We start from the raw sequence: 72,089 nt of genomic DNA on the forward strand, positions 1-72,089 counted from the left end.
AGTTCCTTTCTCAAATTGTACGTGCATTTTTTCTATTAATTCCTTATTGACTTTAACATCCTTTCCAAATCAACAACAACAATAATAAACTCAGAATAGCACCACAAGCTTTGTCTGGGAAGGGTAAGAGTGTACATAGACCCTACCCTTGCCTTTCAAATGGCAGAGATACCGTTTTCGATAGACCTTTGATTCAGGAAGGAAAAAGGAGAGAGGCAATACCAAGCAAACCATTTTGACAACCGAAGCAAAAATACAAAACTAACACTAACTCGCTAAGTAATGCAATGAGAAAATCGAAACAAGGCAGCATCAGGTAATAACAGAAATCTAGGGATAAAAAAATACAAGGATACTAAGTGATGTATTAAAGCTACTGTTACAAATAAGGACAACACTCGCCTGCCTAACCCTCTACCTTTATTCTTAATCTCCACACATTCCTATCCATAGTCATGGCCTCAATTAGCTAGAGCAATGATATCTCGCCTAATCATCTCTTTCCAATACTTCTTCGGCCTGCCTCTACCTCTTCGTTGGCCCTTCAACGCCCAACCTCTCACACCTCCTCACCGGAGCATTAGTGTCTCTCCTCTTAACATGTCTTAACCACCTAAGTCTCGCCTCCTGCATCTTATCCTCCACAGGGCCCACACTCACTTTATACTGAATAATTTTATTTTTAATTCTATCTAATGTGATATGCCCGCACGTGCATTTCAACATGTCACCTTCATCTTAATGACCTTCATTTCATCCATCTCAACATCCATCTCACACCTCCTCATTTCTAATTAAATTAAAATTCAAAGAGTAATTAAAACAAAATAAGATTTTTTTAAAAAAATATGCATGAGACCATACAATTAAATTTTTATCAAGAGAAACATTTTCTCAAATATTGATTTAAATTGGTTTGTCCGAATTGTTAACTTATTAAGGGGTTGACGTTCATCTTTTCCACTTTTACGAGTCCAAGATAGAAGTAGAGCAACCAAAAAAAGCACCCATTGCTCCTCCCATGAGTCTCCACTGCAAAACTACAGGCATCCTTTAACCTTTCTTAGATCCGGGCTTTGATTCAGATCCTCTAGCATTTTAACTGCTTATGTGCAACGCCCCCACAAGTTAATTTATTCATATTAGAAATTATGAATCTGCTACTCTCAAAGCAAGCCTTTGTAATCAAGAAAGCAAGGCATGTTTCATTTTGTATTGAATCAAGGCGCTTCGCGAACATTCCCGGAGAAAATAAATCAACTGCTGAAGAAATCTCGGCGCTTCTGAAACATAAAAACTGGAATTTCCTCTTGGAGTCGTCGGGAATCCCTCAAAAGCTCAGTCCAGATGTGGTCCACTCCGTGCTTGATCGAAACAAATTGGTTGTTAACCCAAAACGCCTGCTTGACTTCTTCGACTGGTCAAATCACAAATTGGGTGGTACTCAACACATTGATTCTTTCTCTATTCTTGCTTTGACTTTATGCAATTCAAACAATTTTGTACCCGCCAACCATATGTTTGATGAAATGCTTCAGAGAGGATATGCAGTGATGGATATTCTCAGCTCGTTGGTTAAATGTTTTAAGGAATGTGATAGCTTTAGCTCGAAACCTGTGGCGTTTGAGTTGCTAATTGACGCTTATAGAAATAAGCGTATGCTAAATGAGGCTGTTTCGGCATTTTTGGGTTTTAAAAACGAGGGCTTTCCCCCCAGCGTGTTGTGTTGTAATACATTGTTGAATGAACTATTGAAGGGCAATAAAACGGAATTGTTTTGGAAGGTATATGAAGGAATGCTGGAGAGCGAGATGAGTCTTGACGTTTACACCTACACCAATGTGATTAATGCTTATTGCAAGGTTTGTAATGTTAAGGACGCCAAAAGACTTCTTCGTGTTATGGAAGAGAAGGGGTGCAGTCCAAATTTGGTTACATACAATGTGGTTATCAGAGGCTTGTGTGGGACTGGTACAGTTGACGAAGCATTGGAGCTAAAGGAGTCAATGGAAGCAAAGGGATTGGTTCCAGATATCTATACCTACAGCACACTTATTGATGGATTCTGTAAGAAAAAGAGGTCCAGGGAGGCAAAACTGATTTTGGTTGAGATGACTGACAGAAATTTGGTACCTTCCGCCTATACTTGTGGTGTGCTGATTAATGCTTTATGCAACTCTGGAGATCTCTGTCAAGCGATTCTTGTTTTGGAGAAGATGATTGCAGCTGGGGCGAGACCAAATGCTATCATCTATACCCCCATTATAAAAGGCTATGTAGAGGATGGTAAGTTTGACGAAGCAAAAGAAATTGTGCAGGATATGTGGCAGAAAGGTATCTTGCCTGATATTTTATGTTATAATACAATTATTACTGGGCTCTGCAAGGTGGGAAGGATAGATGAAGCGAGAATGTGTCTTGTTGAAATGGAGAGGAGAAAATTGAGGCCGAATTCATATACTTTTGCGGCTTTTATTTCTTGGTATAGAGAGGCAGGGAATATGCAAGTTGCAGAACAGTACTTCTGGGAGATGCTAGATCGTGGTGTAGCACCTAATTATGCCACTTTTACATCTATTATTGATGGGTACTGCAAATATGGGAATATAGCGCAAGCATTTTCAGTACTGAATCGCATGCTTGAAATAGGACGACTGCCAAATGTTCAGCTTTATGGTATTCTTATCAATGCTCTCGCAAAGAATGGAAAATTGTCAGATGCCAGGAGTGTTTTATCTGAGCTTTATAACAAGGGTCTAGTTCCTGATGTGTTCACTTACACCTCACTAATTTCTGGTTTCTGCAAGCAGGGTAATTCGGAAGAGGCTTTTCTACTACTTGATGAAATGTGTCAGAAGGGTGTTAGGCCAAGCATCGTCACTTATAATGCCTTAATAGGTGGTCTTTGCAAGTCCGGTGACCTTTCAAGAGCTAGGGAAGTGTTTGATGGTATCTCTGGAAAGGGTTTGGCACCAAATGCTGTGACTTATTCCACAATCATTGATGGTTACTGCAAAACTGGTGATCTAAATGAGGCATTTCGCTTATCGGATGAAATGCCTTCACAGGGTGTTCAACCGGATGCCTTTGTATACAATGCTCTTCTTCATGGATGCTGCAGGGCAGGAGAGACGGAGAAGGCATTGTCATTATTCCATGAAATGGTAGAGAAGAGAATTGCATCTACTCTTACTTTCAACACATTAATTGATGGGTTATGCAAGTTAGGAAGAATGAGTGAAGCACTGGAGTTGGTGAAGGGTATGTCTGATAGGCACCCACCTGATCATGTAACTTTTACCATTTTAATAGATTACTGTTGCAAGAATGGAGTTATGAAAGAAGCAGAGGATCTTTTCCAACAGATGCAAGAGAGGAAACTGATACCAACCATTGTGACATACACTTCACTCATACAAGGTTATCACAGATTAGGTGACAAATTGAAAGTGTTTTCACTATTTGAGGAGATGGTGGCTAGGGGTATTGAGCCTGATGAAGTAGTCTACAGCTCGATGGTTGATGCACTTTACAGAGAAGGGAATCTACATAAAGCCTTCAGTCTTTGGAATGAACTTTTGGATAAAGGTCTTTTGAAAGGACATGTAAGTGAAACATTAGTGCAGTCTTGGTGTGAGAAGGGAGAAATTTCTGCACTATTGGCATCACTTAATGAAATAGGAGAGCAAGGTTTTGTACCTAGTCTTGCTATGTGCAGTACTTTAGCCCAAGGATTAGATAAAGCAGGATATTCTGAAAAATTACCAATGGCTCTGGAGACCATGGTAAAGTTTTCCTGGATCTCTAATTCCTTGACTTCAAATGACTTAATCACGCGTTGTCAAATGGATGGGCATACTGAAAGTGTTAGCAACCCTCCAAAGCAATCAGCCTTTGAAGTTGCTCTTCAAGCCTAGCTCAACAAGAATACTTTATGCTGGATTGTTCTGTTCTTTCTGCAGTTCCTGACTATGGATGCCGATGGCGAAGCACCCACATCAAAGTTGAAAGCATCCTGATCACAGTAGAGGTAATCTGACTTTGATTAACTAAATGAATCTCCTTTCAGGAAAAGATGGGGGGAAAAAACTTCCTGTATATCGTGAATCCTGTTCAGTTTTTCTTGTACTTATTTTTTTCCCTGTGAATGCATGAAATTGAAATTGAATGTGCTGCAGAAATCATGCATGAAGTTGAAATTGAATGTGCTGCAGAAATCATGCATGGAGTTGAAACTGGATATGTGAAATCAGACCTTTGTTTTCTTTGTTTTGTTAATGTGGTTTAGTGCTTTCTCTTTGGGTCTTTCTATAAGTTTTGCATGGAGGTCAGACACTGCTTGAATATATTTTTGTTCTGTTTGCAAGCAATAGCTCATTCCCCTGTTGCTGAAAAAAAGCTTTATGTTATTTTGTGGTTGCATATATAGCCTGTCTTTTCTGTTTTATGGGATTATGACCTTTTTTCTCTGATCTCATATAAGTTATGGAATACATGCTTGAAGCTAGCTTACTAAGAAGTGCTGATATTTCAGTGAGGTGTCCTTAGTTCTAGGATACAACTAATTGGATTGAGATCCCTTCTTATTGAATCAAGACCTGAACAAATTAGAATGAAAAAGTAGAACACACACAAGAAAGGTTCCTTCAGTCACAAATTTCTAAGCTTAGTGAAGTGAATTTTCTTGTGCTTCCCTTCGGTATCTCCTGTTTAATTTTTATGTGAGAAAAGAAAAATCAAGGCTTAGTCATAATGCACCTAATTAAGATAAAAACCTGTCTTGTGAATTCAGTTTCTTGTGTCTTTAAATAAATCTTACTCTAATGTGGAAAATTGATGTCATTTTGCTGATTAAGTGTTATTTTCAGGTGATTTGGTCCACTGCTGCACCATTATTTTATGGTATATATTGCCTGAGCTCCTTCTTCTAGACACTGACCTTCCAATGAAATTGGAGCAATTATCCTACTCAGGACAATGGTCAGAGCTATTACCAGTACTAGCTTTCTACTAGCAGATACTTTACACTTTTTCATTTTTGAAAATTTAGTCAAAGTTGTCTGTTCTACTTCTTCCACCTTCCAAGTTTATGTTGACAGGACCTATGTGATTGATATGTCGTGTTACAGTCCTTTTAGGTAAAACTGAAGAAATGAACATGACTTGAAATAATCTGAAAACCCATAGATGCTGTTGGAATTTAATAGATATTATCATCTATGTTCCATTTGCCTCATGATATAGGATCACAACAATCTGTCGGTGAAACCGTCTTCATGCTTTAATGATATTAACTCTACGCAAGAAATGTTCCTTCTTATATTTGTCGCATTAGAATGAAGATAACTCATCTGCTATGTACACTCGCTTCTGGATTAGGGCAGTGATTGTATTTATATATACAAAATTTCTGTATGTAACCCAGTATTTTCTTAATGTGGGTTTTGAATGTTGATAAAATTCTTGCTTATTTATTGTAAGAAAAAGAAGATGGCTCGTCTGCTTTGTCATGTACTGTGTCTTTTGATGTCTCAGCATTTTCTTATCTGGCCCTGCTCGCCAAACACTTGAGTTATAAGAACATTGATATTCAAAGACCTTGAGGTTATTTAGGGATAATACTAGCTCGATGAATAATTTCTCTTTGAAGTTGATCGGCCTTATTCATGACATCTTATTTTCTTTCTTTCTATTACCTTTTTGTTGGCAGAGTTAGCGGGTTCATATTTTTGTTCTTACTGTGCAACCAGATTGTGGTTAGAGAGGTGAGACTACTATTTATTTTGTGGTATCTAAAATCAGGTGTACTAACAAATGATGAAGTTTCAGCAGAAGTTATTTGCCTGCAAATGGTGGAACTCAAAGAAGGTTCATTCATTTGTTTGGTCTGCCTTATGCTCATGTTATCTGATATAGGCTGTTTCCATTTAAAGGAGCAAACGATTTGTACCACTGCGGTTTATGTATGAAGATAAGTGTAGTTCTTTCCTTGGAACTTGTTATATCAAAAGAGAGCAAAGGAACTTGCTACATTATTCTTCTGTTCGATGGCCCCTCTGCTTATGTCGTCCCCTATCAATGGTATGCACATTGAAGTAACTGAAGTAATATGCCTACTGTTTACTGTATAAAGGCTAGTAATATCAAAAAGAATACTTGCTAGCTCATTATCTGATTGCTGCAGATCCTTGACTCACTAGCTGATTATTAAATGTTTTATAAGGCTTTAATGATTTATTGTACAAAATTCGCACTTAGTCACTGGAAAAGGAACAAAATATTTTGATGAACGTTTGCCCAGTTGAGCCTTTGCAAATCGCTGATGATTCATTCATAATTAATAAGTTGATATCCTTTGGCCATTGCTGCATCATTCATTATACACGTCCTCTATTATACTCTTTAACTGAAAGTTCAAGATGTTACTTACTCATAGCAAGCAGTTACCGATAATTTTGTTGCCATGGGTGTATTTCTTATTTGCTAATCACAGACCATTAAGATCAATATCAAGTTCTACAAGTAAACTACAGAAGTCTGATTAACTTTTACCTTATATAAAAAATTCTGATTGTTACGCCGAATATTTCATTTTCCAGTCGCTTTCGGTACAAAAACACAAGATACTGTTCCTTCTCTGTATCCTAAATTTTAGCATATCAAACAAGTAAATCAGTAACTTAAATTTATATATTGCACCGAGAAACTGATAATTTTTTTAATTTTTTTATTTTCTCCTTCAAAACGAAGCCACTGAAATAATTGACCTCAACAACAGAAAAAAAAACACCAGGAATATAGAAGATAAAAAGGAATAAGAAAAAAGAAATCACCGGATACTTTACACTAGGTACGAGAACAAATATTAATAATTGATTAACGTCAGTAATAAGCCAAGGCTAAACTTTGACACTTCTGCTCTTAAGAACAAGAAAGCAATTCACCCCTTTAGTTTCTTCAGCTCCTAAATGAAGCAGCTACTCCTAGTTCTAACAAAGTTCAGATAATTAGATTGGTAAATAAAGCACCTCAATCTAATTTAGTATAATGTACTATGTACAATGACTCTACTTCCTAATTTTGGAAGTTGTGTAAAGAATCAAGGAGAAGAATTTAAAGGGCTAAAAAACAAACAATGAGCAACGCGTACCAAGCAGCTTGAAGAATGAGCTCTACAAATTCATATTTCATTCTGAAATCAAGGTTTTTGGAAGAAAGGCATGCACGAAGCAGCAAACCAACTATCCATTGTAACTTAGCCCTCTGTGTTATATAATCTTTTGGCTCAACTTCGCCAACCCAAAGAGATAAATACTCTCTTTCATTCTCTGAGGTCTGCACATAATAAAACCTCCTTTGGCAGAATAAAGACCTGGACTGAGCAAGCTGCTTTCCGGGATAACTTAAAACCTTCGTCGCTTTGAAGGCAAAGCATCGCTTTGTGGGACGTGGAAACTCTTATCTCTGAGAAACCTTTGTGCTGCTGCTATCTATATGCAACTTTCAGGTGGGCAAGAATCTCAACGTCGTTGATGGCTAATTCTGAGACAAGGTGAGACGGGGTCTTGCCTTCAAGATCAGCAACGTGTGGGTTGGCCCCCCTGTTCAAAAGAAATCCTATTGGTCAAACAAGATTGATATTGAATATACAAATGATACAGCTGTAGTGGATTCCACAGGACATGATGATCTTGATCATTAGTCTGATGGTTCAAACATAATCAGAACTAAGTTCATTTGATCCAAAAACATGTAAATCTCCTCTCATATTTGAGCCGAGTATCACTCACCAAAAAGTTGGACGTGCAAGTCTAATGTAGTACCAAAAAGAGGTGGAGGAAGGAGAAGGGGAAGAAATGAGAAAGGGGAGAAGTAAAGAAGAGCGACAAAAAAATAGAGGTAAAAAGAATAAGAAAGAGACGAGAGAGCATATTCGATCTTTCCCCAACTTGGAACTGCCTAAAGATTGTGCTATTTAGTATGTGACCCAAATAAGTCGAGCCAACCTCATATAAGCTCTGCCTAAGCGTTTAATCATATCCATCAAGAAACTAAGACATGAATATTTGAATGTCATTTACCAAGTTACCCCATTTCAGAGTGATGTTTAAACCACTAAAAGCTAAACGAAGCAAACACTTAAGCACGCATGCACGCGCACACACATATTGAATAAAAAAGCATAAAATTTTGTATTGAGATACTTCACATGATGTATCAAGTGAAGGTTACGGTTCTCAGTTGTAACTAATTCTCACAGAGGCAGCTTCATGAACTAAACTTAAGTTGGGATCAGAAGTCCGACCACGGACCACCCATGAGATAGATGGAGTTACCCAATAAAGCATTCCCTTGGCATATGCGAGATATAAATATTCTGAATGACAGCAGAATAGCTGTGGACTCCCAATGACTTCAACAGATACAAATTTATAGAATGTTCCGGCACATGCTGTTAACCTCTACCTCCATAGAAACTTTTGTGATTGTCCAGACATTGGTTTGTATAGAGAAACAAGCACACTTCATGCAGGGAACAGAAAAATGGATAACCAGTGAGCTTAAAAACAAAGAATTACCTCGCAAGTAACAGTTTGGCAATTGCAGTTCTTCCTCTCATAACACTATGATGCAGTGGGGTCTGACCTCGTGAATCACAAGCATTTATGTTGGCACCATGCTGCAGAAGCAGCTCCACCATGCTAATATCAGCAGTTTGGCAAGCTAGGTGAAGTAGGGAACAACCATCAAGAAATTCATCAATGCAATGCTCTTCATTTTCACTTTGTGGGTTAAATGAGCTTGAACAATCACTGCCTAAAAAAAGATGTTATAATCAGGTTTTGTTTGAATCTGACCAAGTATCTAGATTTTGAGACTTACCAGGTGATGCTTCCCCATGGACTGCATTAACATCGGCTTGGTAGACAACAATGAGACGATATACAGCTTTCTTGTCATTTGCACGGACACCTTCCCACAACTGTTCTGCAACTGAAAGAAGGTGTGTAGTGTCCCTCACCTTGTGAATGAAACGTTTTTCTGCATACTGCAATCAGAATCAGACGTAGCAAGCATACATTAAACCGCATTTAACCAGACAAGCTATAGAGATGTGAATTATTTAGAAAGATTTCTTTCAGTAACCACATACAGACTAGTTGCACATACTGGAAGCACCACCACTAATATATATTCACACAACAATGCCATAGAAGGCCTCTATAGACTGTGCTGAGAGCTTGAGATGGGCAAGGCGTTTAAACTGTACTAGATTACTCACATATGCATAATGTCTGTGTAACATACACATGGATTCCAGTGTCGGGTACGAAACAGAGTCTTACAGTAAAACATTTTGAAACATAGAGGGATACGACCTCATTCCATCAAACCTTTCAACTTTATTTGTAATTTTGTACACGGTATATTATATACCAATAAAAGATGTTGATAGTTGTAGATAACTTACTTCATCAATTTTATAGTCATAACATGCATGATCACCAGATATTTAAATAACAAAGATCTTTCGATGTTCCCAAAAAAATTAAATAACGAAAAATGCCAAGATTACAAAAGAAAGAAGAGTCTCAATTTAATCTGGAATAAAAGAGTTTCAATATATGTATTGCCTAGGATGGTTTTTCTTCTTCTTTAGTCTTCAGGATTATGTCGTGTTCTAACATAAAGTGCAAGCGTAGTTTTAGTAACTTTAGTGGTATCACATAAGTTATGTTTTGTGCTTTGAAATAACACCAAAACTATGGCATTTTGGAACAGTTGCATACACATTTGGTTTCTTTTTGGAGTCCAATTGAAGAGTGTCCAAAAGTTCTTGAAAAAAAATGTAAGAAATTAGGAGAACATATCTGAGAGAATATATTTGACATTCATATTACATAGAAGAATGTGCAATGTCCTAGACCACTGATCTGGTGTGGCTGCCATATAGCAGAAGGCCTTCATGAGCTATTCTATGAGCTTTGAGCTGGGAGATAATACCAGAGAAAGGAAACTAGATTAACTATACGGTCACTCTTAGGCATAACTTGCAATGTCCACCAACCTGGACACATTAAGGGGTTAACCAAGTGGAAGCTGGTGATGATGTCAACTTTAATAGCGAATGAGAACTACAAGACATGCCAGCCCCTTGAAGAGATGGCAAAGAAAACAGCTTAACTATTTGGAGAAGTACCTTTGCATGAATGAATTTCTCCTTTACTGAAATATGATCCGCATAACTGGGTTTGCCAAAGAACTGTTTGTGTTTTTCAGACTCAAAAAACCTACAGCATAAAATATTGGGCTTCTCAATTATGAACTATGACAAAAACCATTTAATTATGCTCAAATTTCAATTCTTACCGCATTGGTATTTCATCAGCCTGAAACGTTTTTCTTGCATGCAACAGCTCCTCCCAAATAGAATTCACGAACACATTACCCAGTGCCTCAAACAGCGTTATGACTGAAGGCTCCCACACTTTAACATCAAGTTTCAAAGATCTTACCTACATTCAAAGTTGAGATTGAGTTCTAAGATAACTTCAGAAAAGAAAACTTCATCTTTTGCATGATCATCTGTCAAAGCTCTTTAAACTATTATCTTTTAAGCAAGTTAAGTGCTTAACGAAGGACTAAACTACTCCCAATCTAAACAAGAAAAGGGAAAATGGACAGAGGACCGCATTGTAATTCAGCAACATGCTTTCTTGTCTCATTTTATGGCCTTTTCCTTCGGAAATGCTGCAGAAAGTTAACATAAAATGCAGTTAAGGTCTTTTTTTTCTCACTTTCACTTACCCTGGTTTACTGATATTCATATTTCTATACATACATTATGCCATTTATATCATAACTTAATTTGCGCTAAATACAACTAAGACAAAGAAACTGGAGGAATGAAATGGTCCAAACTTTCTTCTTTTGACAAGTGTAACTTTGGAGAAAATAAATGAATAAGATATAAAAAGGTATTAAATGAAGAAATGATTATAAAACGATAACTAGGTTGGGAATAATCAAGTACAACCCTCAGAATTTTAAACACAATAAGATCGAATTTTATTTAGTATTTCAACTGTCACTGAAAGCTCACTCCTCACCTATCCTTTCATGCTAAGTTGCTCCGACACGGCAATTTAGGTGCCGCACCCATGTCGACACGATACTAGTATGGGTGTGGGTATGGGATCCGTACCGGATCTGGTCAAACAATTTTGGGTACTTTGACCACGACGGACAGAAAAATTCGAGACGAGATACAATTTGATTCCCAAAATCAGAATCAAAACTAAGGTAAATTTGAATAAAATAATCAATTATTTACTTATCTACAACTTGAAAATAAAAAGGAAATCCACACTTTACAAGCTATACGTAAGTAATCCACAAAATTTCTCATAATTTAGAAATATTTTTATTTTTTTTGAATTATTTTTAGCCGGATCCCCGCACCCATATCCGTATTAGGATCCGTATCCCCGAATCTTAGAATTTACATCTCGAAGGATCCGACCTCTAGATTCGCACCCATGTCGGACACCCGCACCCGTGTCCGAGCAACTTAGCTTTCATGTATCTAGGTACTTCAAAATTTTCAGCAGCAAAAAAGAGTTCCCAATCTGGAATCAAGAAATTGGGCAATTAAGGATGAGGTATATTCTTTTTCTTGATCCTTCATACCTGCAAAAGCTCTAATTTTGTTTCTTCTTTTGGAATGGTTCTCTTTCAATTTTGCCACAGAAGGAGTATACACAGACTTGTAAAAACTCTAACAGACAATTACACATGATATGCATGGTTAACTTGACACCAGGCCTTTTTATTTCCACATGGAATGAGAGAGGTTTAAGAAGGTTAAGTTTCTTATTATGCATACAGAATGAGACTTAGGTGCAATATGTAACTAATTTGACTTGCCTTGGATATATGTACACCAAAGTTCCGGTGAACACCAGAACATTCAATGCATATAAGAATTCCAAGATTTAAAGAAGCCCATTCTGGTCCAGGAGCACCGCAATCAGCACATTTATCATTCCCAAGTATCCTTTTTAGTGCTTCAACTGGTTTCTCTATTTTCGTGCTGAGAATATGCACTGAACTTTTGGATGGGCGTATGAAAGATCTACCAGTAAGATCCCTCCCAGATGTGTACTCTTCCGTTGCTCTTTGATCATGATCAATGGGACTTCCTATAGAACTACTTTCGCTAGTGGGACTAGCAGAGAAATGCTGACAACCAAAAATCATATCATTAGATAACAACAACAAAGAAGGAAAGGAAGACTTATATACTTATTTTGTAGTTTACCCTTTCAAGTGTATGGGAACTTAGCAACGAACTAATAACTCCTGTTATTTTTTCTATCCAGTCCATTTGCTCCGCTGCACTCTCTGCCTAAATAGCCAAAAGATAATATTTTTACTAAAAGGTTATTGTTAATTAGACGTCTATGTTGAAAGCTCGTTCTCTCACCACAGCCCTTGCTACTGAAAAGAATTATCAGGATGATGCCCAGGCTTATACCTGCAAAGTATAATTCTTTGTTGGTGAAATTATTCTGAAGCAAAATCTCAGATCAGACTGATCTGCATCCGCTTTTATTGTTGATGTCAGTAGGTTCACCGTGTGACGTGCAACAGTTTTTTCCTCATGTACACCTCCATGATAATGAGAAGAAAGCCAACGACTCAGCAGTCCTGATCCCGGTTCTGGGGAAGAACATCTGTGTGAAAGGAGTGGACTGCCAGAACCCTGAAACTGCATCCTCCACATTTGAACAGGCAAATATAGTAGCTAGAAGAACTTGCGACAAATATTTAATTCGATGACTTACAGACGGTCTGCTCAATTGTTTTCGATAGTAGTACAGCATTCCTCTGCTATCTAGAACAAAGAATCTTCTCTTCCAGTCACCTCTTAAATTAGAAGAACGTTTTGACAGGTATCCTTGTTTTATAGTTTGTACCTAAACTATTGAAATCTTAGCTAAAGAAATGAAAGGTAATATTTTTTTAAAAAGGAATAACTGGACCTGGACATGGTAAGCAGTAAGAGAATGTTATTGGCAAATAATTGTAGCAAAATGTAGGATATCGTACTACATACCTTTCCTTCAGCTGCAGACTGCATGACTGCTTCTATAAGTTTGTGAGAACTCCTGGAAAAAGGTTGTATGACATCACCATTTGGAGACCCATTGAACGAACGTCTCCTCTCTTGATCTATTTTCCTTCTGTACTCTTGCATCCTCTCATTGAGAGCTGCCTGCTCATACATGGAACTTTCTCGAGCTTTCTGTGAATAAGCCAAGACCTGTAACAGAACCACAGACCCCAAAACCTCAGAAAACATAATAAAAATAATTAAAAGATGCCTTAAGCATGCAATGAAAATTAGTAGTATATCACTGAGGTAAGATTCCACGACATGCTACATAAGTACACTGTAATAGCAGATGCACAGATAAATGGATCCACTTTAATACGCAGTTGGAAAGTCATGAAAGATCTAAACGCAAACTACACATGCATGCGAATTTGCCATGTATGGTGTTAAATACCTACAAAATCAAACATATAAAGTTCTCTTATCATTTTAATTTTGTTGAGAGAAAATGACAACATATACAGTGCTAAATCTTATAAAGATTTATCTTAACCTTCAAATTTCTCTCAGACTTAGATTCCTACTAAGGTACAATTGTACAAATAAGGTATACGCTAATAGTGAGGCTTCAATCAATAAAACATGCCCATTCCAATCCTTATGTCATCAATGATGTGTCTTCAGCATATAATTATAATATTTCTTCATAAAAAACCCATTATGCATGTGGCAGAATATATAGAAGTTGAAATAAATACAGAATTAAAAAAAGAGATATATATTGATGTTTGGCATATTTCGATATGTGTTGATGTTACTTTGCCCATGCTTTAACCACTTTTTGATGTTATTTAATCTTTAAAACACCCAACATGGTGTAATTATTGGTTTGATGACTAATTAAGTTATGTGTGACGATTTAAGGTGTTCGGAGTGCAAAATATGAAGAAAAGGTGGTTTAGCTAGAGGAAGAAGGGTTGGATGCGTCGCATCCAACCTAGGAAAACATCATCATGCATGCAACCTTAGCAGTGAAGCTGGATGCGTCGCGTCCACCATCGCATGCAAGCTGAGAAATAGAGGACAAGGTGGATGCGTCGCATCCACCTTCGCAGGCAAAAATTGAAATGGAGGACAAGGTGGATGCGTCGCATCCACCTTAGCATCAATCCCTGAAGCCGAATTGGACTAGGAATAGGAGAGCTTTGGCCCACGACTTTTGTACGCAATATATAAGCTAAAAACGCCTCTTTTAGGTTATCTAACATATTGGGAAGAGGGAAAAAGCCAGGAAAAAGCTGTGAAGGCCGGAATTCATCAAGTTTCATCTTTCTCCCACCAAACTTAGTAATTTTTATGTTTCTTTGTATGATTTGTTGTTTGGCTACCATGTCTATGTGGAGCTAAACTTCACGTTCTAGGGTTGTGGTTCTTTCATGACTATTGTTATTCGGATATTGATTTTGACTTCTTGATTTCTCATATTAGTTTATTTATTCAATCTTGCACTTAATTATTTAATTGCTTGATCACCAATTGAATATTATCTACGAATCTAGAATTGAACTCGAAAGTGGGAATTCTATATTGCATATAGGATTGAGTAGGGCAAGTTCTTGAACTCGGGCATCGGGGAACGGATTCGTGGTTAGGATAGACATATACCTAATTGCCTTGCTTGGTTGATTTACAGGAATTATAAATGCGTTCTTGTTGATTCTAACTCCATAGACATATAGGCGTTAGGTTAGCTTGAATAGGCGAGTAAGAACTCGACAGATTCTTATGAGCAATATTAACCCTGTCAACCAATAAGCTAGATAAATTAGTCGGTCAATTCAATTGAAGAATACAATAGGATTGTTAGATAGACCATAACCCTAGATCGTTTTCATTACATTGATATCATTAAAATCTGCTCTTTCTCTGTTCAAAGTTTATTATTTATATTTTTCTTATTTAATTAGTTAGAATAAAATATTTTTAGATTTAATTCTTGTTTAGATAATTAAGATAGGCTAATTTAGTTAATAGCTAATCATAAGTCCTCGTGGGTTCGACATCCGACTTTGAGTCACTTTATTACTTGACGACCGCGTATACTTGCGTGAGTGTGTTTGGTCGCAACAAGTTTTTGGCGATATAGATCAAATTTATAACTGTAATAAAAAGAATTAGAAATGCCAAAAAAAAAAATTGGAAAAAAAATATGTCATTTAAATTGCAATTGAAAATAAAAGATTTAGTTTCACAAAATGAACCCAAAAATTCAATTCATGAAGGTAGACTATTATCAACATTTCAGCAAGCAAGTAGGAAGGCTTCATGGAAAAAGAAGAAATATTCAGAAAAAAGTTGCTTCATAACTAGCATCGGAACATAACCTGGTTGATATAAGGCTCCATTTGATGCAAAAGTTCATAACCCTGTGCATCAAATAACATCTCAGTTCAGCAATGATGTACTCTTTAATATTAACAAGTGTAAGATTTCACCATTTTAAACCTGTCTCAAAAAGAAAAAGGAAAAAGACCTGCTTGAAATACCGAAGATGAGTGTCCATCATACTGCCAACAGCTTCCAACAATTCATTCTTCTTTTTGGCCTCAACCGCAGAAAGAGCACCGACCTGAACTTATGAAATATTCCAAAAATTAAATTATATTGCTATTTACTGCATCACTATTAGATACCAACAGCCAAAGAATTGTGCACACCAGATTAAAGCGGGCTTGCTCAAAAGTCAGCCTTGCATTGTAAAGTTCCTGGAATGACTCTATCAAATTAGATATTGACAGACAATGGTTACCTATAGAAACTACCTGACCAATTAATAACCTAAAAAGTGTTCATGGATTTTAAGAAGAATCAATGTTTGTTACCTCCTCAATGGCTGCAGCTATATCCATCCTAGTACTTTTCCTCAACGATAAAAACTTCTCTCGAACCTGGATGATAAAAGCAATCATTTTACAGTACATCAAATTAAAGAACCAAGTACCATCATGTTTTGTTTCAACTTCTTTTCAGAGGGTTACAACTCAACAAATGAAAGGTTTAAAAGACATGGAAACGCCATCCTGTGTTAGATCTGTTACCAAGGTTATAAAAATCTTGTACCCAGTAGGCCTCAGTTTCGAGAAGTAGATACCCAAATACTCTTTTCTTCAAATTGTAACTCCAAAAGGATTGTAGAAATTGGTCCAAAAGTAGCAAATTTATATTGATGATTCATATAGCCAACCAACTTAGTTTGGTGTTTAGGAGTCGTCATTGTTAAACCATTCTATAAAGATTAACGTATTACTATCCAAATCTGTTACTTAAAATTTTGACAAAGTAGGAATATATGTCAAAGACAAACCGGAAAATCTTTTCCAACAAAGAGCAAAAGCCCAAAATGACACAACACACACAAACTTTGATCAAAACAACAACAAACCCAGCTTAATCCCATACGTGGGGTCTGGGGAGGGTAGTGTGTACACATCCTTACCCCTATCCTATAAAGGCAGAGAGGTTGTTTCCGATAGACCCTCGGCTTAAGGAACGGTAAAAATAAAGCAACAAGCAATAACAACAGTAATATAAGAAGTAATGGAAGCGAGTAACATAACAAGTAATAAAGAACTAAGAATACAAGACAAGTACTAGTACTACTGGTAAACCTAGGAGAAACTCACAACTACCTATCAACCCACCACCTCCACACCTTCTTATCGCTGACATGTCCTGCCTAATCACCTCTCCCAAATACTTCTTTGGCCTACCCCTGCCCTTCCTCAAGCCCGCCATGGTCAACCTCTCACACCTCCTGACCGGGGCATCAAATTCCAAAAATCAAGGTTGTCACTAAAAATACAGATAGGATTTAGGATTACTAACCAATAAAAGAACAGAAAAAAGCAGCCGTTGGCAAACAAAGACGATATCAATTATTAGCATATTAGGTAAATAACTATCTTACTTTCAAGTGTCTAATACTAATAATTCCCGCTTTTTCAGTTGGTATTTTATTAATCACTGCCTCCTCTACCCTTTTGAAAATGGTATTTAGAAGTTCTAGTTGAGTCTGGCAATTCAAAAGAGAAAGTACCAAAAAAATAGAGAATAATTAGGTGCTATTTCAACAGAGTCACTCCATTACAAGTGTGTGTATTTTTCAATTTGAATGGGCATCCAAGAATCTGCAGCTCAACACGCGACAGATAAAAGATTTTTACTAAAGAAATGTAGTATCCACCTGGTCATAAGCAACGTTAGCTTTGTCAAAACGCTTCCGAGCTTCCTGAAAGTAATGAAATTTCACATAACATCAAAAGCATGTGTATAGATCTTTAAGAATATAACTACGAGTGGTAGAACTAGCAAGAAGAGAGAGATGTACATAGATTTGGATAACTGAGGTGTAAGGTTGGTTGGACAATTCGGTGGCCTATATTGAGTTTTGTGAGGTCAGATATGGGTTAAGTATTGAACAGGTCAAAAACTAAACCACCTAAATCATTAGGCGAGCAAGATGATCACCAGTCAATGCAGCATCATCTCCCCTTCCCCTTCTTCATTAACCAAAAAAGGGTATGTAATATCTTTAGTGGAGCGGAAACTATCTATTTGTTGAAACCAGTTAGTTGATATTCTTTGTAAATCTGTTAAAGAAACCCCGAAAAGCTAAGAACATTGTAGAGTTCCAGCTAGTTGTCTAGAAAGAATAATGGGCATTAAACTCTAGAAAAACAAACACAAAAACACTGCCTTCTTCTAATATTTTTATAACCAAAAAAATAATTTTAATTTTCTAATTTTAACTCCTTAGTTCTTTTTCTATGTGCTCCAGTTTAATTATCTCATTTTTCTTTTCCTGGGTATCAATTTGGAAAATTTTCAAAACAAAATCGATGAGCATCAAGTGTAATCTTTTGAAAATAAAGATTTAACATTTAGGAACTAAATTACAAATACTACACTTAGTTTTGTTGTTTAAAACTCACACACGCAATAAATTCATTTCTCAATCTATGAAAGAAAATTTCGGCACCCTAGAAAGAATGAAGCTCTGGTAGCTATCGAATAGAAAGCAAAAGGGCTTCCTACTTTGATCAGGTAAGCTTTTCTGTTCTTAAAGTGTCTGCTCTTGCTGCCAAGACACAGGAATCAGGATGTGTAAGAGTAGTGCCCAAAAAGCTAACAGACAATTTTATCTTTTCCTTTCCCAAATTTTGTTTAAGGCTTGAAGCCTGATAGTAGCTTTAATGATGTTACCTACTGGGTTTCCTGGCATGAGTGCATTATTGCACATTCCTTCGCCAACTTCTGCAAAATCGAGCCAGCCCCTTCAGTTGCTTTTACATGCACGTTTCCCGCACACATCAAGGAATCCTTGTCTAATCTTATTCTTTTTACCGGTTTCTGCGTCTCTCTATTAAATCGAATAAACCAGCTTCTTCATCACTTAAATCTATTAACTCAAAAATTTGAACCCAGCTAAGAAGTACTAGCTGGAAGAGCTTGCCAATGATTTTGATTTGCATTTGGTTTAGCCTGGTGGAAGCTTTAGGCGATGCTTAGACTATTGGATTTCTATGCACGAGTACCGTATGCCAGTGATTATTCAGTGTGTCATGAGAAGCTCAGCCTATCATAACGACTCCAGTTTTGTCACTTACCCAACCAACCAACCATTGGTCAGGTCACGACAACGGAGGTCAAAACACCATCCCCACATATGCCTATATTCAAAGCTTATTTTCAAGATAATCCTAACTCTATTCTTTTTCCTCCTCTCATTTTTCTTGTTACACAAGAAAAAATAGAACATATAATAATGTGAACAACCATACGCTTTAGCCCAGCAGGACAGGTTCTACAGGCATTCATACTGCTGATTATTAAGTTTATGCAAGTTTGATTAGCTTACAAGTCAGATCATCTACAAAGTATTTTGAACGACCAATTTTTGTTCATCCCTTTATTGTTCTTTGGATGCTTCTTTCTGTCCGCATCCAGGAAGATGCAAAACATATATTTATAAAATAAGGAAAGGTACTTACACCACTGGCCAATGTGCAATGAAAACATCCTAGTTCATGTGCTTCATAAGTAATAGAGACATTTGGACTACCCAAAAGACTAGATTTCCTAGATCTGCAAAAACTTGCTCTACATAAAGGATTACAAGTGAGAGTAGTGAGTGTACCTTTACATCTTGAATATCAATGGTGGCCAAATGCAGTAATCGATCATTTAATACATGCTCAACCTATGCAAGACACAGAAAAGATGCCAGTCAAACAAAATCAACAAGGCGATTTCAAGGAACACACAATAATAAGTTACACGTTGAAATGGAAAAAAGAAAAAAGTAAATTAGACTTGATTTTTAGTACTACTAAAAATCAAGTTGGAATTAGAATGTTTGAACACATTAGATGTGTCAAGATATCATTGAATAAATAAAAGTATCTCCTCTCTGACAGCTTAAGTGGTAGTCACACAATTAAACATGGTAACAGTTCAAGCAAAGGTCCTGAGTTCAAGCCTCACAACCACGCATTATCAAAAAAAGTATCTCTAGATGCTCGACACAAGAAAAAGAATCAGAGCTCACATGTGAGAGGGTGTTAAAATAATCATTTAAATAAAAGTGTCCTCTTCTAATAGCTCAAAACTTTTACATGAGGTGGTCACATTATCTACAATATGATTCTACCATTTTACCAAACAATTCGTTGACCAATACTAGGTTATGGATTCTATCCATGCAAATGTAACGACTCTCAACCACACAAATAATTTGATAAACAGCATAATGGTTGAAGTGCAGATATGGGGGGGGGGGGGGTAAGGGAAGGAACTACTACCTGTGATCGAAGAACTTCTTTGTACGTTCCAATTTCTCTCAGAGCGATAGCAAATTTAGCCATATCAGGGCCTGCGAGTGCAACTTGCAATTATCATTATAACTGGGGAAGTAAGGCTTTGTCTTGATTCTTTGTCGAAAATAAGTGAAACGAAAAAAGATGAGAATTGTAAATGAATGCATTTGAGCTAAATAAGCGCAGCTGAATATGCCAATCTTAGTTGTTAACCTTCTAAAGTTTAGCAATTTTTTTGGATAAAGGGCCTAATTTTTTAAGGTAAAGTATTTTATTTATGATAGTACTAAGGAGGTAGTTCGAAAGTACAAAAGATGCAGCCAAGTTCACTGCAGATTACATCTTTTTGGATGAAGAACCTATTGGTCATCACTTCTAACTTCTAAGTTTAAAAGGTTCATAACTGAATTTCAAGACTTGAGCCTCTTTTAGACCTCAAAATCTAGAAATATGATGTACTTCTTCGTAGGCTTTGCTTCTCTTGGTAATATACATTCTTTTGTGCAAAGGAGTCTCCTAGACGGGGGCGGATGTAGCTCTTAACACCGGGTTCAATTGAACCCATAACTTTCGATGCGAAGCACAAATTTATGTACAAAAAACCACTAAAATCGCAATAAATTATAGATATGAACCCATAACTTTAGGATATAATGGGTTCAATACTAAGAACCTTAAAGGTTGAACACATAAAATTCAAATCCTGGATCCGCATCTGACCGTAGCTCTAACGATGTGCAATCACCATTTAGGAGATATTACTTTTGTAAAGCATCCACGATGTGAAGAGTTGAGCATGTTTGATAAACTTAGGATATGAGGTGATAAGCATGAGGTACCCCTCCTTCAGGGTTACTGGTAAATGCCTAACCCCCACCCCCCCACAACCCGCCCCGTCACCACAAGGCGCATTTTATTATACAAAAAGATCTAAAAGTACAAAACTTAGAGCATAAATTGCAAGGAGCACATAAGAACTGCTAGTTAAAGATACTACTGTCAACTTCCTCTGTTGTACAATAGAAGCATGCTAAAATGAAATCAATTTTTTGTATCAAAGGTAACAACAAAATTTTTAAAGGTAATCAAATTGGACTGTTCCTGAGAACAGAAGCCCTGAATTAACTAAAACCACTTAATTTTTAATGATATATTTTTTCAATCTTTCTAAAACCACTTAACTTTCAAGAGAATATACTGTAAGCCTATCTTATCAGCTTTTAGTAATTACTCTGCAATCAAATACGTTATCCATCATGGTGAGATCAGCATTATGGTACGACTATAGTGCTCAATTTTGAAAACGTTTTACAGTTGTTCACAATAGAAAGTAGAAACTAGTCACATTTAAGCCTGTAAGCTACAAGACCAAAACTTGACACACATATGGACACAAGAAAAGGGAAAAGGACTTAAGAACCTTATATCAGATTCATACTGTAGAGAAAGCATTATACCCCTCATCATTGCAACCAACAATGACAGTATTTATGACAGAAACTGCTTTGCAGGACTTAGGACTCCATTTATCCACCAAGAAAACAAGGAAGCAAGAGGCCCTCAGGGCTTTGGTCCTGTGGTAAGAGCGCAACGCGTGATGCGTGGTATAGGTGCACGTCACAAGTTCGACACTCGCCGCAAACCAAAGCCAGGTATTTAAGTAGAGAAAGGTAGATGGGTGGGCCCGTATCCACCGAGTTTTGAACTGTGCACTAGTATTGTTCAGAGATTTCTCGGTTATCAAAAAAACAACAAAGCAAGAGTTGTTGGTCATTTTTATCTGTGAAATCATTTCGATATATCTAACATGAAATCCCTTCACCTGAAATATCTAAGAAGGCAGTCCATGATTCACTAATCCCCTATCAAATCACAGATTGGGTTTGACCATACTTAAAATAACAGTCTTCTGCAAAACTCTTAAAAAACAGTCTTCTGGGACACTAACTTTAGTGTCCAAATTATTACCCTTAGTTTTCATAGTAGTAGCATTTTTGCATCTAAACTTAACTTTACTTAGTAAACATGTAATTCCAATAATCTTTTAATAATAGAATGTTCATGTTAAACCTTTCATCATGACAGTACCTTAAGAATGGTCATTTTTTTTATTAGTGTTTCTTAAAGTGTTGTCATTTTATTGAAGTGTTGTAATGATAATTATCTAACAAAGTCTATTTCCAGAAAACTACATTTTGGGTTAGGTAGTTAATTGTAAACTGATTGTCATTCCACAAACAGAAGTGATCTGTGTATTATGTGCCTTTGATTATGTTATCAGAAAATGTTCCACTATTTCATTACCTCAGGACTGTGTATAGCCACAAGACTGTATCATAGAAGTTTCACATTTATTCAAAACAGTTTCTCAGTTCCTAGAAACGTGCCATAACTTCTTATGTATTTTACCCTCTTTGGTACTACGAGAAGTCACACTGCACCAGATAATTGATAATCATGATACTGATCATATGCTAGTATGCGGCTCTAAGATGAGGCCTTAACATCAGTCGGAGAAGAGGAAAAAAGAGCAGAACACTTAAATAGCAGACAATCTGAAAAGGTCAAGAGAGAATGGGAAACCTCCAAATGCAACAGAAATGGGATCATTATGCCCTCCTCCAAAGGTTTCAAGTGAACTGGCAAAAGCAATGTCTCTATCATATGACTCTCCAAGCCCTTCTCTGTAAATAGTAGACGAAAGAATGAACTCATAACAGCAGATACTAGTGCCTATAGAATACCATAGAACTAAAATCTACACACAACTACTTGAGATACTGTGTTTTTTTTTTCCAGTAACATCCTTGAAAAGAAGCTTGTGCAACTACTTTAGACTCCTTGCATAAGCACAGCACATAAATGGTGCAATTTACCTTTATGGTTAATAGATGGAAGATATTGATATCTTTTACATTATAAAAGCCAGTTCAAAGGCAAACATAGAAAGATACAGTCAGAAAGAAAACTTCAAAAAATGCTATAACTTAAATGAACCATAGGGGCAAAGCAGAACCTCCAGATGTATAGTAGCTTACCTTTGCTGTCATTTCAGACCCACTGCTGAAAGAGAAAGCAGGAACGAAATACACAGACTAGAATATGACCATGATATCCTTTGCAGAAAAAATTGAATGTAAATAGGTGGAAAAAATTGTATGTTAATCAAAATCATAAACAACCCATCATTGTGAAACTGATTTATGCCAACTGTCAAATAAATTCAATTAGGCAACTAATACAAAAGCTGATGTAGCCTAGAAGATAGAAAATCCGCTACATGAATTTAAATGAGTGGTTCCAGAAATAAAGAAACAGCTGAAGGAACAAATTAAGGTTTTAAGAAGGAGGTATATTGTGAGAGGATGGTTCAGTTAGAGCTTAGATTATGGCTTGCAAGTACAGAGATTCAAACAGGCAGCTGCTATATTATCAGTGGAGCTGAATTCTTTTATGTATTACAAGATAACAGCCTGGATTGTTGCTGTGCTTTATTATTCAGTTCCTTATTACCAGTGAACAGCTGTACAGCCTTCTCACCTCCAATTTTACATCAGAATACTTGCTAACAGACTGCCCTGTGCAATATTACATATGACAATAAGTTGATAGTGCAAGATGAAGAAACTTACGTGTACTTTCGAGATCCTTTATAAAACTTTAGACATTTATCCCTCAAAGTCTCAGCACTTTCCTCCATTGATTGGATCTGTTCCACCACAAACAAAATTTAGAGACTCCCACTCATGATAAAAGAACATCAACAAAAGATGAGCAAATTTTACTGAGCATGTGGACATCTAGTGTTGCATGAATACCACTCACATTGTATATATCATATCGAATACCTACTTGATCCTAAGATACAGTAGCCACAGATTATATGTCAGTTAACTGTTGGCATATCATTTTTTATTTTATGACAAGGTTAACTGTTGGCATATCATTATCAAACAGATCTATAGAATCATTCATATTGAAGGAGTTGGTGCTACACGCCTACACCTAGCATCTTACCATGGGCCATAGTCCATACCGCAAATAAGCATAACTTTTAGCATTTTAGATCTTACTTACAAAACGTAATTTTATGCTCGTAACAAGGAAGAACACTCAACTAATCCTTGCGGAACTTGTTTATAATACCCTTTAGTAAAATATCTTAATCCTCGTAGTCTTGTCATTCCAGACAAACCAGGTTCCTCAAACCCAAGTGCACTCAGAACAAACTATCCAAAAAAAATAAATACTCAATCAACAACTAACTGTCGTTCTCAACATACTAAGTTTCACTTTTAAGACCGTAAAACTTAGAAAAGTGAGAGTGTCTACATAATTATGAGCGCCAAAATATTAAGTAATATTGTCAGACAGAAACTGTTGAGGTTTTTGTTATTTAAGATGAAATAGTCTTAAAATGAGGGTGAATGGGAAATGGAGGGAAAATGAAATTTTTGAGTAAAATTTTAAGTTTCCCCTCTTGACAATGAGACATTGTCCCATATTGGAAGAGGAAAAGATTTTGGTGGGTATATATATAATTGCTCTTCTTGTAGCTCTTAAAGAGTTAAGAAGAAAGCAAGCCTCGCGCCGTCGTCGTCGTCGCTCGCTCGGCTCGGCTTCGGCTTCGGCTTCGGCTTCGGCTTCGGCTTCGGCTTCGGATTCGGATTCGGATTTGGTCAATTATCGATTGATTGATTAATTTTTTGGACCAAATTTATTTGTTAATAGTAAATATTAACGTAAGATTATCCGCATTTGTAACGGATATTTCCAATCCGTGTATTGACCACCAGCTGCAATAGCAGCCGCCTAATGCTCTTCGGATTCGGATTCGGTCAAATGATCGATTGATTGATTAATTTTTTGGACCAAATTTATTTGCTAATAGTAAATATTAACGTAAGATTATCCGCATTTGTAACGGATATTTTCAATCCGTGGCTCTTCCCACCATGGCCAAGTGCTTGCTCCACAAACAAGCTAGTGCATGATCCACCATGGAGGATGGAGGGTCGTTCATCTTCTGCTATATATATGTGCAGCAACTGTTGAAGAAAGACACACAAACACCAAACTGAAAACGCTCAACTTTGGCTATACATTGCACTCCTTCCTCTCAGCATTTCCATACGATTTTCTGAGTTTCTACTCTTTCGTTCTGCATTGTTTTAACTTCAAACAAAGCAACTGTAAGTGTGATTTGCTACCGAACTTTGTGTTCGCTGAAACACTGGGGTTTGAAGTACCGCTACACCAGTGTGTGATTCGTTCTATCCTTGGAGGAAATAATCCATAACCTTGGGTACTAGGAGGGGATTAAATTCCTTAAGGAAACACTGTGAATTCAGTGGGCTCGAATTAATTACTGTTTCATTACGATAACTTATATTTTACAGAATTATTATTTACAAATACAGCAATATTGGCGGGACTAACAATCTTAAGGAATTTAATATTTATTTCTGTATTTGAGTTATTCTTATTATTCTGCAAACAAATTTTGTGTACTCTCGTTTTGGAGAGTAAAGCCTTCGTGGCGTTTTGTTGAAGATTAAAATCTACGTGATTTTTACTCCAGTTTGAAAACGTTTATTAAACGTTTGTTTGTGTCATTCTTTTACAGAAAAAATGACGACTGAAAGCGAAAACCAAGCTGTTCCGACGGTGACTGCCAACGCATCGACAAGCCGAACACCGGCGTTGGCACCGGCAGAAAAACCCGAAAAATTTTTCGGGATTGATTTCAAGCGCTGGCAGCAGAAGATGTTCTTCTACTTAACAACGTTATGTCTACAGAAGTTCATCAAGGAAGATGTTCCTGATCTGCCAGATAAAACTCCAGAGAATGAACGCTTTATCGTGATTGAAGCGTGGAAGCATTCTGATTTTTTATGCAAGAATTATATTCTTAGCGGATTGGATGATAATCTGTATAATGTATACAGTAGCGTGGAGACGTCAAAAGAATTGTGGAATGCGCTTGAAAAGAAATATAAAACTGAAGATGCCGGGATGAAGAAATTCGTTGCCGCAAAATTTTTGGACTACAAAATAGTAGATAGCAAGTATGTTATTACCCAAGTTCAGGAATTGCAAGTGATTATTCATGATCTACTTGCTGAAGGTCTTGTCATCAATGAATCATTCCAAGTAGCAGCAATGATTGAGAAGTTGCCTCCGTTGTGGAAGGACTTCAAAAATTATTTGAAACACAAACGAAAGGAAATGTCCCTTGAAGATCTCATTGTTCGGTTGAGAATCGAAGAGGACAATAAAGTTGCTGAAAGGAGAGGCCGTGGAAATTCAACAATAATGGGAGCAAATATTATTGAAGATAACAAAAAGAGGAAGAAGGCTTCTGGTCCGAAATACAACCCAAGCAAGAAGCGGTTCAGTGGAAACTGCTACAACTGTGGGAAAATCGGACACAAATCTACGAAGTGTCGTGCTCCGAAGAAAGACAAGAAAAGGGGTCAAGCAAACATGGTAGTAAAGCATGATGATGTTGATAACTTGTGTGCCAAGCTTTCTGAATGTAACTTGGTGGGAAATCCTAAACTGTGGTGGTTTGATTCAGGAGCCACTCGCCATGTTTGTGCAGTTAGAGAAGCTTTTGCTACTTATGCTCCTGCTGGACCCGGAGAGACAGTTTATATGGGAAATGCTTCAACAGCAAAAGTTGAAGGATATGGGAAGATATTTCTGAAAATGACTTCTGGCAAGGTCATGACTTTGAACAATGTCCTTCATGTTCCTGAAATGAGAAAGAATTTAGTCTCTACTGGACTTCTTGTTAAGCACGGTTTTAAGTGCGTTTTTGTGTCCAACAAGGTTGTCATAAGTAAGAATGAAATATTTGTAGGAAAAGGTTACCTCACCGAGGGCCTTTTCAATCTGAATGTAATGGTTGTGGAAAACAATAATAATATTTCAGCTTCTTCTTACTTACTTGAGTCAAATGATTTATGGCATGTACGTTTGGGTCATGTCAATTATAAAACCTTGCGGAAAATGATTAACTTGGAAGTACTGCCTAAGTTTGAATGCGAAAAATCAAAATGTCAAACATGTGTGGAATCTAAGTATGTTAAACATCCTTATAAGTCAGTTGAAAGGAATTCAAATCCTTTAGACTTAATTCACACAGATATTTGTGACATGAAGTCAATACCATCTCGCAGTGGAAAGAAGTATTTCATAACTTTTATTGACGATGGTACTCGATATTGCTATGTTTACTTACTGAATAGTAAAGATGAAGCAATAGACACATTCAGGCAATACAAAAATGAAGTTGAAACGCAACTTAACAAGAAAGTAAAAATGATAAGAAGTGATAGGGGTGGTGAATATGAATCTCCTTTTGAAGAAATATGTTTAGAATATGGAATTATTTATCAAACAACAGCCCCTTACACGCCCCAATCTAATGGGATTGCGGAAAGAAAGAATCGCACATTAAAGGAGATGATGAACGCATTGTTGATAAGTTCTGGTTTGCCACAGAACTTGTGGGGGAAGCCATTCTTACGGCTAATCGAATATTAAATCGAGTGCCCCATAGCAAAACACAATCCATTCCATATGAAAAATGAAAAGGAAGGAAGCCCAACTTGAATTATTTTAAAGTGTGGGGGTGTTTGGCAAAAATGCAAGTTCCTAAACCCAAAAGGGTAAAGATAGGACCGAAAACCGTTGATTGTGTTTTCATAGAATATGCGACAAATAGTAAAGCATATCGATTTCTGGTTCATAAATCAGAAAATCCCGACAATTATAATAATACGGTTATAGAATCAGATAATGCTGAGTTCTTTGAAAATATATATCCGTATAAAAAGGAATGTGAGTCGTTTGGTGAAGGATCTAAACGACCTCGGGAAGAAACAAAAGAAAGTACATGTAATCAGGAGAATCCAAGACGTAGTAAACGTCAAAGAACGTCTACTTCATTTGGACCAGATTTTGTGACTTTCTTATTGGAGAATGAGCCTCAAACATTTAAAGAAGCTATGACTTCTTCGGAATCATTGTTTTGGAAAGAGGCAGTCAATAGTGAAATAGAATCCATATTGAACAACCATACATGGGAATTGGTTGATCTTCCTCCTGGAAATAAACCTTTGGGTTCTAAATGGATTTTTAAGAGAAAAATCAAAGATGATGGCACTATTGATAAATTCAAGGCAAGACTCGTAGTCAAAGGGTATAGACAACGAGAAGGTCTAGACTACTTTGATACATACTCTCCAGTTACAAGAATTACGTCCATACGGATGTTAGTAGCATTAGCTGCAGTGTATGGTCTTGAAATTCATCAAATGGATGTTAAGACGGCCTTCTTAAATGGAGAGTTGGAGGAAGAAATTTACATGGAACAACCTGAAGGGTTTGTGGTTCCAGGTAAAGAAAAGAAGGTATGTAGACTTGTTAAGTCTCTTTACGGACTAAAACAAGCACCCAAACAATGGCATGCGAAATTTGACCAAACAATGTTGTCAAATGATTTTAAGATAAATGAATGTGATAAATGTGTGTACATTAAAAATGTTCCAAATCACATAGTCATTGTTTGCCTATATGTGGATGATATGCTGATAATGAGTAATGACATTGCCAACATAAATGCTACTAAGCGTATGCTCAATAGCAAGTTTGATATGAAAGACTTGGGAGTTGCTGATTTAATTCTGGGAATTAAGATCCATAAGACTCCTCAAGGTCTGGCATTGTCACAATCTCATTATATTAAGACAGTACTTGAAAAATTCAAGCACTTGGGCTTTAAAGTTGCAAAGACTCCAATTGACGTGAATCTTGCATTAACAAAGAATAAAGGCCAAAGCATATCACAATTGGATTATGCTCGTGTGTTGGGATGCTTAATGTATATCATGAATTGTACACGACCAGATATAGCTTGTGCTATAAGTAAACTGTGTCGATATACGAGCAATCCAGGCCAATCTCATTGGATGGCAATGAAACGAGTTTTGGGATATTTAGAACATACCCAGAACTTTGACTTGCACTACAGTAAATTCCCTGCGGTGATTGAGGGATACTGTGATGCAAATTGGATCACCGGTTCAACTGATTCTAAGTCCACGAGTGGATATGTATTCACTATAGGTAGAGGAGCGGTATCTTGGAAGTCGTCCAAACAAACATGTATTGCCCGCTCTACAATGGAGGCTGAATTCATAGCCTTAGATAAAGCCGGTGAAGAAGCTGAATGGCTTCGGAATTTCTTGGAAGACATTCCATTTTGGCCCAAACCGTTGGCACCAATATGCATACATTGTGATAGTCAAGCGGCAATTGGAAGGGCTGGGAGCGTTATGTATAACGGTAAATCTCGTCATATACGACGAAGACATAAAACCGTTAGGCAATTACTCTCTAGAGGAATTATCACGATTGACTATGTAAAGTCAAGTGATAATGTGTCGGATCCACTTACAAAAGGCCTAACTAGAGAGGTAGTTGAGAAATCATCAAGGGGAATGGGGCTATGGCCGAGAACAAGTCATTGTGGCGGTAACTCTACCTAGAAGACTGGAGATCCCAAGATCTAGGTTCAAGGAGATCAAACAAAGTCATTAATGACGGTTCAACATTGTCAATAAAATTTTAGTCCGTTCTCGTGATGAGACAATGTTCAGTACCAAGGATAAAGCATTAAGGCTTTTTAATGATTTCTAAATTTGATACAGGGTATATCAAATAGTGTATCTATAGGATGACACGTTTAGGAATCACCTATGTAAGTGTGAAGTGTTAGCCGCTTCAAGGAGAACTTTGTAAGGCCAGTTCTCTACGCACTTATGAAAGCAGGCGGTGTTCATGGCTGAAACGAACACAACAATGAGAGCCAAAGACGGTTAAGGGTCGGTTGTGTGACTTATGGTTGTCTAGGTATACACCAAAGTTCGACGGTTCAAAGATATCAAATCTACCGATTGACCGAGTATATCCGACATAAGTTCACTACGGAAAGTTCAAAGGGAAACCTACTTATCCAGATGCGATTAATCCTTGCTTGCAAATCACACAGTTTTTCCATGCATACTTCCGTGATATAGCCATTCCCCATTCATGTGGGGGATTGTTGAGGTTTTTGTTATTTAAGATGAAATAGTCTTAAAATGAGGGTGAATGGGAAATGGAGGGAAAATGAAATTTTTGAGTAAAATTTTAAGTTTCCCCTCTTGACAATGAGACATTGTCCCATATTGGAAGAGGAAAAGATTTTGGTGGGTATATATATAATTGCTCTTCTTGTAGCTCTTAAAGAGTTAAGAAGAAAGCAAGACTCGCGCCGTCGTCGTCGCTCGCTCGCTGGCTCGGCTTCGGCTACGGCTACGGCTACGGCTTCGGCTTCGGCTTCGGCTTCGGCTTCGGCTTCGGCTTCAGATTCAGATTCAGATTCAGATTCAGATTCAGATTTGGATTCAGATTTGGATTTGGATTTGGTCAAATGATCGATTGATTGATTAATTTTTTGGACCAAATTTATTTGTTAATAGTAAATATTAACGTAAGATTATCCGCATTTGTAATGTATCCGTGTATTGACCACCAGCTGCAATAGCAGCCGCCTAATGCTCTTCCCACCATGGCCAAGTGCTTGCTCCACAAACAAGCTAGTGCATGCTCCACCATGGAGGATGGAGGGTCGTTCATCTTCTGCTATATATATGTGCAGCAACTGTTGAAGAAAGACACACAAACATCAAACTGAAAACGCTCAACTTTGGCTATACATTGCACTCCTTCCTCTCAGCATTTCCATACGATTTTCTGAGTTTCTACTCCTTCGTTCTGCATTGTTTTAACTTCAAACAAAGCAACTGTAAGTGTGATTTGCTACCGAACTTTGTGTTCGCTGAAACACTGGGGTTTGAAGTACCGCTACACCAGTGTGTGATTCGTTCTATCCTGGGAGGAAATAATCCATAACCTTGGGTACTAGGAGGGGATTAAATTCCTTAAGGAAACAGTGTGAATTCAGTGGGCTCGAATTAATTACTGTTTCATTACGATAACTTATATTTTACAGAATTATTATTTACAAATACAGCAATATTGGCGGGACTAACATCAAATAGTCAAAATTGATTACAATCCTTCATATGCATCATACAATATCTAAACCAATAATAGGCTCTCCTGTTTTTTAAGCAGATAACAATTCAAATAGATTCCGGTGAGTAATTGGATCAATGGGTGCAACAATACAGGAGTTGTACACTTGTATGATTTTTCATCAACTAATCAACGTGGGCCTACCGTCTAAGCATACACCACCAAAGATTGCGACTGTCTATCAAATGCATTACCAAGAGATCATCAAAAGCCATAACTAAAGAAATAAAAGGGAGAAAAAATAAAAACATATATGAGAAAGTTCCAGCTATAGGACGGAAATAAACAAGAATACCAAAGTTTAAACCTTTTACCTGTTGACGAAACATGGGCGAATCGTCAAGTCTGGCGAATAACATCTTCCCTTCTTGCATATTTATTCAAACCAACATTAATTTCTTGAGACACATTCAAATCCCCCAAAAGAAAAACTCTAATAATCAAAAATAGTAGATGATTCTTGAAAAGAGAATGTGTGATTAAGATAAAAAAGAAAATAGAGAAGATGAAAATAGTAAGTGGGTTTAATGTTTAGAAGGAGAAGAGATGAGAGCGAAAATGGAGGAAACAAATATTGCTGGACAAATGGGGACCATACTGCGATATTTAATGCCTGTCACCAAAATACTACTCTGTCTCTCTCTTTTCCCTTTCCCTTTAGGAGTTGGTTTTTATTTTTTAACGCGCAGAGAAGAAGGCAAAACAACAAGGTACGGAATGACATTTTAACTGTTATATTGGGCGCCATTGCTTACACCTTCCATTCTTGGTTGCCGACCACTATTCTCTTTTTATATTAACGTAATTAAAATAAAGTACCCGTTAATGTTTTTTTATTTTGGAGTAAACTACCTGGATTATATTAGTTATTTTATCGTCTATCATAATATTACTAGTATTAAATATATAGTGGAAATAAGCATTGTTTTATTTAGGGGACATTTAAACAGCTGGAAACGGCTGGAGTTTGTAAATGCTTTACACCTTGTTTGTATTGTTGTTACTTATCGTAGTATTGTATTGTTTGATAAATACAATGTTTGGATAAATTGTATCGTTTGCCGTCGTTTCATGATGTCACGCACTGATAATATAAAGAATAAACTTACAACATTACTAAGAAAAAATATGATACAAAGTAGAATTATTATATAAAAAGTAGGATAAAGAATAAAATGTGATTATTTAATAAAAAAGAAGGGCAAGATGAGAGGAAAAAAAGTAAAGAAACGATGCCACCATACCAAATCCGTCGTTTCATAAAGTGGCACTTTTCGTCATTACATAACGATAGATTTAACGATACGATACAATAAAATTAAAGTAACAATCAAAATAAATATTGTATTTAAAATAACAATACGATACGTAATAATCATCCAAACAAGCTAACAGTGCTACTCATCTAACTCATTCTAAAACAATTTCCTTTTTACAGAAATTTGTTCATCAATTTTTAAATATTTTTAGTTGTTTAAAAGTATTTTTTATATAATAAATTGTGATTTGTTATAAATTTAGTATGATTTTAAAATATATAAATTATATTTTTTTAAATGAGAAATTGATGTTCCGATCCATTATACATATCGGGGGTTAGAATTGACTCCACGAGTTCCCGTGAACCCAATAATTTTTGCTCAGGTCGTGCACATGTATTAATAAATTCACAGAATAACTATAACTATTCGATTATGAATCTAGTTATTAAATAGAATATAAATTTGAGTTCTCCGTAGAAACGAATAAACTTAAAATTCGTGAACCACATCTATTACACATAAATTAATTGATTACTTTATGTTTATGCCTTAAGTAGTGTCTAAGGTGGGACAACCAAGGTTGGTGCAGATCTAGTGCTAGTTTCAAGACATTCTCCCTTGTTATTTTGAGGTAGTAGTCAAAGTTTGTATAGAAGCTCTACTTTGTATATATTCCAATACCTATTATTACAATAACAACAATATAGTTATCTCACAAGTTGGATCTAAGAAGAGTGAGATTGTCACGACTCAATTTCACCTATAGGTTGTGATGACGCCCAACACTATAACTAGACAAGCCAATTAATACATTAAACATATATCGATAAAATTTAAATTCAAGAAAAATAATAAGACACAAAATTCTACCAATGTGTGTGCCAAGACCTGGTGTCACAAGTGTATGAGCATCTAGTAGATTATACAAAACCTCAAATACTGTCTGAAATAAAAATAGACAGAATGAAAAATACAAGGAGAGACACTGGTAGCTGCAGAATGGCTCAGAAAGGCAGCTCACTACTATGCCTCTAGATAACGTGTGCAAGACGATAGTGTAACAACCTGGCCGGTCGTTTTGAGAATTTAAGTCACGTCCGGCGACATAAGGCCCTTAGCAACTTCATATTATGTGTATTGACTTGCGTGCATGGTTGATTTCAGTTACTGGATGATTCAGAGTGATTTGGGACACTTAGTCCCTAAAACGGAAGCTTAAGTCTTAAGATTTTGACCATAGTCAGAACTATGTGAAGATGACTTCAGAATGGAGTTTTGTCGGTTCCGTTAGCTCCGTTGGGTGATTTTGTACTTAGAAGTGTGTCCGAACTGTAAATCTGAGGTCTATAGCTGATTTAGGCTTGAAATGGCAAAAGTCGAATTTTTGGAGATTTGGACCAGAAGTGGACTTTTTGATATCGGGGTCGGAATATGATTTCGAGAGTTGGAAGAGCTCTGTTATGTTATTTGGGACTTGCCTACAAAATTTGACGTTATTCCGGGTTGATTTGTTAGGTTTCGGCACAGGTTTTAGAAGTTGGAAGATTTAAAAATTTATAAGTTCGATTCGTGGTGCGATTCATTGTTTCGATATTGTTTGATGTAATTTGAGACCTCGAGCGAGTCCGTATTAGGGTATGGAACTTGTTGGTATGCTTGGACGAGGTCCCGGGGGCCTCGGGTGTGTTTTGGACGAGTTTCAGATGTTTTTCATGGTTTTGAACAGGTTTGGTCCTGGTGTTTTCGCACCTGCGACGCTTGGAGCGCAGGTGCGGCTCCGCTTCTGCGTGAGCCTGGTCGCTTCTGCGATCCTTGAGGCCTGGGAACTTGCTCGCTTTTGCGGAAGCTTGCACGCAGGTGCGAAGGCCGCTTCTGCGGTTCCTCGATCACATCTGCGAAGAAGCTCGCTTCTGCGTTCCCCCCTTTCGCTTCTGCGGTGCCGCTGGTGCAGCTGAAAATCCGCAGATGCGGTTCCAGGCCTGGCCAGCTGAGTTCGTAGATGCGGACTCTTTCTCGCAAATGCGAGTGCGTAGGTGCGCCTCTTAGTCCGCATATGTGGAAATCCTAGCAGAATCATTTAAGTCGAGGGTTTGGCCATTTTCTTCATATTTTGAGTTTTAGACTTCAGTTTTGGGAGCTTCCTTATGGGGTTTTCAAGCAAATCGATTGGGTAAGTGTTCTTCAACTAGAATTTATTTATTTTCATGATTCTATCTTTATTTTTATCATTTAATTTGTGTTTGAGTTGAGGAAAATGGTGGTTTTTGAAGAAAATTTTCAAAATAAAAAATCACGATTTAAGGGACGAAATGGTATCGGAATTTGATGATTTTAGTATGGTTAGACTCGTGAGTGAATGAGTGTTCGTATTTTGTGACTTTTACCCGATTCTGAGACGTGGGCCCGAGTCGACTTTTTAGGACGGATTTTGAAATTTTTGTTAAAATATTGATTTAACTAATTAGATGAGTCTATTATGGTTGTATTCATGATATGCAATCTGCGTTTGGCTAGATTTGGGCCATTCGGAGTCTGATAATCGAGGAAAGGGCATTCTTACGGACTGATTGAGCTTGGTTCGAGGTAAGTATCTTGCCTAACCTTTTGTAGGGGACTTCCCCTTAGGATTTGAGTCTTCTGTGTTGATTGTAGTCCGTGTACACGAGGTGGCGAGTGCGTGCACGGACTTATTTGTGAAAAGTTGGCCTTTTAGGGTTCTTAGGTCCTTGTATTCATTGAATATGTAGTTGTTCTTATTATGATTATATATATTAATTACTAGATTCACATCTACATGCTTAATTAGAATCAACTGCTTCATGATCCACTATTATTGTTACTTGATTCATATGTGCCTTAATTGAAACTGCTATCTCTTTTATAGCCATGCTATCTTTTCTGAAAAAGCTGGTGACCTGAAATGTTGGACCCACTTGTACCCGAAAGAATCATTATCACGCGAAATATTGTGCCTCGCCAATATGCATTATGTGTATTTTCATGTCGACCTGAAAAAGTTGTCGGCCTGAAAAAGTTGTCGGCCTGAAAAAGTTGTTGACCTGAAAAGTTGGATCCAATGTACCCGAAAGAATCATCATCACACGAAACATAGCGCCTCACCAATATGCATTATTTAACCTAAAATCACTCTTAGATTCCTACCTGGGTACGCTACGTTTCATTCCCGCAGGTGCAGGTAGACAAGCTGACGGTCCCCCCTTTTTAAGATCCTTGATCAGCGAGAGTTGGTGTGCTCCACTTGATCTGGAGCTATTATTAGTTTTGGTACGCTATTTGTGTATGTAGATATGGGTACGACAAGGCCCAGTCCCGTCCTTTATACAGTTTTACACTCTATTAGAGGTCTATAGATAGTCATTTATAGTTGGATAGTATGTGGCCTTGTCAGCTTCCAGTTTTGGATATATAGTTTTCTATAGCAACCTTGTCGGCTTGCCCTACCGTATTCCGCATGCATCTGTATATATGTCTTTTGGACATGTTTTCTTCATGTATGTTATTCACGTAATACAGCAGTTCATTAACAGATGTTATTCATGACTTACCCTTAATTCATGTATATATCTTAGACGCATGCTTAGGGGTGTTCGACAAGTAGGACTCGGGCACTAGTCATGGCCCATCAGTTTGGGTCGTGACAAAGGTGGTATCAGAGAAGTTCTGTCCCAGGGTTGTCTACAGACCGTGTCTAGTAGAGTCTTGTTTATGGGTATGTTGTGAACCATTATAGACAGGAGGCTACAAGATTTGTAGGATGGTTACATTTCTTTCTAATGTAGATTGTGTGATAGAACGGAGTCGTAAGTATTCACTCCTAATCTTTACCTTATTTATGTTCTTAGTGATTTTAGGTTCCTTGGGTCCATCAGATATTACCAGGAGAAGGGATGCTTAGCCCTAACCTTAGTATCAAAGCTCTTAGGCTCCACCCCCGCATCCATGAGATACTCGGTGATAGTGTTGGGATACAGATAAGAGCTTTCACCCTGCTTGACAACCAGAGACATGTTGGCCGGCATGATGGCACCCACATTGATTAGGTACCCGGCCATGATGGAAGCAGTTAGGACTGCCCGAGGGATTGGGAGATTGTTTTCATTCCGGCTTCGGTCTATGCGACTGCATAAAAATGTTTGCCACTATTTTGCTTCAAATTTGAGGGTGTTCCGCATAATGGGAACCCCTGCTGTAATCCATGGTGGTGGTGGTCCTGGAACTGCTAGTATCTCAGCTAACCAAGGGCGATCTGCATCAATCAGTGCGAACTTCTCTAAATAATGCACCGGCTCCATATCCTCTAGCCCAAAATAAGTGTTCAGGGTGCTCTGATCAAATCGTACTTTCAAGTTCCGCACCTTAGTTACCTTAGTCCCCTTTTTGATGTGCGCCACATTGGCATAGAACTCAGAGTGACAGAGGACGAGCGGGGTCTTCTAGACATGTGCCACCGTATTATCTACGCCATGGGCATTGTGGAGGTGAGCGGAGTTACCTTTACTACATTTTAGCTGTCAGGAGCAGTGTACCAGTGGTGGAAGGCTTATAAGGAGGGTAGACCAGCTGATGCAATACCACTCACTTGGACTCAATTTTCAGAGATATTCTTTAGGGAGTTTGTTCCCCAAATCCTTCGGGATATGTGGTGCACAAAGCTTGAGAAGCTACGTCAGGGCACTATGACAAAGTCAGAGTACAACATTAGATTTAGTGAGTTTCCTCTTAGCACCTGCTTTGGTTTCTACAGTTAGGGAGCAAGTTCGCAGGTTCATTGATTGGCTCAATTATGGTATCTAATTTAGAATGGATGGGGGTTTTGGGATGGATATTCCATTTCAGCAGGCTGTGGAGATCGCTCGCATGTTAGTGGGTATGTAGGGCCAGGAGAGAGAGAGAGAGAGAGGACAGGGAGGCTAATAGGCCTTGTGGACTGGGAGGATCTATCGATCCCTATTTTGGTGGCAGGGTGCATCATGATAGAGGTTATGTGGGTTAGTCAGTTTAGTTTGCACTTCGGGCTTCACGTGGTATTTCAGATATCCATGGGTTCCAGAGTACCCGTACCGGACAGCTTCCACAGCCACATCAGCGGAGAGGTTGCTTTGAGTGTGGGGATACTAGACACATGGTGAGAGATTGTCCCAGACTCCGGACGGATGTGTCATAACAAGGTATTTAGGCTATGAGTTTCGGTCTAGTTGCTGCTATACCTGCATCGCCAGCTAGGGGTGGAGGACATGCGGGTAGAGGTCATCCTAGAGGGGGAGGCCAGGCCCATTGTTATGCTTTTCCTAGTTGGACTGAGGCTGATGTACCAGATGATGTCATTACAGGTATGGTTTCGATTGGTTATAGAGATGCATTAGTATTATTTTGATCTGGTCCCATTTATTGGTAAGATTCATCCTACCTTGCTTCAGATATGGTTGTATTTTATGATTCTTGTACTCTGTTCATGTATTTACGCCAGTTAGGGGATTCTATTGTGATAGCACGTACTTATCATTTTAGTTTATTTCCTATTGAGGGCCATGAGGCTTGGGTGGACTATCTGTTAGTTAACAAGGTAGATTTTGATGTGATTTTTGGATTGTTTGGCTCGACTCGTAATTCGAGTGATCTATAAGTATGGAAGCTTGTTACGTGTTGTGGTTTTCGTTCTATGGGATTGAGTTAGTAGAGGTGTTTAGTTGCTTAGATGTTTATCTTATTCGTGCTTCCGAGCGGAGGATGGGGACCTAGTATTCATTGTGGTCGTTGTGTGTGTCTTGTTTCTTCCTGGTGAAATGGATCCGTAGTACGGTATCGACGGGGAGTTGTGTCTGTTAGACTTGTGCGATAGTTCTCTCATGTGATCCTCTTTTCAGAATCAGTCATATTCAGGTTATGCTTGTTGGGGATTGAATTGCGATGTATGTACCCGAGTGGAGTTTGATGTGGCTATTGGATCGGGCGAGTAGTTATGAGTTCTACATGTTTCTTGCGTCATTGTAAGTGTTGTAAAGTTCTGGAACAAGATTCTAGTCGATATAAGTTTGTTTGCCGGTACCGGGCTTGGTAATAGCTATTATGGTCAGAGTTGATGCTATGGGCATATGGGTGATTGTTATGTCATTTGGTTATGTCTTGTAGATGTATGCATGTGCTATTATAGCTATTTGAGGATTATACAATGTGTTTATGCGAGAATCGGGTCCTTGATGGGTTTAAAATTTTAGTTCCAAGATTTATTGGCATGATTGGAAGGAATAATCTTCGGTTGAGATGGTGTTGTCGGCACTATATAGATTGGGGTGATGTAGGATCACCCGTGGGTATGTGTATGGTGAGTTTATGCAGTGATTTGATGGATTGGGAAGGACTCTTGAAATGTTCGAGGATGAACGTTTGTTTAAGAGAGGCAGAATTTAACGACCCGAACGGTCGTTTTGAGCCTTATGGTTTCGTTCAGTGGTTCGAGGTCTTGAGTGGCTTAATATTATGTATTATGACTTGTGTGCATGGTCGGATTTGATTTTCAGATGTTGCTGGATTTCTTTGGATGAGTGATTATCACTTTATAAGCTTAAATTGAAAATATTGATCAAGGTTTGAATTTTTTGAAAATGACCCTGGAATGGTAGTTTGACGACTCCGGTAGGTTTGTATTGTAATTTTGGACTTGGGAGTATGTCAGTAATTAAATTCTGAGGTTCGTAGGTTGATTTGTGTTATTTTGCCGAAAGTTGGCAATTTAAAGCTTAGAATTTTGATAAGTTTTACCGTAAGTTGACTTTCTGGCTATCGGATTCAGATTTTGGTTTTGGGACTTTGAATAGGCCCATTCCATTATTTGAAACTTGTCCACAACGTTTGGCATCGTTTCGAGTTGATTTGATGGAAATCAGACGCGCGATTGTGTTTTTAGAAATTCACGAGTTTCATATAAATTCCATGTGTTTTGGAGGTACAACTCTTGGTTTCAGATGTTATTTTGATGATTTGATCGCGCAAGCGAGTCTGTGTTATGTTTTTAGACTTGTATTGATGTTTGGTTTGGAGTCCCGAGGGCTCGGGTGAGTTTCAGATGCATTTTGGAGTGTTTGAGGAGTTGCAGTTTTGCTGGTTTTTAACAGGTGTTGTAGATCTCGCAAATGCGAGATTTTGTTCGCATTTGTTAGAATGAATTTGCGAGGAGGGACATCGCTAGTGCGAGAAAGGCTGGGGACTTCTTGGTTGGCTTTTGCGAACATTTTGTTCGCATTTGTGAAGGGGCCTAGGCTGGGACAGTTTCGTATTTGCGATCTTAGGGTCGCTTTTGCGGTGAGCTCCTTGTTTGCATTTGCGAACATTACGTCGCAATTGCAACATAAGCATGGGTGTGGGGAGTATCGCTTTTGCGAATCATTCTTCGCATGTGCAGGGTTCGCATTTGCGATACCTTCGACTGAGCATATAAGTTGGGGGATGAGATTTTAGTCTCATGTTCATATCTTTGAACCCTAGACTTGGTAGGAGGCGATTTTCAAGAGGGATTTTATCTACAATCATTGGGTAAGTGATTTTGATCAATTTTCAACTATTTTACATGATTATATATGAGATTTAACATCAAAATTGTGAGAATCAAAGTGAAAATTTGAGAAATATTTTCTATGTTCTAAAAAAATGAGAATTTGAGTTTAGAAAGTCGATTTGGACTCGAATTTTGAAACAAAATACATATATAAACTCGTGGGGTTATGGGTAGTCGGAATCTACCCTTGGACCCGGGTTTTGACTGGATGGGCCCGAGGTTGGCTTTTGTTGACTTTTGAGGAATTGTGCAAAGATCATAGCTTTAATTATTGGAATTGATTTCTCTTGCATTATTTGATGTTATTAAGTCGATTTTGTTTAAATTTGAGCCGAGCAGAGATTAATTGTAAAGGAAAATCTATTTTTGAGTATTAATTGAAGGCTTTTGAGGTAAGTATCTTGTCTAACTTTGTGTGAGAAAACTACCCCATAGTGAATTTTTTGTTTGCATTATTTGAACTACGTGAAAGACGTGTACTCGAGGTGATGAGTCTGTACACATCCTTATATGTGAAAATTTCACCGGTTTAGACTCTTAGGGTTCTTATGCACACTAAATTGAAGTTGCTCTATCATGTTATGTCCTCTATTGTTAAATTCACTCTTATATGCCTTATTTGAAGTTGTTGGTTCATGTTTTATATTTTATTGCAAAATATACTCATACCTCTTTTAATTGTAATTGTCGCCTCTTTATTATCGTATTACCTCTTTGATAGTTGAATTATTCTCAATTGAAGTACCTGTTATCTCTTCCGTAGTTGATTATCCTTATTTGAAATTATTGTTACATGTTATCTCTTCCGTAGTTGATTATGCTTAATTGAAGTCGATGTTACATGTTATCTCTCTTATTGTTGAACTACTCTTACTTGAAGTCATTATTACTTGTTATGTCTTTCATTGTTGAGCTTATTCTTCCGTTTCATTGTATTGTTCCTTTTTATTGTATTGTTGTCATTCTTGTATTGATTTACTTGTCTTACCTCGAATTATTTGTGTTCTTGTTATAGTCGGTGTTGTTGAGCTATGGTTGTGGTATTGGAAATGTTGTTATGGAAAAATTGGGGTGTATGGGCACACGTGGTGCAGGTTGTTATATTGTGTTGTTATTATTGATATTTGCACATGCAGCGTGATAAGACAGGCATTTACTTTATTGTCGCGCAAGCGGCGAGACAAAGGGGGGCTATGTCGGGGATGATTTGTGATGGCCAAGGGGCATTGTCATTGATGATATTTGTGTTGTGGTGACTATCTTGTGTGAGTCATGCATGTTATGGGTTCTGTTGTGTTGTTTTCAATGTGCCATTTAGTGTCTCTTATCTTACTTGTTCACTCGAGTTGTGATAGTACACTAGCACAAGCATACATCGTAATCTGTCACTTATATCAGTCCAAGAATATGAACCTAGGGTTGTATACAAACTGTGTCTGGTAGAGTCTTATTTATTAGTGTGTTGTGCACCACACTTATAAACAGGAGGCTGCAGGACATATAGGATGTTATCATCCCTTCTTATCTTAGATCGTGCGGTATAAAGATTCATTTTCCTAACAATATGTTATGTTTTCAACAATGTTTAAGAAGGCTACAACCGCCCAGAAGGGAAAGTCTAAGTCTGCGGCTGGTGAGACTACGAGTTGGGCACCACGAGTTACCAGGGCTCGGGGAGAGTCTTAGAGTGAGATTCCATCTCAGACCTCACATACTCCGTCCTCTCCAGAGAACTCCGAGGGGCACTAGCGCCAGCGTCTACCCCTGTAGACCCAGCTCCTTAGCCAGATCCATCGGGTCAGGAGATGAGAGATGCTATTCAGCTATTGACTCGATTAGTAGCCGCACAGGCTTGGCGCTAGGAGGTAGGTATTGGTCATGCAGATAGGGCCATTAGTGCGATGATTTCATTAATTTGGAACCTCCGATATTCACTAGAACAGATCCAAACGACGACCCTCAGGTATTTATCGATAGGATGCATAGGACTTTGAGGGTAATGCAGGCCACTACGACTGAGTCAGTTGAGCTAGCTTCTTATAGACTTCAGGATGTTGCAGGTAATCGGTACGAGTCTTGGGAGTTTTACAGAGGTGAGGATGCCCCTACAGTAATATTGCAGGAGTTTACAGAGGATTTTCTTCATCATTATTTTTCACTAGAGCTTAGACGGACCAGAGTTGATAGGTTTTTGACCCTTCGGCAGGGTAATATGAGTGTTCGGGAGTACAACCTTTATTTTGATTCTTTGGCTAGGTATGCTCCCACTATTGTAGCTAAGATGGAGGATCAGGATCACCGGTTCATGATGGGGTTAGAGCCGCACCTTCTTAATGAAAGTATGTCGGTCTCACTTCAGCCAGGCATAAATATTTCTCGTATTCAGGCATACGCTCACGGTGTAGAGGAGTGTAAGCAGAAGCAGAGGGCCGATCGTGAGCATGAAAGAGCTAGAGTAAGAGAGCGAGATCTTCGGGTCCTTCTAGTGAGTTTCGAGGTGGTCAGAGATAGCAATACCCGAGGTATCTAGCCCAGCCATCGGCTAGTGCACCCCCCAGTTTGCCGGTAGGAGATTTTATTGTTCCAAATATTCAGGGCCTAGTCAGAGTTCTAGGGCCTCTAGTTCTCAGTATAGGGGTGATTCAAGTCAGATAAGGCCGCCCTTGACATGATGTGCTCAGTGTGGTAAGCGGCATGCCGAGCAGTGCCTTATGGGGTTGGGTGTTAGTTATACTTGTGGTTATCCAGGCCAAGTTATGAGAGATTGTCCGACGAGAGGTAGTACATGCTTAGTTCAGCTAGCGGGATCTGTAGCTGGTTCGTCATCATCATTACGCCCCCTTTGCAAGTTTCACAGGCACCAATCGGTCTTGGTAGAGGCAAAAGTGTAACATCTAATTCGAGCGGTCCTCAGAATCGCATTTATGCATTAGCAGGTCGACAAGATCAGGAGTCGTCACCAGATGTTGTTACAGGTATATTATCAGTCTCCTCATATGATATATATACATTGATTGATCCAGGTTCCACCTTATCGTATGTCACTTCGTTGGTTGCTAGTAAGTTTGGGATAGAACCTGAGTTGGTTAAACCTTTTGAGGTGTCTACACCTGTTGGGGATCCAGTGATAGCTAGGCGGGTATATAGAGATTGTATAGTAGTAGTTCATAGTCGTTCTACACTAGCAGACTTCATTGAGTTAGATATGGTAGAATTTGATGTTTTAATGGGTATGGATTGGTTGGCTTCTTGTTATGCTAACGTTTATTGTAGATCAAAGATGGTTCGATTCTAATTTCTAGGGGAGCCTGTTTTGTAGTGGAAAGGTAATACGGCATCGCCGAGAGGTAGATTTATTTCCTATCTCAAGGTAAGGAAGATGATCAGAAAGGGCTATATTTATCACTTAGTTCGGGTACAGGATGTGAAAGTAGAGTCACCGACCCTTCAGTCTATCCTTGTGGTTAATGAATTTCCTGATGTTTTTCCCAATGAGTTTCCAGGCCTTCCGCCAGAGCAAGAGATTGAGTTTGCTATTGATATATTACTAGATACTTAGCCGATATCTATTCCTCATTATAGAATGGCACTTACAGAGCTGAGAGAGTTGAAAGAACAACTAAGGGATTTGCTTGAAAAAGGCTTTATCAGACCTAGTACATTACCGTGGGGACCACCTGTATTATTTATGAGGAAGAAAGATGGTTCATTTCGGATGTGTATTGATTACAGGCAGTTGAATAAGGTGATGATTTCGAACTTTAGAGTATGTTCAGGTTGAGTATCGGATGATCCGAGAGCGATTCAACGCTTATTATCAGAAGTTTTCATTTTTGAAGGTTTGAAACTTGCTAAGTTTGACTTACGGTGAATTTTGGTGTTATCGGACTCCGGCCGGTGTTCTGGGACCTTGTATAGATTCATTTATTGATTGGAACTTGTGTGTGAAATTTTGTCGTGATCCGGAATATCTAAGTGTGATTCGGACGCGTTCAGAGAAGAATGAAGGTTTGAAAGTTGAGAGAGTTTAAGAAATTGAATTTGATCATTAATTCTTGGTTTCGATGTTGTAATTCGTGTTCTGAGCATTTTGAAAAGTTTACATAGGGTATATAAACTTGTTAGAATGATTGGACGGGGTTCCTCGGACCTCAGGTGAGTTTTTGGGGTTGTTTCGGACCACTTTTAGGCCCTTTTGAACTGATGATAACTGATGCCAGGGGTGTAAATCATGATCGCGGAGGTCTGGGCAGTGATTGTGAAGAGAAAAATGCATTTCAGGCCTTGTGAATCGCGATCGCGGAAGGTAGGGTCGCGATTGCGTAGAAGGAATTTCTGCTGTCAGTGGTCTCACTTTGGGAGATTATATCTTATAATCTATAAGGAATTTGAGGAAGATCTAAAACTAAAAGTTGTAGCCCTTGGAATATAGTTCTCAAAACATTAGACCATTTGTTATTTGGAATTTTCTACAAAATGGTATGGTCATTAAACCGAAGGGTGACTGTGAAGAAGAAAACACAATTTGTACATCAGGATCGCGAGATTTTGGCCGCGATCGCGCTGAAGAAAATGATGCTGGAATATTTGTTAACCGTGATCGTGTGGCTAATGATCGCGATCATGAAGAAGGAGTCCAGGCAGGTGTATTAAACATCTAATTTCGGGATTTTGAACTCATTTCTTCACTTTTAAGTCCTTGGAGTACATGTGGGGCGATTTGGGGTTATTGTTGAAGACTATTTTAGCCATATATCATAAGTTAAGTTATTCCTACTTGTTTCGAGTTAAATACATAGATTATATATGGATTTTAACATGAAAATTTGTAGAAATTGTGGGATTTTTGAAAGAAAACCTAGAAATGCTAAATTTTGATTTTGACCTTGAAATAGGATATGGATTTTGGAATAAATTATATATTTGAGTTCGTGGTGTTATGGATAATGTTTATCTTAAAAAAATGTCGAAATCCGAGAATGTGGGCCGGAGGGTTGATTTTGTTTACTTTTCGAGTGGTGTTGCACCCAAAACAAGATTCAACTTGTGATTTCTCTGTTGTTGATGAAAAAGAGTTGCCACCTAATATTTAAAGGTAATACTAGGGTACCTATTTAATTACTAAAGGTCATGTTTATTAGACTGCTAACTGGTGAGATTATGGGTAATAGTTCTTATTCTTCTAAGGAGAAAGTGTTAGGCACCCATTAAAATCTATCTGAGGTAGCTCCATATGACATAAGACTAGATTTAGGACTAATTATTTGTACTACGCTTAACTAGTGTTTAAAGAGTGTAGCTTACCATATATTAGGACATAATACCTACAAGGGAAGGGTGTAGTTTAATGAGGTATGCGTTTAAAGAAGAATCTTAGGAAAACAATGTTAGTATATATATATGCTTGAAAAGAGCTTTAAAAGATGGGGTGTTTGCATGAAAATGTGTAAAAGAGAAGCTAAGTTAAAACATTTTGTTTCTTAAAGCATGAAAGTTCATATTACTCAAATGAGGTGAAGGTTTTATGAAAATAAGCCTAAGATATACGTTGGTTTGAAATATTGGGCTTGAAAGAATCGTTTGAAAATACTTTTTTTTGGGGGGGGGGGGGCAGCTAGCCCCTTGATCTTAGAAATAAGTTGATTTCCTTTTTAGAAAATTAAGCTCGTGATTCAGTTCTGGATTTTTCTTTTTGAAAGAGGGACTGCCTCCTTTTGTTAGGCCTTTGGGCTTCAAAGTACTTTAGAAGAGTTAGCAAAGCATGATGAATTAATAATAACAGCTCATGATTAGCGGGTGAAGGGTTAATTAATAACTAATGCTTCTTTTGATCCTAGTTTCTTTAAAACTTGCCTAAGTGATTTTATATTAATTAAAAGATAAAATAAAGAATTCAATCCAATATATAATTGGTGTATACACGTGAGATAAAACAACATGAATACTATAAAGGACAATGACATAGTAGAGTTATAGAATAGCGAAAGAAGAAAATAAAAGAGTAAAGGGAAAGAAAGGACTCTGGTGTTTGGGCCTCAAAGAGGTAGACCCAGCAGTAACAGGGATGACAGCTGACTCTGGACTCCCAGGATATAGCAATGCTGGATTTGGGATTGAGTTCCTTAAGAACTCAGCAGGTCCAAGCCATTGTACATGTTCAAAAAAAGAAGAGAAAAGGTCATTAGAGAGACAGTACTATACACATGCCCATATATGAAATTTGCAAAGCAAATAGTAAAGGAAAGATAACTAACAATAATTGAACACTAAGGAGGTTATACTAATGTGGTTGTTATGTATAGTAAGTGACCCACATTGAACACCTTTCGTTGTCATTAAACACTAAACCTAAATAGAATAACAAGTGTCAATGGATTAAGGGCTAAGGAGAGAATTCCAGTCAAGGTCATTGCCCCCTTTGAATCCCCCGACACTTCAAAGTTCCCAAGGGTCTCAAGGCCCAGGGCAATGCTTGTGCCGGGGAGAGAAACCCAACCTAGAGTTAAACTCTACTCCCAAATACCCTTAACTTAATAACTCATTATTCCCTATATGTTTGATTGCCAATGAGGTTCTTTCAATGTAAATCAACTACTGTAACATTCCCTACCATAGAAGCATACCCTCTTCTTAACAAAATAATATGAAGAACACAAAAATAGTTCCCATTTCTTATAACAATACTTCCAGTTCTAAGTGATTGATTAACATACTAGACAGACATGAAGCTCAAATTTCCAAATACATACATAGGCAGGAACATCATACTATTTTTGCTAAAGAACCAAACAATTGGAATCAAACATCTCAAAGATAGATAAATAGCACATAGTTGCTTAGGGATACAAATGCTATTGCCCTAATAGATTGATCATAGGTTGGTTTAACTCAAATCATACACACATAGGTCAATACTATTTGGAACCCTTTGAAAACATCAGCAAATCTTTCAAACAAGCAGTTATAATCAGGAGCCTCTACAGGTGTTATTAGGAACACCTGAGTACAATCAGAACTTAAAACATGACTACATGTTTTCAGATTAAGAATGAAATTCCCTAAGAGTACTTAACAGGATCACAAACCATCAACCTCACTTCATTTTGGAACTAAAAATAGAACCACTTATTTATAGGAGTGTAATGAAATAGGCAAGTTATTGTACTCAATCAATAATAATAAGAAGTTTCTCCAAGACTAAATTCAATTCAGATTAACAGGGAAAGCGAGAACTGACTGCAGTTTTAAAATAGTGTTCAAAAGTATGAAGTCGTGAGGGATAAATAAAGACGTGTGCCAAGCTTTCATTCATCCACGCATATAGAGATTTCAACCAAAGTTATGATCTCACAAGATATGATGAGTCTCACCATTACAAAATCAGATTTTCAGTATCATTAAGGGTTTAAGAACATGGAAACATCATACTAAGCACACTTAACTCAACTGTACAGACTAAGTTTAATAGCTAGACATAATAGAGTTGCATTCCGCTTATAAAACAGTTAAATATTCAATATGACTAACCTAATTCATGAAAGACAACCCGATCATAACAAAACATGTGCAGAGTGATCACCGATGTTCATAGAAGTTTATCCTATAAGACTGTTTCATACTCAGAGATACAACTAATAGTTAGACATGGATATAAAGCTTTCATAGTGACGACTCAACAGATGCTTACAGGTTAACAAATATTTATATACAGAATAAAAGAATTTAAACACTTTAACTTCATAGACCTTAACCAAATGATGCAGGGTTACACTATGTACTTTTATGTATGTTCTAGCTAGAATCATATAACAGCAACCCAAGTATAGAACAACAGAACTCAAAAGAATATAGTATGATAGGCATGAAGATTATAACAGAATATTAGAGGAAAGTCTGAAGTCTAGGTAGACATGTGAAATCATTGAGGCATGTTAAGCAGCTTAATCACATAGGGTGTTTAATACATAATAGAAGTCATAAGGTCACATAGCAACTTAATCAACACTGATGAAAACATAAAAGAAAATCACAGATCATCAACAAGTCATTATGAACCAAAATAATCAATCATAGACTAATGAAAAACACCATAAATGAAGCAATTAACAGAAAGACAATAGTATGTTCATGATTTTCGAATGAAGCAATTAGAGAGGGGGTGGAAGTACACTGACCTTTTCTAGGATAGCAGACCAAACATGGTTACTAACTTAGCCGTATGAAAACCAAGATTTTGAGTAGTGAAGAAACCCGAAAACAAAAAGGAATAGAGATCAAATCAGAAAAGAAACCTAGTATCGTAACTCGTATGAAACTTCAGACTATTGTTTGGTGTGATTGTAACTTGTTCAATGTTAGTAGGTGGTTCTTAGGTTGTGTTAGGTGAGAGAACTCAAGGTTTTATTTATATTGCCATTAATAGCTTAGGGTTTCAGCTAAATTCAAACTCAGTAGTGGAAGATGACGACTACTAGATGATGCAAGCATAGACGAGTGAAAATCAGAGAGACAGAGGTGAAATTGGTGAGGGATTTTTACCTGAGAAGAGAGTAAGTTGACCGTTGATGGAAATATCCATCGGGTAAAGCCCCAATGTCCATAGGTAATTGCACTTGACCTCTGGACCTCGAATAATCATAATGAGGTTCTGAGGAGGCTCCAATGCACTTTGATTTGAAAGAACAGAAGAAAATTTCGGACGCTTTGAGATTTCACCCTTTGGTCTGTGACTTCAACATTAGGGCTTTTGGAATTAAATTGTGGAAACATAAAGAGAGTGATGAGATTCGTAGTACAGAGACAAGAGAGATGGCCATGCATGCCATGGATTTGAAAAACGATAGATGATTTGAAGTTTTATCTCTAGGTTACGGTTTTCGAATTTAGGGGATTTGAATTACCAAGGCGAAATGGGAAAGGATTCGGCGATAATCATGGGTAATGAAGGCAGAAGGAATGATTTCCTGTCATGATTCATGTCCTTGCACTAATTAGTGCAAGGTTATGTGATTGACGGGTCTGGTGAGTTTGAGAGTGATGAGAGAAGAAGGGGAAAAAGAGCGGCTGAGTCTTTGGAGTGATAGATTAGGGTTAGGGGATTGGGGGTTGGTCGTCTCTAAGATAAGATTTTGAGAATGAATCTGGGCTGTTTACTCATTGGATCAATGACCCTAATAATTAGGGACTAAATCAGTTGTAAGAAATTTTGGTGGCCGTCAGATCCTTGTGATCCAACAGTTAAGATTAAGTCTCTGGTGTCTTAAAAATTAAAAAGGAAAGTAGAGTAAAATTATGGGTCGTTGATCTAGGAAATAAACCACTCAGATTAGTTGTGTTTGTTTTGTGAGTGTGGGAGAGCGGTGACGTGGCTTTCTTTGATTGGTTCGAATGGGTTGGGGCAGATTGTTGTGATGACCCGATAGCTCATCTAGAGTTTTAAACCTTAATTCTGTGTTTCAAAACCTAAAACATCTCATTTTAGCCTTTCTCGATTTGCGTGCATAGTCCGTATTTTTTTCTAAGAGGCTTTTATGTTAAAAATTATTAAAATGTGAAATTTGGCCTTAAAGATCCATTTGAGTTGACTTCAATCAACAATTTGAGCAAACAGACTCGGATCTGTGTATTGAGGATCCTGGTGGGTCCGTATCGTGATTTGGGACTTGGGCATATGCCCAGAGTCGAATTCAGAGATCCCTAGCTAGAGTTATCGCATTTTGTCAAAAATTTGAAGTTTAAAGGTTTAATGAATTTAAAGATTTGACCAATGTTTGACTTTATTGCTACCGGACATGGATTTTGGTTCCGGAGCTTAGTATATGTTCATTACTATAATTATGAATCGTCTGCAAAATTTGGTGAAAAACGGAGTTGGTTTGACGTGATTCAGACGTCCGGTTGTTAAAATAGAAATTCAAAAGTTTCATTGAAAAAATTTCATTTGATTTGGTGTCCGATTTGTAGTTCTAGGTGTTATTTTGGCAATTTGATTGCGCGAGCGAGTTCAATGAGATTTTTTGACTTGTGTGCATGTTCGGTTTGGAGCGTGAGGGCTCGGGTGAGTTTCAGATAGGCTACGGAGTGAAATTGGACTTTGAAAATAGCTGGTGCCCTGCTGTTTCTGGTGCAGGCCTCAGACCTTGCAATTGCGAGGTCTGGCTTTGCATTTACGATAAGGTAGTCAACATGTCAGGTTCACAATTGCGAGATGCTCCCTCGCAATTGCGAAGAGTAGCTGGGCACCATGGGTTCGCATTTGCGAAATAGTACTGGGGAGGGAATGGTTCGCAATAACGATCAATGGGTCGCAATTGCGAACAAAACCGTCACATTTGCGATAGTAGCGGAGATGGGGGACCTTCGCAATTGCGAAGGATTTCTCGCATTTGCGGGGTTCGCAATTGCATTTCGCAATTGCAAACCCCAGGTCGCAATTGCGACATCTTCGCCTGGACTTGAGCTAAGTTATACGGGAGTTTGCTCATTCTTTCAGCTTTTCAAACCTAGAAACCTTAGAGGCGATTTTTCCAAGAGCTCTTCTTCCCCCATTCATTGGAAAGTGATTCTAACCTACTTTCTTTCAATTACCCATTACATTTTATAAGATTTCAACCAAACAATCTAGGATTTTCATGGTAGAAATTGAGGATTTGGGTGGAATTAGGGATTTTTGTAAAATTGGAATTTAGACCTCAAATTGAGGTCGGATTTTGAAACAAATTGCATAACCAGGCTCGGAGGTAAATGGGTAATCGGGTTTTGATCCGAATTTCGGGTTTGGACCAAGCGGACCCGGGAGTTGACTTTTTCAGTAATGACCTAAATTGAACCTTTCTCATTCGTGGGTAGTTCTTAAGGCTTATTTTGAATCGTTGGTTGATAATTTGTTAGATTTGGTTGGCTCGGAGGCTTGTTCGAAAGGCAAATCCGTGGTTGAGCTTTGAGTTGATTGCTGGAGCGAGGTAAGTGTCGTGGTTAACCTTGACTTGAGGGATTAGAACTTGTTATGCTTATTTGCTATGTGTTTAAATGTTGGGTACATCGTATATGTGAGGTGACGAATACTTATGCGTTGTTGTTGGGTTAAAGCATGCGGTTGAAACTTGTTTCTCATGATTTATTTCCTCCTTTGATTATGATATATATGTCTAGACTAGTTTATTACTTAATTGGTCATTCTTTCCGCATTTATTAATTATTTGTGATAATGGAATATTATTGGAAGTTGAGGCTCGGTATTGTGAAAATGTTGTCGATGTAAGGTTTATTCTTGATTATTCTTTCTCCCAAATTTCATATATTCATTGCTTCATGGTAAGAGAGAGAGTGTTAATGCACGAAGGGTGATGATGTGCCGATTATTGTCCCATTTGTTAAATTTATACATAGTGAGGAAGAGAGTTAAAGAACGAAGGGTGGTGTCGTGCCGTATTTATCATTTCATGATGAAATTGAGAGTAAAAGCACGAAGGGTGATGTCGTTCCATATTTATCATTTTATGGAGAGATTGAGAGTAAAAGCACGAAGGGTGATGTCGTGCCATTATTACTGTTTCATGGTGAGGTTGAGGGTAAAAACACGAAGGGTGATGCCGTGCAGTTTATATTCATTATGTTTATCAGTTTCATTGGCTGAAGGTTTATTGATTGTTTCATGTTGTCATTCCATGTTGTAGTTAACGTATTTTGTACCCCTTTTTGCATGTCCCCTCCCAATAGTACATGTTAAATCCTTATTTGTTGTTATGTTGTGCGTATATTTTCGTCGGTACATGTTTAATTACCTGTGTGTCCTGTCAAAGTCTCGTCACTACCTCGTCGAGTTTAGGCTCGACACTTATGGAGTACGGTGGGTCGTTTGTACTTATACTATACTCTGCAATTTCTGTGCAAATTTTGGTACTGGTCCCAGCTGTGTGTGAGGTGCATCAGCTCGGATTAGCATCTGGAGACTCGAGGTAGATCTGATGGCGTCCGCAGACCGTGAAGTCCCCTTCCTCTTTCCTTATTTACTGTTCAGCTCATTCGAGACAGTTGTATTTATTTTAGACTCTGTATGTAGAACCTCTAGAAGTCCTGTATTTGTGACTCTAGATCCGGGTTGTACTAGATATTGGATTATTATGTTATTTCGTAGTTCATTTCAACTTCATTTATGTCTGATTGGTTAAATTGTTAAAAGTGTTTAAAATTGGTAAAAGAATTACTCTAACGTTGGCTTGCCTAGCAAGTAAAATGTTAGGCGTCATTACGGTCCCGAAGATTGGATTTCCGGGTCGTGATGATTGCCAATTTGGAGAGACGGGGTTGTTTGGACTGGACCATATCCGGATCTGGGCTTGCACATTGGGCTGAAATTAATTAAGAAATGTCCCTTGTGTAATTAATTAAGAAATTGCAATTGTAGTCATTCGGTCTTTAACCTCTTTAAAATTAATTTAATTAAACCTAATCAATTTTCAATATAATGTAGTAAAATTATAATTATCAAATATACTACTAATACCTTATTTTCTAAATAATGGCGCTAATTAACATAGTAGCCTGTTTATCTAAAATTGACAAAATAATTTGTCAAATTAATTATAAAGCCTATGAGGTGTGTACAAAAGATTATTTCAATAATATATAAATAGTAAGTACATTTGTACTTATATAATACTAATACTAGGTGATTAACTTCATATTAATGCTTAATCAATTTGAATAAATAGGTGTTTATTGATAGAAAATACTTCCAAAATATTTATTGTAAATTATAAAGTACATGTAAATTAATTTTGAAAAAGGAGGGTCAAAATTGGCAATCAACAGCTGCCCCTCTTTGACGGGAGACGACGAAAGAGTTTACGGACAAAGAAATTGAACCAAAGCCAATTTTGTCCCAACTTTTGGCATACATCTCAGGAATGGCATGAAGATCATGAGCTGCAGGATTGGGAGTTAAGGAAGATTCTCGGAGGATTTTTGGGAAGATTTTAGAAATTTGGGGCCGAATTCTGGCTTTGAATTGCTTACATACCTCGGACTTAATGAGGATCAGGCCTTATGTACTTATAGAGTGAGGATTTTGAGAGAACGATACTCACGGGAATTGCCCTAGTATCGTCTTATGACGATACGGCGAGACGGAGGATTGGTTACTCACGATAACTTGAATTTTGCCCCTTAACTCGAAGGATTTGAAAATTTTGAGTTCCACTGTTAGTTTCGTGCTTGAAATTGGATCCTTGGCCCGCTAATGAGTTTGTTGTTCCTCATAGCATTGTAGTTTGGTCTGCTGCTTACAAAAAGTTCCATGTTGTGATATTTGTTCCTGCAAAAATGAAACACACACATATCCGTATATTGCAATGCAGACTATATTAAGATGTGATGTAAATGATGCAGGAATGATGATGTCTGGATGCCGGTGAGCCGTTATTTGGTATCGGGATGATGGGATACTTGAATTTGACTCGAATTGTTAGCCGGGCTGTGTACTATTCCGCAACTGTTAGAGCATTGAAAAGAGTCTCCCTTTGTTGGGAGAGCTTGATTTGTAGAGTGTGTCTCCCCTTGTTGGGAGAGCTTGATTTGTAGAGTGCGTCTCCGCTTGTTGGGAGAGCTTTGCACTAAAATGTAAAGTGATCTCTACTTGGGAGTGATTGACTTAAAATGTAGTCGTGTCTGAAGCTACATGAGAAAAACATCAAAACATTCATGATAATAGCAAAGGAAAAGAAAAGCATGCCCAAGAGATACTCTTGACTGTGAATCTAAGTTGCGGCCATCGATTTGTAGAACGTCAGTGATGAGGTTTGCGACTGTCTATTCTATCCCCGTTGTTACGGAGAGGCGTTGAGAATTTCTCCATTGGCGGAATGAACAATTTGTTATATACAAGGCTCCTATTGGCGAAGTCGACGTTTGATTTTTATACAGGTCGCTCCGATCGATTGTGCTGACAGTTTTCTATATACAGAGCTCTAATTAGTGAAGCTGATAACTCATTTTGTACAAGGTGCTCCGATTGGTTGAGTAGGCGATTTGCTCTATACTGGGCTTCAATTGGTGAAGCGAGCAGTTCATTTTGTACAAGGTGCTATGATTGTTTGAACAAGTGGTTTGCCATATACAGTGTGCCTTTTTCGCATCAAGGGTCTGACTCTGAGGTACCTACAAAGGATTCAAGAATTAGCTTTAGTTGTACCAGAAAAATTTAAGTAAAGGAGAAAGAGTGATAATACTGGGAAAGTGTCAGTTATGTCATTTGCCCTAGTGTGGTCCTAACATTTCCTTGCTTCATATTGGCCCTGCACTCGAAGAAAAATTCTTAGTGGGGGCGGGGGGTTGGTTTGTATCGACCACATTGTTGGTTTTACCCTGGCGCTTGATATGGCTATGCCATGAAGTTCGGTAGGTTGAACAAATTACTGTGTGTTAGAAAACATTTTGAAAATTTTGTTTTAAATTAAGTGCCTGTTACATCCCGTTCGACGTAAGATCGAGAATGAGATTATTTTTGAGAAATAAGTATTTATATTATTTGTAGCAAGTGATAAGTGAGTGCCGTGCAGATCAGAGGGTAAACAAATCAAAGAATGAGTATTCGTTGAAATTTGTCAATTTGGGATAAAATACGGTCCAAGCTATAATACCCGATATTTATGGACTAGTGCCATAGAAGGTACCACATGACCATGATAGTAAGGTATGTAAAGTGTGATAAAAGTAATTAGTATTTTATGAAATTTGAGATAATTCTTAATTATGTGGATAATTGGTTAATTATTAATTTTTTAGTGGGAAATTACCATGCAATTGGAAATTGGTGGATACGTTTGGTGGGAACATTGCCCCAACGTGGCAGCAAGGGGTTTAAATTTCTAAGACTAAATAATGACTCTTGGCTAGATTGGCTAGGTGGCACATTTAGGGGAAATTGGCAAAGTGATCTTTATCAAGTGGGCCCCACAACCACTAAGATATGAGACCTCTCTAATTCTCTAAGGGGGATGTTTGTCTCTACAAAGTAATGGATGAAAGCTTCAGCAAAAGTTCATACGAGACTACATAGCGTAATAGCAACGGGATTTTGCAATTCTAAGGGAGCCCGGTATAACCTTTCTCAAGAATATCATACGGATGTTTCCCTACTTCGATCTTGTTGACACGTATTATGTCGCGATTATCGTGTATTAGAGGGATTGTCAAGAGAATCAACTCAGGTATGTTAAGGCTATCCTTTCTTTCCTTTTGGCATGACCTATATGATACAAACGAAACGAGAAAATGCACAACTTTCATAAATGTCTCTAATCATAGAAGCACTAGGGGTGCCAATGTTCTTGAATTCCCATGTGTCTTATTATTATATCTTCTGTTCATGGGTCTCAGAAAAATGCGTAATTGATAAAGTTTATCTGAAGACATATTGATCTTATGACGTTCCGAGAAATCTTATTAACTTACTTCTTATGTATTTCATTCATTTACCCATGACAAAATGACGTTATATATGCGTATGTTATATGTATATGGGATATGGGAAAAGGTTACGGCGTTATATACGCACCACCACCTGATCAGTTGGTATACGTTGATGATTTCTCTCACGGAGGCCGAGATGATATGATGGGATGCCCTCAGAGGCTTGATGATGTTATGTACACATATACCTACGCATGATACGACATTTATACGAACATGCATGACCTTATAAATATTTTAGGATTCACAAAGTTATTTAGACTTACAGGTGGATTCCTTTACTCCATGTTTCTTTTATGTCTTTTATGTACTGATTTTCAAGCCTTACATTCTCGGTACATTATTCATAGTACCTTGAAGTCTCCTAGAATCAGCAGCACGCACTAACCCCGAGGCTGATAGCTCGCACTGGATCTGCACATGAAAACATGTGCAGGGAAGGGCATGAGTACACCACAATGGTACCCAGTAAGTGCCAAGCCTAACCTCGATCGAGTAGTGACGAGGTCAGGTCAAGGCCCTACCGGAGTAAATATAATAAATTAAACAGTAAAAGATATACGTAAAATTTACAGTAACACAGTTAAAGAAATTCACAAAATTTTAACAGTTAAGGGAGCCCTCGGCTCAGAAACAAGGTAAACACAGTGGGGAATCTCCCGGGATACCGTTCCGTAGTTCCAAATGAATATACAGTACAGAGGGATCTCCCGGAATACGTCTGTAGTCCCAAAGTAAATATGCAGTGTTGGGGGATCTCCCGGAACATGTTCGTAGTCCCAAAGTAAATATGCAGTGCTGGGGGATCTCCCGGAATACGTCCGTAATCCCAAAATAAATATGCAAGACAGGGGGATCTCCCGGAATACGTCCGTAGTCCCAATTTAAATATGCAACGCAAGATGAAATGGCAGGTACGGCATCGAGTTATACAGCTTATACTGAACACAGATAAGGAAAGTAGGAACTTAACTAAGCATGGCGCACAGAATGTCAAATAGGCAGTTAGAACACGTAAGCATGCTTCTCTAGTCTAAGTTTAACAATTAAACGTATTAGTGCAATTTAATAAGAAAAAACAGTTTATGATTTAGAAAGGAAAAACGGAATTTTTTCAATAATAGCCCGTGTACGTACTCGTCACCTCACGTACACGGCGCCCACACATCAATTAATATCAAACATCCTAAGGGAAAGTCCCCAATACAAGATTAGGCAAGCCACTTACCTCGAACCACTCAAATCAACTCGATATCACGTTCTTGCCACGAGTATCCGACTCCAAATGGCCCGAATCTATTCAAATTAATTGCATAATGTAAATATAACTACAAGCAACTAATTTAGCTAATTAATTCGAAGCTAAAGCGTGAAATTAGGAAAAACGCCCAAAACGTCTCCCCGGGCCCACGTCTCGGAATCGGGTAAAAATTACAAATTTTGAACACCCATTCACTCATGAGTTTACTCGAACAAAAATCATCAAAATCCGATGTCAAATTCCCATTCACATCTCAGATTTTCAATTGGTGAACCTTTTCCCCCATTTTCAAACTTCTACCCTCAAATTCCTTAATTAGACGAGGAAAACAATAATAGATTAATGTATTATGATCAAAATAGAGTTAGAATTAGTTACCTAATAGTTCTCCTTCAAAATCCCTCAAGAAATCGTCTCCCACCGAGCTCTAAATCGAATTGGTGAAAAATGAGGAATGAACCCTCGAAGCTGCCTCTTCAACCCAGCGATTTCCGCACCTGCGCTCATGGGGCTGCATCTGCGGTCACGCACCAACGGAAAAATCATCGCAGGTGCGAAGTTCACTTATCCGGACTGGGGCTGCATCTGTGGGCAATTCCTCTCACCTGCGGATACCTCACCTGCGGTCCAAATCGGCGCATCTGCGCATTTCACTAAGGCAGCCAGGCTCCGCACCTGTGGGCTCGCAGGTGCGGTCAAACTTGCGCACCTGCGCTCCATTACCAGCCCCACCAGTTCCGCATCCGCGCACTCCCTCTGCACATGCGGCTCTCGCACCTGCGGCCTCCCTTCTGCAGGTGCGAAACACCAGAACCAGCAAAGGCACTAGATTTTTCTTAAGTCCAAATTCATTCTGTTAAGCATCCGAAATACACTCGAGGCCCCCGGGACCTCAACCAAACATACCAATCAATCCTAAAATACCATACGAACTTACTCGAGCCTTCAAACCACATCGAACAACACCAGAATCATGAATTAAGCACGGATTCAAGCCTAAGAATTTAAAATTTTCCAAATTCTACAAACGATGCCGAACCACATCAAATCTAGTCCGAATGACCTCAAATTTTACACACAGGTCACAAATGACACTACGAACCTACAACCACTTTCGAAATTCCATTCCGAGCTCGATATCAAAATTTCCACTATCGACCGAAATCGCCGAAAAACTAACTTTTGCCAATTCAAGCCTAAATCTACTACAGACCTCCAAAACACATTCCGGACGCGCTCCTAACCCCAAAATCACTCAACGGAGCTAACAGAGTCGACGGAATTCCATTTCGGATCCGTCTTCACACAGTTTCGACTACGGTCCAAACTCTAAGGCTTAAACTCATAACTAGGGAGTAAGTGTCCCAAAACTCTCTGAATTCCATAACCAATCACTCCGGCAAGTCTCAATAGCGGAAACAAATGTGGGGAAAACAGTTTTTAGGGGATCAGGGCTCTAATTCTCAAAATGAACGGCCGATTCGTTACATCCTCCCCCTCTTAAAATAATCGTTCGTCCTCGAACGAGTATAAAGACATTCTTGAAACTATGAAAAGATGAGGGTACTGGCTGCGCATATCCTACTCGGTCTCCCAAGTCGCCTCCTCGACCGGCTGACCTCTCCACTGGACCTTTACTGAAGCAATATTCTTTGACCTGAGCTTTCTGACCTGCCTGTCCAAAATGGCTACTGGCTCCTCAATATAAGATAGATCCTTATCCAACTGGACTGAGCTAAAATCCAATACATGAGTCAGATCACCGTGATACTTCCGGAGCATAGACACCTGGAATACCGGGTGAACTCATGTTAGGCTGGGAGGCAAGGCAAGCTCATAAGCAACCTCCCCAATTCGCCGCAATATCTTAAAATGACCAATGAACCTCGGGCTCAGCTTGCCCTTCTTCCCGAACCTCATGACGCCCTTCATTGGCGATACCCGAAGTAAGACCCGCTCACCAACCATAAATGCCAAATCACAAACCTTACGGTCCGCATAACTCTTCTACCTGGACTGGGTTGTGCGAAGTCTCTTCTGAATCATCTTTTCCTTATCCAGGGCATCCTGGACCAAATATGTACCCAACAATCGGGCCTCGCCCGGCTCAAACCATCCCACCGGGGACCGGCACCGCCTACCATACAAAGCCTCATACGGTTCTATCTAAATACTGGACTGGTAACTGTTGTTGTAAGCGAACTCTGCAAGTGGAAAGTATTGGTCCTATGACCCTCCGAACTCCATCACACAGGCACAAAGCATATCCTCAAGAATCTGAATCGTGAGCTCGGACTGCCCGTCCGTCTGAGGGTGAAAGGATGTGCTGAGCTCCACCCTAGTACCCAACTCCTACTGTACGGTTCTCCAAAACCATGATGTGAACTATGTACCTCTGTCTGAAATGATGGATACTGGAATACCATGAAGGCGGACAATCTCTCTGATATAAATCTCAGCCAACCTCTCAGAAGAATAAGTGGTCAACACTGGGATAAAATGAGCTGACTTGGTTAGCCGATCCACAATCACCCAAATAGCATCGAACCTTATCAAAGTCCGTGAAAGTCCAACTACAAAGTCCATGGTTATTCGCTCCCACTTCCACTCTGGGATCTCTAACCTCTGAAGTAATCCACCCGGCCTCTGGTGCTCATATTTGACTTGCTAACAGTTGAGATACTTGGCCACAAACCCAACTATATCCTTCTTCATCCTCCTCCACCAGTAGTGCTGTCTCAAATCTTGGTACATCTTCGCGACACCGGGATGAATGGAGTACCGCGAGCTGTGGGCCTCCCCGAGAATCAACTCTCGAAGCCTATCTACATTGGGCACACAGATCCGGCCATGCATCCTCATCACCCCGTCATCACCAATAGTCACATCTCTGGCATCACCTCGACGAACCCTGTCCTGAAGAACTAGAAGATGAGGATTATCATACTGGCGCTCCCTGATATGGTCATAAAGAGAAGACCGAGCAACCACACAAGCTAATACCCGGCTAGGCTCTGAAATATCCAATCTCATGAACTGGCTGGCTAAGGCTTGAACATCCAAGGCTAAGGGCCTCTCAGCTTCCGGAAGATATGCCAAACTCCCCAAACTCTCTGCCCGGTGACTCAAGGTGTCGGCCACTATATTGGCCTTCCGGGTGGTACAATATAGTGATATCATAGTCTTTAAGTAGCTCCAACCACCTCTGCTGACGCAAATTAAGGTCCTTCTACCTGAACAAGTGCTGTAAACTCTGGTGATCAATGTAAATCTCACAGGGAACACCGTACAAATAATGATTCCAGATCTTCAAGGCGTGAATAATAGCTGCTTACTCGAGATCATGAACCGGATAATTCTTCTCATGTACCTTCAACTGTCTAGACGCGTAGGCAATCACCCTACTGTCCTGCATCAATACCGTTCCAAGGCCAATCCTCGAGGCATCACAATAGACAGTGTAGGACCCCGAACCTGTAGGCAATACTAATACTGGGGCTGTAGTCAAAGCTGTCTTGAGCTTCTGAAAGCTCTCATCACACTCCTCGGTCTACCTGAAAGGAGCACCCTTCTGGGTCAGCCTGGTCATAGGTGTTGCAATGGATGAAAATCCCCCCACAAATCGACGGTAATACCCCGCCAAACCAAGGAAACTGCGGATCTCCGTAGCTGATGACAGTCTAGGCCAACTCTGCACTGCCTCCACCTTCTTCGGATCTACCTTGATCCCATCACAAGACACTACGTGGCCCAAGAATGCCACTGAATCAAGCCAGAATTCACACTTAGAAAATTTTGCTTACAATTTCTTCTCCCTCAAAGTCTGAAGCACGGTCCTCAGGTGCTGCTCATGATCTTCCCGCGACGGGGAATATACCGGGATGTCGTCAATAAACACAACGATGAAGGAATCAAGACAAGGTCGGAACATACTGTGCATCAAATGCATAAAGGCTGTTGAGGCATTGGTCAGCCCAAATGACATGACAAGAAACTCATAGTGACAATATCTGGTCCTGAAAGCAGTCTTCGGAAAATTCGACTCCCGAATCTTCAACTGATGATAACCTGAACGTAAGTGTAAGGACCCGTAAAAATTTAAACTGAAAACTCAGGGTTTTGTGGTGCCAAGTTAGATTCCTGTGTTATTATAGTAGAAATTGGTTCAAACTTTTTGGATTGAACAGTACCCTATGGACTTAGAGGAAAATGTTTCGCAGAAGAACGCATTTCTGCGGCCCAGTATGCGGTCGCATAATCACTCTGCGGACCGCATAATGGCCGCAGAGTGAAGCAGTATGTTGGCCAAATTGAGGTCAGCTTTGCGGTCGATTATGCGACCGCATAACCACTATGCAGATCGTATATCGATCGTATAATCCCTCTTGGGTTTTTGCGGAGGGAGTTCTGCGGTGCATTATGCGACCGCAGAACAAGTATGCGGACCGCATACTGGTCGCATACCTGGACCGAAAGTCCAGGCCCCTGAGGGCCATTTCTGTGGTCACTTTGCGGACCGCATAACCATTATGCGGTCGCATATGCGACCACAGACCTGTGTCGGGGCACCCATTTTCTTAATTTAAAACCCAACCCCCATTACGTTAAAATACCCTTTTAGTCTATTTTGAAGCTCATTTATGATATTTCTAGTGTGAGAGAGAGAGGGTTCTAGAGGGAGGGCCTAATTTTCATCAATTAATCTTCAACCATCACTTAAGGCTTTGAAAATATTCAAGTAGAGCACCAAATTCTTCATCCTAAAAGGTAAGACCTCATCATCCCAACTCTTAATTTCAAACATAGCTATAATGGGGTACTAGGGTGATGCTTCATGGTTATGAGGGTGGTTCATCTTGCATGCGTGTGATAAAGAGTGTGGAAAAAAAAGTGAACAAGAACCATGAACGTTTTCCTAATTTTTAGTTCAATTTGTATATTGCTAAAATAGATCGAGGTTGCTAAGAGTTTCGGATAATTGTAGAGTCTAAAGAAGCGCAATTGAGGTATGTATGGCTAACTCTCTTCTTCTTAGAATCGAACTCCCGGTGTCCAAATAATTGGTGTAAGTTCCGACTTGATCATATTAGAATTGTTTGCCTTAGTGTGTTGGATTGAAAGATTCACGCCCCCTAATTGTTCTAGATGTTCACCGTGTCATCATGCTATTTGAGAACGTAATTGTGATTTCCAAGCTCCTTCCCTTATGTGTACAATGCCTTGTGTGATGGTACTTATCGACATGAATGATGATGTTACTTGAACGAATAAAAAGGGAAAGACTTGAATTGTAAAATGTGCCAAAGTGCCAAGAACTATTTAATAAATGAGGTTGTTTGTGCCATGTAATGAAAGATGGGAAAGAGATGTGAATTGAGTGAACAATTGAAAGAGGTTATGTCTCAAGTGAGATGGCTTAGCCGATCAGGCCGAGATCGGATGCCATGCCGTATACATGGTGGCATTTGTGTTGGAATTATTGATTTACATTGTGGATATGGATATGTCTCACTTGAGATGGCTTAGCCGGTCGGGCCGAAACCGGACTCCGTGTAAAAAAAAACGGTGGAATTATGAGTTGTGGCTTTGGCACTAAAGATTATTAACCTAAAAAGATGGAAGGATTGAACTGGAAACTATGTGATCCTTATTTGTTGTTTCTTTGTATTTCTATGAAGTACTTATTGATTATTATGACTGCCTTCTCTTTGTTTCACTGTTCATTCTACTAAGATTGGTGTTTGCCTTACATACTGTACTATTCGACAGTACTAACGTCCCTTTTACCGGGGGCGCTACATCTTTGAATGGATGTAGGTGGTTCCATCGCAGATAGCGCTGATCGGAGATAGTGGTGCTCTCTCTCACACTCATCAAAGCAGTCTTGGTGAGCCGCATTTCTTCCTGGGGTCATGTAGTCCTTCTTTTGTATAAGTTTTCATATTTTGAGGTATAGTCGGGGCCTTGTTGTCGGCATTGTCATGTTGCTCTTTTGTACCCTTAGAGGCTCCGTAGACGTTTATGTGGGTCATGTATGTGTGTTGGGGTGGTCGTTGGATCGAGTTGTATTTTAGAAACTTAACTATGGCATAATGTATATAATGAAAAATGGACTAGCAACGTTTATGCATGTATACCTGATCTCTCTCCTATTTAGTAGATAATAACGCGTCCTCTTTTCGGATCATGAATGAGTCGGGTAGGAAAGGTCTAATAGGCTTGCTCGACCGGGTTCACTCGGTTGAGTGCCGGTCGCGCTCCCCGAGGTTGGTGCGTGACAAACTTGGTATTAGAGCCTAAGGTTTTAAAGTGTGTTAGGATGTCTCGGAGCCGTGTATAGTAGAGCCCTTCTTATCGGTGTGTTGTCGACCACATCAATAATTACGGGGCTACTTGGACATTTAAGAATGATACCCTTCATTGTTGTTCTATATCGTGCGATAGAGCGGAACGTGAGGTTGTTTTACCCTAACTCGTGCATTGTTTTAACTTTCAGTAAATGGCACCTAAGAAGAGAGCAAGAATTGGCCAAGAAGTCAATACCACCCCAGGAGTGGTTGTTGATCCCTTACTTGATAATGCAGGTGAGGATAATCCCCCTACTATCACACTGCCTGATTCGTCTACTCCAGAACATGCTACCCTAGTTCCTACACCCGCGGAGGATGCCACATTCCCTCCCGCCGATATACCTGTTCCACCTCCAGCCCCAGCTCCTGGTCCCGGTATTTCTGATGGGGATCTTAGGGGAGCTATTCAGATGCTGACTCAGTTAGTAGCTTCCCAGGCTCAGAGGTCAAATGTTGCACCCACCTCATTTAGCTTGCAAGGAGATTCTTCCGGTTCCAGGGTAAACAGGTTCCTTCAGTTAGACCCTCCAATGTTCACAGGTACTGATCCCGGGGCAGACCCTCAGGATTTCATTGATGAGATACATAAGACTCTCTGAGTTATGCGTGCTACGGAGACAGAGGGAGTAGAGTTGGCTCTTATCGTCTGAAAGGAGTGGCATATTCCTGGTTTGAGATGTGGGAGGATTCCCGTGAGGAGGGGAGCCCTCCGGCGGGATGGAGTGAGTTCGCAGATGCCTTCATAGACCATTTCCTGCCTACCAAGACTAAGGCAGCCCGTGCTGTGGAGTTTGAGACGCTTAAACAGGGTAGTAGGAATGTGTGGGAATATCACATGGAGTTCGTGCGCCTGTCAAAGTATGCTACTCATACGATGCCGACTATGGAGACTAGGGTGCGTCGATTTGTGTAGGGCCTTAGCCCTTTGGTTATTAATGGGGGCTGCCACAGCTGCTCTAAATTCTGACATGAACTATGGAAAGATAGTGGCATTCACCCAAGCTACGAAGGCTCGAAAGTTAAAGCTCAGGATGGAACGGGAAAGTAGTAGTAGGGCCCGATCAGCGGGCAACCTTGGGGATTCATTTGGAGGTGGGAGATCAGCTTTTCGGGGAGGATCGTCAGGGTCTTCCCAGTCTTATGCTCAGTCTTCAGCTAGTGCCCCGCCATTAGGGCACGGTCAGCAGCAGGGGAGTTGCTTTAGGCCCGGTCAGGGTAGTAGGGGTCCCACCATCAGGGCCGATAAGGAGGGAGATTCCAGCAGCAGAAGAGGGTCCCATGCCCTAAGTGTGGGAGGATACATTCGGGAGTCTGCTACCTGCACATGCTAGTATGTTATGGATATAGAATGAGAGGCCATATTCAGAGAGAGTGTCGTGCATCCTGTCAGGGTGCAGGCAGGGGCACAACTTAGTCATCCAGTCCTACAACTGCTACATCTTCTGCACCCCTCCAACTCAAGGCTCTCCAGCACCCACAGGGCGTGGTGCAGCTAGGGGTGGTGCACAGAGTTCGGGAGGACCCAACCGATTCTATACTATGAGTGGTCGACAGAGTGCAGAGGCTTCCCCAGATGTCGTCATAAGTATATTGACTGTTCAATCTCATGATGTGTATTCCCTTATTGATCCCGGATCTTCTTTGTCCTATGTTACTCCTTATGTTGCTACGAGCTTCGGGATAGAACCAGAATAGCTTCATGAGCCGTTCTCTGTATCTACTCCAGTTGGCGAGTCTATTATGGCCCACGGGTTTATAGGGATTGTGTTTTCATGGTGCGTGGTTGGGATACCATGACCGATCTTATTGAACTAGGGATGATTGATTTTGACGTAATAATGGGAATAGATTGGCTTTATTCATGTTTTGCCAAACTTGATTGCCGATCCAGAATCATGAGGCTTGAGTTTCCTAACGAGCCAGCTATTGAGTGGGAGGGGAATAATGTTATGCCAAAAAGGTAGGTTTATTTCTTACCTTAAGGCCACGAAGATGATCAAGAAGGGTGTATTTATCATTTGATCCAAGTTACGGACATCACTGCTGAGGTGCCTACCCTTGAATCTGTACCAATTGTGAATGAATTCCCCGACGTATTTCCGGATGAGCTCCCTGGAATTCCTCCAGACAAGGAGATTGATTTTGGGATTGATGTGATGCCGGGCACGCAGCCTATATCCATTCCACCTTATAGAATGACACCGGCAGAATTAAAAGAGCTAAAGGAACAACTAAGGGATTTGCTAGAGAAAGGTTTCATCCGACCGAGTGTGTCGCCTTAGGGTGCACCGGTTCTCTTTGTTAGAAAGAAAGATGGATCGTTGCGGATGTGTGTTGATTACCGGTAACTCAACAAAGTCACAAAAAAAAAAAACAAATACCCATTGCCTAGAATAGATGATTTGTTTGATCAATTACAGGGTGCTAAGTTCTTCTCCAAAATTGATTTGCGGTCCGGGTACCATCAATTGAAGGTAAGGGAGCAGGATATTCCGAAAAAAGCTTTTAGAACCCGGTATGGGCACTTTGAATTTTTGGTAATATCTTTCGGGCTAACAAATGCCCCGGCAGCTTTCATGGATCTTATGAATCGAGTCTTCAAGTCGTTCCTCGACTCCTTTGTGATAGTATTCATTGACGACATCCTTGTGTATTCACGAAGTCGAGAGGATCACGCCGACCACTCAGGGCAGTTCTGCAAACTCTTCATCAACACCAATTGTATGCAAAGTTCTCGAAATGTGAATTTTGGCTTGAATCTGTTACATTCCTGGGTCATGTTGTCTCCGGAGAAGGAATTAAGGTTGATCCTCAAAAGATTGCAGTGTTGAAGGATTGGCCTAGACCTACTACTCCAACAGAGATTCGCAGTTTCTTGGGTTTGGCTGGGTATTATAGGAGGTTCCTGGAGGGGTTCTCCACTCTTGCCTCTCCATTGACTAAATTGACGCAGAAGGCGGTTAAGTTCCAGTGGTCCGATGCTTGTGAAAGGAGCTTCCAGGAATTGAAATCAAGATTGACTTCGGCGCCGGTATTGACCCTGCCAGAGGGTACCAAGGGGTTTGTGGTGTATTGCGATGCTTCAAGGATCGGGCTTAGGTGTGTATTAATGCAACATGGTAAGGTCATAGCATATGCTTCAAGGCAACTTAAGAATCATGAAAAGAACTATCCAACTCATGACTTAGAGCTTGCGGCGGTGGTTTTTCCATTAAAAATTTGGCGTCATTATTTGTATGGAGTCCATGTAGATGTATTCACCGACAACAAAAGTCTTCAATACATTTTCAAGCAGAAGGAATTGAATTTAAGGCAGAGAAGGTGGCTTGAGTTGCTCAAAGATTATGACATCGACATTTTGTATCATCCGGGGAAAGGTAATGTGGTGGCGGATGCTCTTAGTCGGAAATCTATGGGTAGTTTGGCTCACTTGGAGGCATGTCAAAGGCCCTTGGCCCGGGAGGTTCACCAGTTAGCCGGTTTGGGGGTTCGTCTTATGGACTCTAATGAAGGGGGAGTGATTGTGCGGAATAGGGCAGAATCATCGCTTGTGGCAGAAGTCAAGGAGAAACAATATAATGATCCAGTGTTGGTGCATATGAAGGAAGGGATTCATAAACATAAGACTATGGCTTTTTCTCTTGGCATGGATGACGGTACATTACGGTACCAAGGACGACTGTGTGTTCCAAGTGTAGATGATCTTCGGGAAAGAATCATGGCAGAAGGTCATACTTCTAGATATTCCGTGCACCCAGGTTCTACAAAAATGTATCATGATCTCAAGGAAGTTTACTGGTGGAATGACATGAAGAGGGGTGTGGCGGACTTTGTGGCAAAATGTTCAAACTGTCAACAGGTGAAGGCCGAGTATCAAAGGCCTGATGGGTTAGCACAGAGTATAGAAATTCCAATGTAGAAATGGGAAATGATCAATATGGATTTTGTGGTAGGGTTACCCCGCACTCCGCGTAAGTTTGACTCAATTTGGGTGATCGTGGATCAACTCACGAAATCAACTCACTTCTTTCCAGTTAAATCCTCCGACACTGCGGAAAAATATGCTCAATTGTATATCAAGGAAATAGTCAGGCTTCATGGCACTCCAGTTTCCATCATTTCTGATCGAGGGGCCTAGTTCATCGCTAATTTCTGGAAGAAATTTCAGCAAGGTTTGGGTACGCAGGTAAATCTTAGCATGTCTTTCCATCCACAGACTGACGGGCAAGCAGAGCTAACTATTTAGACGCTTGAGGACATGTTGCGTGCTTGTGTGCTTGACTTCAAGGGTAACTGGGATGATCATTTGCCGCTCATAGAATTTGCTTATAACAACAACTTCCATGTTAGTATTCAGATGGCGCCGTTTGAGGCCTTGTATGGTAGAAGATGGAGATCGCCGATTGGGTGGTTCGAGGTTGGAGAAGCCAAACTAATAGGACTAAACCTTGTGCATCAGGCTATGGAAAAGGTTAAAATCATAAAGGAGCGGTTGAAAAATGCTCAAAGTCGTCAAAAATCCTACTCGGATGTTTGTCGCAGAGACTTAGAGTTCAAAGAAGATGATTGGGTGTTCTTGAAGGTATCTCCCATGAAGGGGATCATGCGGTTTGGAAAGAAAAGGAAATTAAGTCCGAGGTATGTCGGGCCGTATAGAATCACTCAAAGGATAGGTCAGGTGGCGTACAAGCTTGATCTACCACCTGAGATATCATTAATGCACCCGGTATTCCATGTGTCCATGTTGAAGAAGGTAGTTGGAAATCCGTCCGCTATCGTGTCGGTTGAGACCATCGAGGTTAGTGAAGAATTATCGTATGAAGAGATTCTGGTTGCTATCCTTGATAGAAAGGTCTGAAAGTTGAGGAACAAAGAAATTGCATCCGTAAAGGTATTATGGCGAAACTAGCAAGTCGAAGAAGCTACTTGGGAAGCCGGAAATGAAATGAAAAAGAAGTACCCTCATTTATTTGAATAGCCATGTAATAGCTCTATAAAGTTGCCCCCTATATTTTGTATCACTTGTTCAGCTAATATAAAGACACTACTTTCTATTTATATGTCCCCCCCATGAGGCTTCAGTTGGTGTTATTTTGCATTCTGTAGTGTCATTTAATTCTATATATGTTGCTAAGGTGTGTTTTGGGGGCTCTCTAACAGGTGGATAGGCCTAAATACAAAGGAAACTCTGGCGAAATTTTTAGAAAGTTAGGAAGTTAGGCAAATTTGGGGCTGATGGTATGTGGTACAACTGAAACTGTGTTAAGCAAACCTTGATCATCATTCGAGGACGAATGATCTTAAGTGGGGGAGGATGTAAGGACACGTAAAAATTTAAACCAAAAACTCGGGGTTTTGTGGTGCCAAATTAGATTCCTGCATTATTATAGTAGAAATTGGTTCGGACTTTTTGGATTGAACAGTACCCTACGGACTTAGAGGAAAATATTTCGCAGAAGAACGCATTTCTGCGGCCCATTATGCGGCCGCATAATCACTCTGCGGACCGCATAATGGCCGCAGAGTGAAGCGGTACGTTGGAAAAATTGAGGTCAGCTTTGCGGTCGATTATGCGACCGCATAACCACTATGCAAACCGCATATCGGTCGCATAATCCCTCTTGGGTTTTTTCGGAGGGAGTTCTGCGGTGCATTATGCGACCGCAGAACAAGTATGCGGACCGCATACTGGTCGCATACCTGGACCGAAAGTTCAGGCCCCTGAGGGCCATTTCTGCGGTCACTTTGCAGACCGCATAACCATTATGCGGTTGCATATGCGACCGCAGACCTGTGTCGGTGCACCCATTTTCTTAACTTAAAACCCGACCCCCATTCCATTAAAATACCCTTTTAGTCTATTTTGAAGCTCATTTATGATATTTCTACTGTGAGAGAGAGAGGGTTCTAGAGGGAGGGCCTAATTTTCATCAATTAATCTTCAACCATCACTCAAGGCTTTGAAAATATTCAAGTAGAGCACCAAATTCTTCATCCTAAAAGGTAAGACCTCATCATCCCAACTCTTAATTTCAAACATAGCTATAATGGGGTACTAGGGTGATACTTCATGGGTATGAGGGTGGTTCATCTTGCATTCATGTGATAAAGAGTGTGGAAAAAAAAAGTGAACTAGAACCATGAACGTTTTCCTAATTTTTAGTTCAATTTGTATATTGCTAAAATAGATCGAGGTTGCTAAGGGTTTCGGATAATTGTAGAGTCTAAAGAAGCACAATTGAGGTATGTATGGCTAACTCTCTTCTTCTTAGAATCGAACTCCTGGTGTCTAAATAATTGGTGTAAGTTCCGACTCGATCATATTAGAATTGTTTGCCTTAGTGTGTTGGATTGAAAGATTCACGCCCCCTAATTGTTCTAGATGTTCACCGTGTCATCATGCTATTTGAGAACGTAATTGTGATTTCCAAGCTCCTTCCCTTATGTGTGCAATGCCTTGTGTGATGGTACTTATCGACATGAATGATGATGTTACTTGAACGAATAAAAAGGGAAAGACTTGAATTGTAAAATGTGCCAAAGTGCCAAGAACTATTTAATAAATGAGGTTGTTTGTGCCATGTAATGAAAGATGGGAAAGAGATGTGAATTGAGTGAACAATTGAAAGAGGTTATGTCTCAAGTGAGATGGCTTAGCCGATCGGGCCGAGATCGGACGCCATGCCATACACATGGTGGCATTTGTGTTGGAATTATTGATTTACATTGTGGATATGGATATGTCTCACTTGAGATGGCTTAGCCGGTCGGGCCGAGAACGGACTCCGTGTAAAAAAAAAACACGGTGGCATTATGAGTTGTGGCTTTGGCACTAAAGATTATTAACCTAAAAAGATGGAAGAATTGAACTGGAAACTATGTGATCCTTACTTGATGTTTCTTTGTATTTCTATGAAGTACTTATTGATTATTATGTCTGCCTTCTCTTTGTTTCACTGTTCATTCTACTAAGATTGGTGTTTGCCTTACATATTGTACTATTCGACAGTAGTAACGTCCATTTTGCCGGGGGCGCTACATCTTTGAATGGATGTAGGTGGTTCCATCGCAGATAACGCTGATCGCAGATAGTGGTTCTCTCCCTTACACTCATCACAACAGTCTTGGTGAGCCCCATTTCTTCCTGGGGTCATGTAGTCCTTCTTTTGTATAAGTTTTCATATTTTGAGGTATAGCCGGGGCCTTGTTGCCGGCATTGTCATGTTGCTCTTTTGTACCCTTAGAGGCTCCATAGACGTTTATGTGGGTCATGTATGTGTGTTGGGGTGGTCGTTGGATCGAGTTCTATTTTTGAAACTTAACTATGGCATAATGTATATAATGAAAAATGGACTAGCAACATTTATGCATGTATACCTGATCTCTCCCTTATTTAGTAGATGATAACGCTCCCTCTTTTAGGATCATGAATGAGTCGGGTAGGGAAGTTCTAATAGGCTTGCTCGACCTGGTTCACTCGGTTGAGCGCCGGTCGCGCTCCCCGAGGTTGGGGCATGACAGTAAGTCAATCTTGGAAAACACTCTGGCACCCTGTAACTGATCAAATAAGTCATCAATACGAGGCAATGGATACCTGTTCTTCACTGTGATTTTGTTCAACTGGCGGTAATCAATACACATCCGCATAGAACCATCCTTCTTCTTCACAAATAAGATAGGAGCACCCCAAGGTGACACACTGGGCCGAATGAAGCCCTTATCAAGCAACTCCTGTAACTCCTCCTTCAACTCCTTTAATTCAGGATGAGCCATACGATATGGAGGAATAGAGATGGGTTGAGTGCCCGGCAACAAATCAATGCCAAAATCAATATCTCTGTCGGGCGGCATGCCCGGAAGATCAGCTGGAAACACATCTGGAAAGTCCCTCACTACTTGAACTGACTCAATTGTAGGGGTATCAGTACTGACATCTCTCACATAGGCCAAATACGCATCACACCCCTTCTCAACCATTCGCTGAGCCTTAAGGAATGAAATGACCCTGCGGGAAGTGTACTCTAAGGTACCTCTCCACTCTAATCTCGGCATGCCTGGCATAGCCAGCGTCACGGTCTTAGCGTGACAATCAAAAATAGTATAATGGGGCGACAACCAGTCCATGCCAAAGATAACATCAAAATCTACCATACTGAGTAATAACAGATCGGCTCTGGTCTCAAAACTACTAAGAGCAATCAAACACGATCGATATACGCGGTCCACAATGAGAGAATCTCCCACGGGAGTAGATACATAAACAAGGGAACTCAAAGAATCTCGAGATATCCCCAAATGTGGAGCAAAATAAGAAGAAACATATGAATACATAGAGCCTGGGTCAAATAATACTGATGCATCCCTATGACAGACAGGGACGATACCTGTGATGACTGAATCTGAAGCAACGGCCTCTGAACGGGCTGGAAGGGCATAGTACCTGGCCTGGCCTCCCCCTCTAGGGAAACCTCGACCTCCCCTACCTCCACCTCGAGATGGCTGAGGAGGTGGGGTGGCAGCTTATGCTAGAAGAATGGTTGGAGGACCCGGTGGAGCACGTGGAGGCTGATAAGTCTGTGAAGGTGCACTCCTCCTGGCTCTGGGGCAATCTCTAACCATGTGACGAGTGTCACCATACTCAAAACAACCTCTCGGAGGATGCGACGGCTGAGACTGACTTATACCTGGCCTGCTGGACTGGCCGGTAATAGCACCTCGAGTAGGAGGCATACTAGATATTGGCGGTGCATAATAGGGCTCCTGAGGTCTTGGAGGAGCTGGAACACCACTGGCTACTGGAAGAGCTGAATGAACAGGGCGACTCACAAAACCGCTACCATAGCGTGATTCTGGTGCACAAGCTCCTGAATAATGACCAGTATCTCGAGACCTCTTGGCCTCTCTCTCCTCTCTATCCCGGGCAAACATGCCCTCCACTCTCCTAGCAATGCTCACTGCCTGCTGATAAGTGATGTCCATCTCCAACTCCCTAGCCATACTGGTCTGAATACTGGGGTGGAGTCCCT

General features: G+C 39.4%; 2 protein-coding genes across 6 annotated transcripts; one reads left to right on the forward strand and one right to left on the reverse strand.

Moving 5' to 3' along the window:
• Positions 1-940: 940 nt before the first annotated feature.
• LOC104118712 (pentatricopeptide repeat-containing protein At5g61990, mitochondrial) lies at positions 941-6,290 on the forward strand. Of its 2 annotated transcripts, XM_009630025.4 has the most exons (4): positions 941-4,030; positions 4,869-4,980; positions 5,711-5,765; positions 5,934-6,290. In XM_009630025.4, the coding sequence occupies exon 1, from the start codon at positions 1,152-1,154 to the stop codon at positions 3,915-3,917; it is 2,766 nt and encodes a 921-aa protein (XP_009628320.1). In that variant the 5' UTR covers positions 941-1,151; the 3' UTR covers positions 3,918-4,030; positions 4,869-4,980; positions 5,711-5,765; positions 5,934-6,290. The 2 variants fall into 2 exon arrangements, with proteins under 2 accessions (XP_009628320.1, XP_009628319.1); XM_009630024.4 differs by having other exon boundaries at positions 5,711-6,290.
• A 557-nt stretch (positions 6,291-6,847) lies between these two features.
• On the reverse strand, positions 6,848-31,873 carry LOC104118714 (ADP-ribosylation factor GTPase-activating protein AGD3-like). Of its 4 annotated transcripts, XM_070197688.1 has the most exons (20): positions 31,461-31,863; positions 23,628-23,704; positions 22,579-22,679; positions 19,981-20,051; positions 19,317-19,379; positions 17,364-17,408; positions 16,003-16,068; positions 15,838-15,885; positions 15,654-15,749; positions 15,505-15,546; positions 13,121-13,327; positions 12,849-12,980; positions 12,539-12,772; positions 12,323-12,409; positions 11,929-12,243; positions 10,372-10,517; positions 10,202-10,292; positions 8,884-9,049; positions 8,580-8,817; positions 6,848-7,601 (listed from the first exon to the last, which is right to left on the reverse strand). In XM_070197688.1, exons 1-20 carry the CDS (start codon positions 31,518-31,520, stop codon positions 7,487-7,489), a joined length of 2,400 nt encoding a protein of 799 aa, XP_070053789.1. In that variant the 5' UTR covers positions 31,521-31,863; the 3' UTR covers positions 6,848-7,486. The 4 variants fall into 4 exon arrangements, with proteins under 4 accessions (XP_070053789.1, XP_070053790.1, XP_070053791.1 ...); XM_070197689.1 differs by lacking the exon at positions 6,848-7,601 and having other exon boundaries at positions 8,587-8,813; positions 31,461-31,871; XM_070197690.1 differs by lacking the exons at positions 6,848-7,601; positions 8,580-8,817 and adding an exon at positions 9,903-9,991 and having other exon boundaries at positions 9,019-9,049; positions 31,461-31,873.
• Positions 31,874-72,089: the final 40,216 nt, after the last annotated feature.

The sequence above is a fragment of the Nicotiana tomentosiformis genome, chromosome 3, assembly GCF_000390325.3.
Source record: "Nicotiana tomentosiformis chromosome 3, ASM39032v3, whole genome shotgun sequence".
NCBI lineage: Eukaryota > Viridiplantae > Streptophyta > Magnoliopsida > Solanales > Solanaceae > Nicotiana > Nicotiana tomentosiformis.

What these genes read in the sequence shown, in the direction of transcription:
- LOC104118712 (XM_009630024.4), top strand. Translation starts at nt 1,152, where the DNA reads ATGAATCTGCTACTCTCAAAGCAAGCCTTTGTAATCAAGAAAGCAAGG.
- LOC104118714 (XM_070197688.1), bottom strand. Translation starts at nt 31,520, where the DNA reads ATGCAAGAAGGGAAGATGTTATTCGCCAGACTTGACGATTCGCCCATG. An exon ending in CATTTCTGTTGCATTTGGAG is followed by an intron (nt 20,052 to 22,578) that starts GTTTCCCATTCT and finishes TTGCACTCGCAG; the next exon opens with GCCCTGATATGGCTAAATTT. An exon ending in TTGATATTCAAGATGTAAAG is followed by an intron (nt 17,409 to 19,316) that starts GTACACTCACTA and finishes CATTACTTTCAG; the next exon opens with GAAGCTCGGAAGCGTTTTGA.